Genomic DNA, 72,089 nt, shown 5'->3' with positions numbered 1-72,089 from the left:
ACCTTTTGCGGAATTTAGTACATTGGGAGACACAGACAACATGCAGTTAAATATGATGTTTAAACTGCCGGCACCGTACTGTAAGAACAGAGGACTTAACAACATCTGGCTCGTGCAGCAAGAGACGGGAATGGTGTGTCTCTGGTATAAAGGTGCCCTGCATATGTGACTGCTCAAGCGAAGTCAACATTTGACTACAGGGACAGTGAACTTTACAATATCTAGACTATCACTACTAGGACACAGAGCAATAAAGATCCCAGTTCTGTGCAGTGAGCATACGGTCTTTTACGCCACTGTTGGACACTAGAACAACCAAAGCACTTGAAAGAAAGTGAACAATTGAAAAATTGTGGATGCAGCCAGTCCATTTATAGGTAACGCCGTCCTCCATACTGAAAACATCTACAGGGGGACCTGGTAGGGGAAAGCAGCATACATCATCCGGGATTCCATCATCCAGGCGATGCTCTCTTCTCTATGCTGCCAACAAGAAGGAGTTACAGGATTTTCATGTCGCACAGCACCGGGTTCAGAAATAGCTATTACCCGTCAACGATTAGGCTTTGGAAGCAGAGGGGATAACGTCACTCAATGCAACAAAAATCTAAAGCTCATGACCTTGATAGTTACTGCATATTTATTATCACTTTACTTTGCTTATTCTTTACTTACACAATTTATTCTCTTTGTTGTCTTTTCTACATTGGTGTTTTGGCAGGCTTTGATGGGTGCAGTTTTTCATCGATTTCTTTGTATTTACTGTGCATGTCCGCATCAAAATATATATCGTAACCTTTGTACTTTGACAGTAAATTTATTTTGAAAATTGAACTTCTCAGAAAATATACTGTGATGATAGGTGGAGTAACATAGGGCTTTCCTCTTTGGCAGGAAGCAGGATCAGAGGTGACTTGATCAATGTATACAAAATGATAGGAGGCATCAAATGAGGTGACATCCAGGGAATGTTTCCCAATGTGGAAGTCGCTAAAAAAAAGGACGCATAATTCTAAGGTGATTGGAGAAAAGTGTAGGGGTGTGGGAATGTCGAAGGATAACTTTGAAACACAGAAAATGTGTGGAATTTACAGCGAAGGATCGTGGTAAAGGCAGATGCTTCAGAGACTATTAAGAGACCTTCAAAAACAAAATGACCCTTGCAATTCATGAATTTCAGTGAGAGACCATTTTGTTAACAGTCATGTTCAAAGAAGGACACGATCTTGGGGGGATTTACTTAACTAACAGGAAGTTAATGATCACTTACCACCTTATGTATAATGCTCACCTACCACCATCTTCATATCCTGTCCTCGAAACTATTTTTTTCCAGTCTTGTTAAAGGGCCTCAGCCAAAAATGTTGACGGGTTACTATTTTCCAAAGATGCTGAGTTCCTCCAGCATTTTCAGTGTGTAGCAAGCTAATGAGAACTATGTCAGGGAGAACCTGGGGATAGCAGAGACAGGGACAGCTATAACTCACACCTGACTTGTGAGAGTTATTTAAGGCCGAGTGGTTCAAAATTCAAATGGTTTATGTGAGGGAGAACGAAAAGAATCCAGATCTAAGATCATTGTATTATCTAAGGTTTTGCAAATGGAGTCAAAAAAAAGAACGATAAGGAAAGTTTAGAAAGTGAAAATTAGACAATGTTTTTGATGAATATGCTGCAATATGCAAATTAAGCAAATAATCTCCAGTGCTGAATGATGGTAGGGGAGAGGGAATGATGTTGATGAGCAAGCCTGGAGAGAATACCTTGTACATATATTAAAAACAAAAGGGACACGACAGCGAAAACAGGAATGTAGACAACTCATAGTGAAGGAGTGAAAGCATGTATGGAGCCGGAATAAGTGACCACATCACCAAATGAATATTCCACGTCAGTATTCACCAAACTGAAAGTGATGGCCGGAATAACCATCAGGAAGGATACGCTGATATTCCAGGCACATGACTAACAAGTTGCCGGGAATATTGGAACTCTCAGAGAACACGAATTTGAACAACTCACCAGGACTGGGTAGAATTAATTCCAGGTTATAGAGTGAATGGGGCAAGATTGCAGATTGCTAGGTCTTTCACAGGGATCTTTGTCGTCTAAATTTAATTACACATGATGCTGCAGAGAACGGCAGATGAACCAATATTATCCTCCCGTTTAACAAGAGTATAGTGACAAACCAGGAAACTACATAGGTGACACAAACATTTGGTGCAGTTGTCGATAGTGAGGAAGATTGCCAAGTTATTCGCAGAACACAGACCAGCTGGAAATGTGGGCAGATGAATCGCATATGAGGTGGTGTACTCTAGGACATGAAATTCTAGAGGATTTTTTGTTCAGAATCTCTCTCCCTATTGGAGTAGCAAGAGTGGTAGTAATGCCAGCGACATACTCTGCCTCAGGATGTGGCAAATCTGGGAGTCAGTCAGTGTCCCCTGTAAAGTCACTTGAGGGACATGCACCAGCTGTAGCTCGGCTCATCTAAAACAGTCAGACCAGATCCTTTAGTGAGATGGTCACACCTAAGGCGAAGAATGCTGATAAGTTTTGTGACCACCAGGACAGACAGGAGACGGACTCGAACAGTGCAGGGTCCCCAGTGGCTTCTCCCCTCACAACATGTACACGTTTTGAATGATGATGGTAGGGGAGAGGGAATGATATGAAAGCATATAACTTGTACACAGTGAACAGAGAGAATTAGAAAGGAACTTAAAATGCACAACTTCAGAAATAGTAATCTCCGAATTACATCCTGTGAGAAATATTTGTGAAGATATAAATACGTTTGTAGAATGATGATTCAGTTGAAAATTTGACTGAGGGGCTGAGGCTGGGGCAAAATTGAAGTTGTTGGATCACTGCAATTTCTTCTGTGGTAGGCAGACTTGCACACAAGAGATGGTTTACACCTAAACTGGAGAGGGCCCAATATCCTGTAGATTTGCGAGTGATGCTCAGAATAGTGTAAACGGGATGGCGGCCAGTGTGACCCTGAGAAGGAGATAATACTTTTGCCAATAACAGCAATTTTAGTCAACAGGATAGACCTGAAGACAGACAAAGGGAAGAAATACAATTGGTTTAAACTGCATTTGCTGCATTATAAGAGGCTTGACAGGTCAGGTGGGTGATCTCATGTGTGACTGACTCTGGGGATTGCTGGATCTCCTCCTTTTATGTATAGGTCAATGATTTGAGTGACAGAATTAACGGCTTTTTGGTGAAGTTTGCAGTCAATTCTAGTACAGATGGAGGACAGGTAGCGTGGAGGAAACGGGCAATCTGCTGAAGGACAGACAGTGTGGGAGAATGGGGAAAAATGGAAGGTGGAATACAGTGCAGGGAACTATATTGTCGTGCATATATGTAGTATTGATGAATACTACTTTCCAAGGCCGTTAAGAATAAAAAGAATCAAATAAAAAGAGGTGCAAAGAGAATTGGGAGTCCCCCTGTAGGAAGTGTAACTTGCAGTATGAGTTGGTGATAAGGAAGACAAATCAAACATTAGCATTCATCTCAAGACGACAAGTATATCGATGCAAAATGTTACATTCAGGTTTCCAAATAATTTGTCAGACCCCACTTGCAGGACAATGAGCGGTTGTGTACCACTTATCTAATAAAATGACATTGGAGAGGGCCCAAATGAGGCATATGAGCTTGAGTGGAGAAACTAATGTGTTAATATTTGAGGAGTGATTAGTGGCTGAAGGCCTGTACTCAGCGGAGTTCACAAGAATTCGGTAGGTCTCATTGAAACCTATTGAAAATTGGAAGGCTTATATAGAGTCGATGTGGAGAGGATGTTTCCTATAGTGGAGTTGTCGAGGACCAGAGTGTCAGTTGTAGAATAGAGGGATGTCCATCTAGAACGGAATTGAGGAGGAATTGCTTAAAAAGTTGGGAGTGAAACCTGAATTCCTTGACACAGACTGGTGTGGAGGCGAAGCCATTCAGTATAAGACGGTTGATAGATTTTTGATTACTCAGTGGATCAGCAAATTGTGGGGAAAAGGCAAGAGCATGGTGTGAAGAGGGATAAAAGAATCAACCATCACGGAATGGTGGAACAACCTGGATTTCGCTGAATGTCCTAAGTTTGCCCCTATTCCTTATGGTCTTATCAGAGCCACAACAGAATCATGTCTGAGAGAGAGCAGGATGGACAGCTCAATGTTCCAGTATTTAAAAAATGCAGGTAAGAAGGGAGTACGATCAAGGTTGTGCGAAGTGGGAGTCATTTAACAGTGTGGTGTCAGGTGTTCAGAACCTGTATGATTCTTCTAGGGCAAAGGAAAAGGCTGGCACGTTTCAGGAACCCTGGCGGATGAGAGATACTGAGGCCGCAGTGTAGAAAGTTTAAACAGCCTGCTTACATTTACTTTTGAGCCAAAGCAGTTAGATACACTCGCCTTCACTTGTCCCATCATTGAAGTTTTCCCAAAACCAATGAATTTACTTTCAAGGACACCTCATCTCATATTCTCAATATTTATTGCTTGTTTCATTATTATTTCTTCTTTTTGCATTCTCACAGTTTGTTGCCATCTTCACGCTGGTTGAGCGCGCTAGTTGGTCGGTTTATCTTTGATTTTGTTACAGTTATTATCTATCGAACAGATACCAGCTAATATTCTATTGATTTTTTAAGTAGACAAGAAAATTATTCTCAAGATTCCATATGGTGATATATATGTACGTTGACGTCCTGCCTACTGACTTCACCTCTTCCTTGCATTTGTAAAGATTATCGTTATTTGTCACATTCACTTTGAAACGTAGTGAAAGGCATCTTTCCGAATTTTATTTAAATCCTGTCTATTTCCCTTGATCGCAGGAAAGTAGACCACGAGAATCGTCAATTCGGTGAAAAAAGGTTATTGTAAAGCATAAGTCAGGAGATGGATTCAAGAATATTTCCAAGTCACAGCACAGTTAAAACAAGTATAGTTAAAACAATCATCAAATAATGTAAAGAATAAGGCACTGCTGTAAAACTGCCAGGAACAGGCTGTCCTCAAAAAAGTAGAGATCATGCAAGAAGGGGAGAGAGATGGAGGCCACCAAGAGACCTACGAAAACGCGAAAGGATTTACAAGCTTCAGTGGCGAGATGGGAGAGACTGCACATACAACTATTGTCTGGGTGCTTCATCAGTTTTTTTTTTTGCCTTTCTATAACCTTTTCACCGAGTTGTTTGGAATGTTTTTTTTTTGTCTTCATGGTGCAATTTTTCCCAGGACACTGACGCAGCAGCAATTGGTCCTGGTGTAATTGAAACATCCTAACTGCACAAGGTGATCTCCATTTAACCAATTACATGAATTCTAAAACCGATTGGCTGTACCAGTTTTGGTGTTTCATATTAAAGGGGGTGAATACTCATACAATGGATTATCTTCGTTTTATCACTTTGTAGATATCATTTTCATTTTGACACGAAATAGTATTTGTGTTATTCAGTGTCAAAAATAAACAAATTTAAACACAGTGAATTAATGTTATAAAATAAATCATGAAACCTTTGAAGGTGGGCATGAATATTGCTTTTAGGAACTGTAAAAGTAGGACCGATGTTGTCCTTGATCCTGTTTCTGGGGTGTTCTCACTCATTTTTGTCTGTTACCCAATGGAAGGTGTGAGAATAGAGAATGACAATGGTTGGAAAGGTTTCTGATGAAGTTCACTACTTTTCCTGGGCCTCATTCAATGCAGCAGAGGCAATGGAGTAGAAGAATGTGTCAGGGACAGACCGGGCTGTGTTCACAAAGTCCTCCTCTGATATGACTTCACAAGTTGCCACACCTCACTCATCGGGACTGAGCACCACTTACTATTCCTCAGCCTACTCACCAGGCTGATCAATAATCCCTTGTATCAGAACCAGAATCTGGTTTATTATTATCGGCATGTGTTGTGAAATTTGAAAACTGTTACCATCAGGTAGGAGGTACAGAAGCCTGAAGGCAAACAATTGGCGATTCAGAGACAGTTTCTTACCCTCTGTCATCCGATTCCTAAATGGGCATTGAAACCTTGGACTCTACCAATTTTTTTTAATATATATTGTTCTTGTTTTTGTACGATTTTTATCTGTTCTAAACACGTATACTGTAATTGATTTCGTCAGTTATTAATTTCTTATATTTTTCTTCTATATTATGTGTTGTATTGAACTGTTGCTGCTCAGCTAACAAATTCCACGATACATCACAGTGATAATAAACCTGATTCTGATTCTGATTTGCTTACTTACCAGCAGCAGTTCGATCCAATACATGATAACATAGAAAGGAAAAAAGTAAAACAATAACAGTAAGTATCTATGCATATTTAAGCGATGAAATATAGCGAAAAGACAAAAAATAACATGTATTATAAAAGTGAGGTAGTGTTCATGGATTCAATGTCCATTTTGGAAACGTATGGCAGAGAAGAAGAAGCTGTTCCTGAATTACTGAGTGTGCGCCTTCAGGTTTCTGCACCTCCTTCCTGCCCCTAACGGTAAGAAGAGGGCATGTACTGGGGGAGGGATGTTCTTCAGTATTGACATCGCCTTTCTGATGCACCGCTACTTGACGATATCTTGGATACTACGGAGGCTACTACCCAAGATGGAGCTGACAAATTTTTCAACTCTGGATTCTTCTTCAGGTCCTGTGCAGTAACCGCCCCCATCCTCAGCAAAGAGTGATGCAGCCTGTCAGAATACGCTGCACTGTACAATGAGATAGGCTTTTGAGTGTTTTAATTGAAAAAAACACATCTCTTCAAACTCCAATGAAATATAGCCGCTGTCTTGTCTTCTTTATAGTAGCATTGTTATTTTTGGAGAAGGATAGATCCTCAGTGATCTTCACTCCCAGGAAAATGAAATTACTCTTTCTCTCTCTCTCCTATTCTGATCACTCCATGATGATTGTTTCGTGTTCCCATGTCTGACCCCTGTAATTCTTAATACCTTCTTCTTCGTTCTATTAGTTTGAAGATAGAGATGGGAACGTACTGTCAAGTTCACAGTTTAGGGATCTATTCTGGAGAAAAAGGTGAATTTTAGTGGATTCGACTAGATTTCACAGCAGTGGCGTGAGAGAATCTGTTTGACAGAACATGATGAAACGGCAGTTGGGAGTTTTTTTTTATGAGCGTGTTTGGCGCTGTCCAGAAGAAGCATGTTCGTTTTTTAGGTGAAGGATGGCTTGCAAGTTTAGGGAACATTGGCCAATAAGAGATATAACCTCCGGTCAAGAAATAAAGGAGTCATACACTGGGTGCAAGAGGTCTGAATCCGGCATATCACTTGATAAGTATAAGAATTATTCAGAATATTCTTAAGAGGGAAACCAGGAGGACAGACAAATGTTATGTGATTGATCAGGCAACACAAGAAAATAACAAGAGGTTCTATAGCTATGCTAGGAGCAATACTGTGGATTGGGAGAGAGGGGCCCCATAGAGATTGTGGAGGTCCACTGACAGTTGCTCCAATGACTGAAGAGTGGATAATGCTGTTCCATTGTTTAAAAGAGCTGTCAAGGACAAGCCTGGGGACTGCAGGTCTGTCAGCCAGACCTCCATAGTTCGGAAGATACTGGAGGGGATTCTCAGGGAGGGGAATCACCTGTATTTGGATAGGCAGTGTCTGAGTAGCAGGAATCAGCACGGCTTTGTTTGCGGGATGTTGTGGTTTGTGAATCTTCAGAGGTTTTTGAAGAGTCAAATAAAACGGTTTCTTTTGGCTGAAGATTTGTGATGTGCTCCAGCGGGCAGAACTCGAGGTCTTGTTGTTCATGTGTGCCCCCTGTAGAATCTTTTTCTAATTCTGCATAAATATGATTAAAATGTGATCAGATCTTCACGTAATTCCTAAAACTAAATAAAGAGTAGCCAATTAAATAAATGACACCGAAACCTTATATTTTTCATTTATATATTGAGATAAATGATCTATGAGTCTGTGATTCTTTGAAGGTGCAGTAAAGATTCATCAGGAGCGACTCGGACTGAGTTACAAGGCGAGACTGGAAAGCCTCGGTCTGAGTTCCCGGAATGTAGAAAGCTGAGTGTTGAGTGGAAAGAGGTGTATGAACTCCGGAGGGACGTGGCTGATGAAGTGAATGGCTGCAGTCGTTTTCACAACAAAGGCTTTCTAAAACTAAGTGGAGTAGATTTGGGGTGAGACTAGAAGGAAAGTGGGGAGAAAATATGTTTGCACATTCCTCTTCCCATCTTTTACATACCCCCAGTCACATGTGAACCATCTGCACCTGAACTGAGGAGTCTCTAGTGCTGTTCATCCTTCACTCAGTTACAGAAATACACAAGACAGAAACGCGGCCATACTACAAAGGTATGTATCCTAGAGATCCATTTACCTGTGCTTGGCCCATTAATCCTCTACTATCCATTTACTTGTCCGAATGTCTGCCAAACATTGTGATTGTATCTCCTCTGCAGCTTCTTCTGGCAGCTCGTACCATAAACCCACCACACTCTGTGTGGAAAAAGTTGCCCCATTGTACCTTTTGAACTTTCCCCTTCATATTACCAAAACATGCTGCCCTTTTCCATCTTAGTGTTTTTTATCCTATAGACGAGAGACCAGAAGTGCACACAATACATTGTAGTCTCACCAATGGCCTGTACTGTCACAAAATGAAGTCTCATCTCCTGCACTCCAAACTCTGACCGATGAATGCATTCTTCATCACGCTACTACACCTTCAGAGAACTATGCACTTGTAATCCTTCGTATCTCTTTTTAATAAAACTCTTGAGGACCCGATACACTTGTTGTTGCCCCCAGTTAAATAGTTTTCTGTCACTGAGGTTCACTCAGATCATTGAACAGTGCAGTATAGGAACAGGTCCTTCTTCTCACGATATATGTGCTGAACAGAATGTCACATTAAACAAAATCTCTTCTCTCCCTTCAATGTCATTATCATCTCTGCTTCCATCACTCCCCGTGGCAACACATACTAGGCCCCACACTATATAAATGAAACTGATTTACCACTTGCCCTGCACACCATCTTTAAATTATCACTGTGTTGCCTTTAAGGCATTTGTTTAGTTTATTATATCTTCGCATTAGTAATTCGATTGTTATCGTTTTCTAGTTAAAGTTAAGGTTGTTTAAAGTAAATTCGTTGTCTGTGATATACCGCGGCATGCGATGACGTCACACCCGGTTTTGCCGCGTCTTGTGAGAAAATACCGGTTTGGAGAAACGGGAAGGAGGGGGCTTAAGTGTGTTTGCAGGATCAGCGCGAGGAAAGTTTTCTTTCGACGCACTAGAAACAATAGTGAAGTAACGCGTTAAGTTCATGAGATAATCGATATGTTGAATTAAAAATGCTAACGCTGATTCTATTAAAAGTAATGACGGTTGATAAAGTTTATGTTTGTTTTGTTATTTAAAGAGTTGCGGATAGTTTGTGTTGAAGTGTATTTAATGCCTGTCGATGGCGTAGGTAGATTCTGACTGTATGTTGCACTTTAATGTAATATAGTTGTTGTAGTTTTACTTTTGTAAGTATTTATGATGTAAATGTGATGTCAAGAAGGAAACAAATACTGTATATATTTTGTATTGTTTTATCAACAGTTTTCACCATACTTTAATATGGAAGAGTGAACAGTAAACTGTTAATCTTACTGGGATTGCGCCTCATTGATTGGTTTATACTTGGTGTTTAGTTCAGAGTTCTTTTACACCTGTGCGAGAGCACTACAATCACCTTGTAACTATAAAGGCAGTCCACGTGAATTTGGCATTTCCACGCTGTGAAAATGTTTCTGACTGCTTACCTTATCTACAACTGTCACAGTTTTCTAATCTTCTGTCAGGTATCCCCTCAGCCTCCTTTACTCCAGCGAAAACAGTCCCAGTGTGTCTGCTCTTTACTGGTAACACAAGGCCTCAGTCCAGGTAACATTCCTGTGAATATTTTCTTCACCATTCCAGCTTAATCACTTCCATGCTTCTTGTACTGATCAGAACTGCACAGGACGCTGCTGCTGTAGTTTAATTAATATTATGTTCAACTGTAATGTGACGTTGCAAATCCTCTGTTGCCAAAGGCAAGCATGCTGTTCATCAACTTCACAACCATGACTACCAGTGTTGAGACTTTCAAGGAAACTATGTACCTGTACCCCAAGTTCTCTCTGTTCACTAACACTCCCCATGACACTGACATTCACTGTTTATGTCCTGACCTGCTTTAACTTTGTAAAACCCATCATTATGCACTTGTCTGACAGTGTAACAACACTTTTCAGTTTCCCTGCACCAAGCACAAAAAAATAAATGTCCAACAGCAATTCACTGCACCTGTCGGCTGTTTGTGTGTACATTGTACAAGACAACACCTGGACCACTTTGCAATTCACTCATGTGCGTTTTCTCTCTTCATATAAATAATAATCTGCCTTTTGTTTCTTTCCACTCCTGAACACACCATCACTGTTTGCCACATTTAATTCCATTTTCGCTTTTACGCAGCCTCTCTATATACGGTTGCAGATACCAAATGTCCCATCACAACATTGACCCCACCACGTTCTGTGTCAGATACAGGCAGCCCTGGAGCCCAAACACTCTGCCCGCTCGTCCGGGTGATTAATACCGATTGTGAATAATTTACAGTCCTCACTGTTCCCTTAGACAGTCCATTACCACCACAACCTCTGCCCACTGCACCATGCTTCTAATTTTGATAATATATAATGGAGATTCCAGAACGGATCCGGGGATGTTCCCTTGAACTGTTAATTCAGCTTCTGTATTCAATGCGAAACCAGCCTTTTATCCTCGTGAACCCGTCTTGTGATTTCTGGTGTCATGCACCAGCCTTTCATGTGGAAGCTTGGCGGATGCATTCTGATACTCCCAGTCTCCCAAATCTACAGGTTTCCTTCGGACATCCAGTCATGTTAATCAAACAATAGCTGCCTTTCAGACAATGAGCTGACAGGGTCTCAAGTTGGGTCAGAGATAGTCATGTAGGTGATGAAACCTTTTGGCACACTGGCCTCAATCAGTAAATGCACTGAGGATAGAGGTTGCGTGTTGTGTTGCATTTGTATAATCGGTGAGGTCACATTGAAATATCGTTATTTTAATTTTCGTCACACTGTAACATGAAACATGCCACTGAGCTGGAAATAACGCAGGTGTATTTTACAAGGTCAATATTGGGACACAAATGACTGACCTATGAGCAGTTTAAGATTTTTTCCTTGGAATGTGGCAGACTGAGGGGCAAATTATAGAGGTGTATAAAACATTGAAGTTCACCGATAGTGTGAATGCACAGAGACTTTTTAACAGGAATGTGGAATCAGGAACTAGAGGGATCGGGATGGTGAGAGGGCAGAGACCGAATAAGAATCTGTTGCTCTGTCTCTTTCAGTCAGACGGTGGTCAGCTTCGCACATCACGCTCACTGGGGCAAAGGCAACTGACCCGAGTTCTCTGTGCTGTTGCAGTCTTTCAAGCTCTCCCCATGTGCAGCCTGTCTTCGAGGTAGATAGATTCTTTCTCAGGGCTGAAGTCTTTGGAGTTTCTGTAGCTCCTGGTACTTGTGTGATTGGGTTGCTGGAGTTAGGATGTCCAACTTTACGCCATTTGCATCCGGGCTTCGCACAGTGCTGGAGCATTGAATATGTTTGTATTTTGAGGTCCCTCTCCCGGTCAGTCTGCAATCATATCGCTGCAATAGCTGTAGAAGCAAACACATTTCTCCCAAGACAATGAATTAATTCACCCTATCTATACCCTTCATATATACGTCTGCCAATGCTCCCCGCATTCTCATAAGCTCCAGGGAATAAGGGTAAATGCCTTGAGATTATTCTTGATCCTGCTCACCAAGGTCGGGTTATGTTCCCTTTTTGCCTTTTCTAATCACCTGTTTGAGCAACATTCTGCTATCTTTGTATTCAGTGAGGCTCCAGACTGATTTAGCCTCCTGAATCCCTTTAATTGTGCTGTAGAAGTTTCCAGTAGCACAGATCTGCTTGTATATGCAACTCCTTCCTGTGACCATATTTCATTTTCTCTTCACAATCAGGTTTTACACTGAGACCAACTGTACCCTCACCTTCCAGCTGCTGTGTCTGAGGAGGGCGATCTGCACTGTTCTTGGTCTTGGGAAAGGACTGACATCATTTTCAACGACTCCTCAAGTATTTCTTTGTAGAATGGAAAATTATTCCTTATAATTCTGGAGCAGAGCTGGGAACAGTAAAACCACTGAATCCTTCAGTGTGGACCGGGTGTGTTAGAGAGTGTGATTAGAGTGGTGTCATTTAGTTCTGTTGTGCATTGGTGGATGCGTTAAAGTTCAGGTGGAAGTTGAAGATGAGGGACCGCTGTCTGCAGTCCGTCACTCTGACTGTCTCATCCTCTTCCCAAATCTGTCTCTCTGCACCTTCCTCGGGCAGTTCGAGGTGCTGTGCATAAAAGGAGATATCAGCAGTCAGTTTGTCACTGAGCGTCCATTTCAGTGAAGCAGCGTTCATGTTTAGTGGAGGGAAAGGACGCAAAGGACTGGGAAAATGTGGGATAGGGACCTTTAAATGCTCTGTGCTAACTTCCAGTGAAAGATGAAACCAGCAATTTCCTGCGGCTACTAATGGCACATTTCAGGCTGCAGCAGTACATGCTGAGGGACACACTTAGGCTTGGTGCAGCCACGCAAGGGCTTGGTGCTGAAGGACCAGAGGGTAGTGTTGTTCTGCTACCGGAGAATGAGACTCTGCCTTTGATGAGGATCTCTTCCATGATTGCAGTAGTAATCCATCCCTGAGTGTCACATGAGTGGCAGCAGTGTTACTAACTGACGTGTAATAATGTAATAGAACGCAACTCATAGCATTGACTTCCAATGGAAAGAATAAAAGGTCTATTCTTGTAACCTTTATTGTGAGTTAAGTTTGTTTTGTTAATGATCTGCACACGGCTGTGTACCTGTAGAATGATGTGAGTATCGATATGCATAGTCCAGCTCTCCTCAGTCTCCTCAGGAAGTCCATATCTGTATTGTAATCCATTTGTCACTCAGTTGCCCTCTTCCCCAAATGATCATGATCTCCCTGTAATCTATAATAACCTACATGAACTGGCATTTAACCCCCTAATCTTCCTGACCCGATGCCGATTTACACGTGGCTCAGGTAGTAATGCAAAGATTACCACCTTTGCTCTACGTTTTAATTTTGTCTCTTGCTGCTCAAATTCCCTTAGCAGATCCTCTTTCCTCGTTCTACCTTTCTCGTCGGTACCCACATGCACCAGTACAACTGGACTTTTCCCCTCCTACTGCAATTTCCTGTACAGGGCAGATAGGATATCCCGAAACCGGGCACCAGACAGGAAATGCAGCCAACCTGGGACTGTGCTACATGTTCTTCGAACACATCTAGTATACATCAGTAAGCCAGGTTTCCAGCATGTTCAGGTGAATCTTGCAGCCTATTGCCGGGAAGGACCGCCTTACATCTACTATATTTGTTGTATCTGCGCAAAAATAATCCCGGACACTGATTAGTGGTGTAGTGGATGAAGATGGTAACATATGGAAAGAAGTGAAGTTTGTATTCAGTGATACAGATAATGGAATACACCAGGGATCATAAAATGTATGGAGTCTCCATCACTTACAGCTTTTTACAGCTGCTTCTTAATTTTCTGATCTTGCATACTGGCAATAATTGTGAAAGTAAAATTGTTACAATATCGCGCGTGCATGTAACCATACATTTAATGTAGTTAAAGACTCAAACATATTGTGAAGAGTGCTGCAAATAAACGTTCAGGTTAATGTTGTTTCAAGCAGGCTGTGCACAACAACAAAGAGAATTATTGCGCATCACATATCAGATTAATTACAGTCAAAAATAAATGTTGTTAACCCGTTGTGGTTCAGCACATGCAGAAATATAGGATACGCCACGTGTTGGTATAAAATGATCGAGGACCCGTTTTGCAAAATGGTTTTGCAATAATTTTAATTGTTGATTCAATAGGAGAAAATATTCCTAGGAAGATTTCTCTGCAAATGGGGACGGATGTGAAACACAGACTTGATGTATCTTCCCGAAATCTCTACCAGTCACACTCAGACCCTTCTCACTGACTTTCTGGAGATCCACAACCCTGGAATGGAACTGTAAAACTGAGTGTTAGGCTGGAATGTTAGAATTGTTATGGCTCTTGTATTGAATACGCAGAATGCTCTGCACTTTCAAAGCACGTCACTGACCACTCTGAAGTTATCATTAATTCTCTGCATCTCAGTTCACTGAACTGAGATGATGATTTCACTGCAGACCAAGCTGCCGACGTCATTACTATTCCACGCCCACCGTTGACCGTGATGATAATATTGTTGGCTCTGGAGCCTCATAACTGACCACAGTGGTAATGTTACAGCGTGTCCTTGTCATGCCCAAGACACCCATGTTTTAAATTACTCCTCTCTGCGTAGAGCTCAATGTGACAATTATCAAAGGAGAGTCCCTTGCAGTCAGCTGATCGCGATTATCTAGCTCAAAGGCAGCTATAACTGCTCTACTGATGGCATAACAAACAACCCAGGAGCAGAATTATTCCAGATGCTCCTGTCCTGCCGTTTCTCTGCTAACCTCAAGTACAGGATCACTGTCTATCCCGTACATCGGCTTGTAGCTTTTACGTGCAACCGATCAGTCATTGTTCTAATACCAATAGATTCATTCATTTATTCATTCATTCATTCAGGTGTCTGGCTCTTCGGCGTTGGCGATCATGTGTCTCCATACATCACGGTCCCTGACCATTCGAATTGTAACTGTTGCCTCCCCTGTCTCTAACCATGATGTTAATCCAGCAATCATTCTCATTCTCTGTCTGGATGTGATTATTTTTCCTTCCAGCTTTCCAGATGTAACTAAATTTCTAATGCCTCTCTTCGCAATAGGTGTCCTAAGAATTTTGAGTGCTGCTTTCTGATCTTTTTAAGTACTATACGTTTTATTTTCGTTCTATATAGAACTTCTTCGTTGTTTATCCTGTCCGTGCATGATATGCAAATCATTCTTCTGAGGAACCACATCTCTGCTGCATTGATTCTTTTTTTTTTCTACTGAATTTGTGATGGTCCATGATTCGCAGCCATACATCAATATAGGAAGAATGTAGCAGCTGAGAGTTCTAAGGCGGATCTCAATTGCTATTTTCTTGTTCGTTAGGATGTTTCTCATTTCTGTAAATGATGTTCTTGCCATTCCAATTCTTGTTTTTTATGTCTGTTTCTCTTTTGCCATCAGATGTTACTCATGATCCAAGGTACTTGATGTTATGAACTTGTTTCAGGATTTCATTTCCCAATACGATCCTACAGTTTTATATCAGGTTTCTTAGATAGGACCACTACTTCAGTTTTTGTTTTGCTTAAGGTTAGGCCAAGTCTTGCGATCTCAGCATTGATAGTAGATTCTAGTTTCTGGAAATTTACTTCGCTGTTTGCTATCAGTACTGTATCATCCGCATAGCGGAGGTTGGTGAAATTGTATCCTCCTATGCTTATTCCATGTAGGTCTGGTATGGTTTTCATGATGTTTTCACTGTACAGGGCGAACAAGTCTGGTGATAGAGCACAATCCTTTCTGGCTCTTCACTTTATTGGCTGATATTCACCAATCTCATTCCTGATTATTCTTAGAACTTTTCCGTCGATTATAATATATTTAAGCATTTTCATGATGACCTGGTGTTTCATTGTGACAAAGGTTTTTGTATAGTCAATAAAACAGAAGTATAGGTCTTGTAGTTGCATACGTTTGCTGTTGTTGGTTTTATGCAATTGTTCTATTAACTCTCTTTTTTCCTTAAGACACTTTTCTTTTGCTTCGTTGTTATCTGTGCATGAAAGGACACGTAGGCTTTTTTGTTTTCCTGACTTTTTCTTCTTGGTTCCATAAGATTCATGATTTTTTCTGTTATCCATTTCTTTTTAGCTTTTCTCTGTTCATTGGGAATCACCTCTTGTTCTGCTTGTCTCTGAGGTTATGCTGTCTCTGAGGTTTTCCCATTGCTGGTCTGTAACAGTGATGTTCTGTGGAGCCTCGAATTTGTTCTCACTGTTATTTGGAATTCATTTTTGATGTCACCGTTTTTACTCAAATGTCCCAAGGTAAGATTTGGTAAGTTGGTACCCTGAAATTTGTGGCTAACAATTTGGTGCAGGAGGGAGGGCATCAGAAACACAGATCATTGGACTCTCTTTCAGGATCAGTGGGACTGGTTTAACAGGGATTGGATTGGGTGAAGGAGAAGTACTATTCTCACAGGGATGCATGCTGGAGCCACCTTGACGATTTTTATCGTGTGGCATGTGGAGGTGGTGTTGGCATCCAGAGCTACATGTCAGTATGAAGCCTTGAGTGGATGGGGAATTATTTGTTTGGTGTGTTCAGGAAGGACAGCGATGGTCAGGAAGTGAGGGTGATGAGAAATATTGTTTTTGTTTAAAAATGTAAGGCCAGTCATATGTAAGGACGAAAAAGATGAAATTAGATAGGAACATGGAGGAAGATACAGGAAGCAATAAATAAGTCACATAGTGAATCAGGAAATGTCCTCATTCAGGACAATCGCTGAGAATTCCAAGCATCTGATGCAAATACACAGTAAACAACAGTATAGTGGCGAGAGGAGAGGACCACCCTAGGGTAAAGCTGGGGGTTTGAGCCTGGAGCCAGAGTAAGCATGAGCGGTATAAAATGAATACCGGTGCTCCCTAAGGAAAAGGAGAAGGAGGATAGTGTGATGAGAAAAGCTGTATGGTGATATACTCTGGTGTTTTGATACTAAAGAGGAAGTGCTGTTGCGTCTTTCAAACCATTTTGATGGGAAGGTCCTTTGGGGGAATTTAGTACATTGGGAGACACAGGCCACGTGCAGTTAAATCTGATATTTAAACTGCCAGCACAATACTGTAAGAATAGAGACTTTAACAACATCTGGCCCATACTGAAAGGGAGGGAATGGTCTATCTCTGGTAAAATATGGCCTACATATGTACCTGCTCAAGAAAAGTCAACATTTGACTGCAGGGACAGTGAACTTTACAATATCTAGACTTTCACTACCAGGACACAGAAGAATAAAACCCTCAGCACTGTGCAGTGAGCACATGGTCCTGTATACATCCAGAACTGCACAACACCGTTAAACACTGGAACAACCACACCACATCAAGGACAGAGAATTGTACAACCCTGATAATGGACTTCAATTCATGGAAATTATCTATCCCTTCAGTCCGAATGGACATCTCTCAGGATGTAACAGAGCTTCGAAAAAGGTGAACCTTGAATGATATGTGCTTCAATTTCCAAAGATTTTTGAAATGACTGCCGCAGAAAGGGAAACTGAAATGTTGGCAGGTTCTGGAAAATAGTAAAAGCAACACTGTAGTGTGTGACTGTAATTTCCCCAACATCGGCTGAAATTGCCTTAGTGTAGAAGATTCGAGGATCAGAATTTGTTGCATCGTGGAAATATTTCACACCATTTACAGCCTATACTACGTCAGTTTGTGCGTATTTAGCATGTCATTTAAGACTTTGTTAATGTTCTATAGATGTATAGTCGAGAATAGCCTAACCGGTCTGATTTGGAAACGTCAATGCCCTTGAATGCAATAACAATTGAAAAATTGTTTATATAGCCAATCCATCACAGGTAAAACCATGCTAACCACGGTACACATCTACAAGGAGACCTGGTACTGAAAAGCAGCATCCATCATCAAAGAACCCGTCATCCAGGCGATGCTCTCTTCTCCGTGATGCCACCAAGAGGGAGTCACAGGCGCCTCAGGTCCCACAGCACCAGGTTCAGAAATAGCTGTTACCCCTCAACGCAAGGGTTTGAAAACAGAGGGCATAATGTCACTCAACGCAACAAGAATCCACAGCTCATGTCCTTGATAGTTACTGCATATTTATTAACACTTTGCTTTTTGTTTACTTACACAATTTATTCTCTTTGTTCTCTTTTCTACATTGGTGTTTGCCGGTCTTTGATATGTGCAGTTTTTCATCGATTCCTTTGTGTTTCCTTGTATTTACTGTGCATGCTGGCAGCAACATATACCTAGTAACATTTGTACTTTGACAAAAATAATTACTTTGACAATTGAACTTCACAGCAAATATCTTGTGAGTATAGGAAGAGTAAGATAGGGCTTTCCTCTTTCGCAGGAAACAGAATGAGATGTGACTTGATGTGACAAAATGATAGGAGACAACAAACGATGGGACATTCAGGGAATGTGTCCCAAAGTGGAAGTCGCTAAAACAATGACGCATAATTCTACGGTGATTGCAGAAAAGTGTACGGGGGGTGGGGATAGGGATGCCTGAGGTTAACTTTTAATCACAGAAAATCTGTGGCGTTCACTGCTAGGGATGGTGTTAAAGGCAAATGCTTTGCGGACTATTAAGAGACCTTGCACTGCGGCATGACCCTTGCAATTAATGAATTTCGGCGTGAGACCATTTTGATAACAGTCACACACAAAAGATGGACACGGTCTTTGGGTGATTTTGCTTAACTAAGAGCAAGTTAATGATCAACTACCACCTTGTACTTCATACTCACCTTCCACCATCTTCTTATCCTGACGTCGCATCTATTTTTTCCAGTCTTGTTAAAGGGCCTTAGCCAGAAAAGGTTAGTTTACTGTTTTCCACACAGAATTTCTCCGGCATTTTGTGAGTGTTGCAAGCTAATGAGAACTATGTTAGTCAGATCCTGGGGACAGCAAAGACCGGGAGCAGCTGTAACTCACACCTGACATCTGAGAGTTATTAAAAATTGAGTGGTTCAAAATTCAAATGGTTTTTGTGAGGGTGTAAGACAAGAATCCAAATCTAAGAACATTGCACGAGCAGAGATGTTGTAAATGGAGTCCAAAGGAAAAGGAACGATAAGGAGAGTTTACTAAGTGGAAATTAGACAGCGCCTTTGATGAATATGCAGGAATATGCTAATTAAAAGGATAATCTGCAGTGCTGAATGACGGTAAGGGAGAAGGAATGATTTTGCTGTGCAAGCCTGGAGAGAATGCCTTGTACATACATTGAAAACAAAAGGGGCACTACAGCGAAAGCAGGAAGGTAGGCAAGTCAGTGGTGAAGGAGTGAACGTATGACTGGAGTCGGAATAAGAGACCAAATCAGTAGAGTGAATATTTCACGTCAGTATTCACCAAACAGTAAGTGATGGGAGAAATAAGCATCAGGAAGGATACGCTGATATTCCGCTCACATTGCTAACAAGTTGCTGGGATCACTGGGACTCTCAAAGAACACAAAGATGGATAACTCACCAGTAATGCATAGAGTTCATTCCAGGTTATTGAGGCGAGATTACAGATCGCTGGGCTTTTACAGGGATCTTTAAAATCTATTTTCAATCACACATGTTGCGGCAGAGAACTGCAGATGAACCAATATCGTTTGCCCATTTAACAAACGCTATAGTGACAAACCAGGAAACTACATAATTGACACAGAAAATTGGTGCAGTTGTCTATAGTCAAGAAGATTGCCAAAGGATTCTCAGAGCATAGACCAGCTGGAAAAGTAAGGGGAGGAATGGCATATGAGGTGGTGTACTCCAGGACATTAAATTTTCGAGTTGTTTTTTATTCAGAATCTCTGTTCCTTGTTGGAGTACCAAGAACGGCATTGATGCCAGTGACATACTCTGCCTCAGGATGTGGTAGATCAAGAAGTCGGTCAGTGTCCCCTGTAAATTCACATGAGGATATGCACCAGCTGTAGCTCGGCTAATCGATAGCAGTGCGACCAGATCCTTTAGTCAGATTTTCACACCTAAGGTGAATGATGCTGCGAAGTTTTGTGACCTCCATAAGAGACAAGAGAAAGTGTCGCACAGCGCAGGGTTGATAGTGACTACTCCCTACAAAACACGTACACGTTTTGAAAACTGATGGGGAATGAACTCTCAGGGCACATGAGGAGCAGTCTATAAGATGGCACTGACAGTGTCTCTGATGCCCAGTAGGGAAGGACGGGATCAGTTGGGACAGTATTTGAGAGAAGACTCAAGATTCTGTGACTGTAAAAGAGATCCCAGGATGTTGTGTTGTCCCTTGAATACCAGGTTCAGGACCGAGTCAGAGCAGCTGCAAAAAATTCTTAAGTGCTCGTGATGCACATAACCTGGTAAAACTGAGTTGAGTTTGTACACAGTAAATAGAGGTAATTAGGAAAGAACTTAAAAAGCACATCTTCAAAATAGGTAATCGCTAGATTACACTCCGTGACAAATATTTTAGAAGACAGAATTAGAATGATGATTCAGAAGAATATTTGACTGATGGGCTGAGGCAGGGAGCGAAATTGAAGTTCTTGGATCACTGCAATTTTTCCTGTGGTAGGGACACTTGGACACAAGTGATGAATTGCTCCTGAACTGGAGGGGGCACAATATCCTGTAAATTTGCGGGTGTTTCTCAGAATCGTGTAAATGGGAGTGGCAGTCAGTGTGACTCGGAGCAGGAGATAACACTTTTGCTAATGACAGCAAATTTAGACAAAAGGATAGACAGGAGCACAGAAAAAGGAGAGGAAAGACACCTGGTTAAAACTGCATTTGCTTCAGTGTAATAGGCTTGACAGGTCAGGTGGATGAACTCAGGTGTGACAGACGCTGGGGACTGCTGGATCAATTCTTTTTACCTATAGGTCAATGATTTGGGGACGAATTTAATGGCTTTGTGGTGAAGTTTGCAGAAAATTTGAAGATGGCGGGTAGCATTGAGGAAGCAGGGAATCTGCTGAGGAACAGACAGATTTGGAGAATGGGCAAAGAATTGGAAGGTGGCATATGGCGCAGGGAATTAAATGGTCATACGCAATAATGATGAGACAGCTTTCCAAGCAGGTTAAAAAATTCAAAAAGCAGAGGTGCAAAGAGACTTTGGTTAATCAAAGATATTTTGCTTAATCAGTAGATCAAAGGATTTTGTGGAAAAGACAAGAGAATGTCCTAAAGAGGGATAAAAGAATCAGCGATCATGGAATGGTGGAGCAGACAGGATTAGGCTGAATGGTCTAAATTTGCCCCCATTTCTTACGGTTCTATCACAGCCATAACAGAATCATGGCTGAAGGAAGGGCAGAATAGAGAGCTCAATGTTTCAGGATATAAAGATGCAGATTAGAACGGAGACTGGGCAAGGTTGTGCCAAGTGGGAGTCCTTTAAACGTGTGATATCACGTGTTCAGAACATGTATGATTCTTGTAGGGAAAGGGAAAGGCTGGCAAATTTCAGGAACCCTGGTTGATGAGAGATGCTGAGGCCGCAGTTGAGGAAGTTTACATAGATAGATAGATAGATAGATACTTTATTCATCCCCATGGGGAAATTCAACATTTTTTCCAATGTCCCATACACTTATTGTAGCAAAACTAATTACATACAATTCTTAACTCAGTATAAATATGATATGCATCTAAAATCACCCTCTCAAAAAGCATTCATAAATAGCTTTGAAAAATTTCTTAAATAGTTTACTAAAATACATTGAATGGTAACTTAAGCTCAGTCCTATCCCCGGCACTTTAACATATCTTACCCCTGGCGGTTGAATTGTAAAGCCGAATGGCATTTTAGAGTAATGATCTCTTCATCCTGTCTGAGGAGCATTGCATCGATAGCAACCTGCCGCTGAAGCTGCTTCTCTGTCTCTGGATGGTGCTATGCAGAGGATGTTCAGGGTTTTCCATGATTTACCGTAGCCTACTCAGCGCCCTTCGCTCTGCTACCGATGTTATACTCTCCAGTTCTGTGCCCACGACAGAGCCCGCCTTCCTTACCAGCTTATTAAGACGTGAGGCGTCCCTCTTCTTAATGCTGCCTCCCCAAGACGCCACCACAAAGAACAGCCTGCTTACATTTTCTTTTGAGCCAAAGCAGTTAGATTCACTCGCGTTCACTTGCCCCATCATTGCAATTTTCCTATAAGCAATGAACTTACTTTCAAGGAAACCTCATCTCATATTCCCAATATTTATTGCTTGTTTAATTATTCTTTCTTCTTTTTGCATTCGCACAGTTTGTTGTCTTCTTCACACTGGTTGAGCGCACTAATTGGCCGGTTTTTCTTTGATCCTGTTATAGTTACAATCTATGGAATAGATATCAGTTATCAATCTATAGATTTGTTGAGTAGACCCGAAAATTAATTCCAGGGTTCTATCGGGTGACATATATCTACGTTGAACCCCTCTCTACTGCCTACACCTCTTCCTTGCTTTTGTCAAGATTATCGTTATTTGTCACAGTTACATTGAAATGTGGGGCAAGGCATCTTTTCATTTTTTATTAAAACCTGTCTATTTGCCTGGATCACAGGACAGTAAACCACGAGAAGCGTCAATTCCATGAAAAGGTTATTGTAAAGCACAAGTCAAGAGATGGATACAATAATATTTCCAAATCACTGAACATCTCTGGAAGTACAGTTAAATCAAACATCAAAAAATGTAAAGAATAAGGCACAGCTGTAAAACTGCCAAGAGCAGGTTATCCGCAAAAACAGAGACATCGTGCAAGAAGGGGATAACTCCTGGACAGTACATAGTAAAAATGAGACAACTTTTTTCAGGACTATGGTGTTACATTACACAGTTCAAAAAGTAGACTGAACTACGTTAAAAAACAACATAGATAAAACTACACTAGATTACACACCTACACAGCACTGCCTCAAGTGCACAAAACAGTTCAGGCATTACAATAAATAATAAACAGGACAATAGAGTATGGCTTCAGTCCAGGCTCTGGGTATTGAGCAGTCTGAAATCTTGGGGGAAGATACTGTTACATAGTCTGGTCGTGAGAGCCCGAGTGCTTCGGAGCCTTTTCCCAGACGGCAGGAGGGAGAAGAGATTGTATGAGGGATGCATGGGCTCCTTCATAATGCTGTTTGCTTTGCGGATGCAGCGTGTAGAGTGAATGTCGGGAAGATGGCGTGAAGAGAGACACCGATGATATTCTCAGCTGTCCTCACTATCCGCTGCAGGTTCTTGCGATCCGAGATGGTGCAATTTCCGACCCAGGCAGTGTTGCAGCTGCTCAGGTTGCTCTGAATACAACCCCTGTAGAATGTGATGAGGATGGGGATTTGGAGATGGACTTTCCTCAGCCTTCGAATAAAGTAAAGACGCTGCTGGCTTTCTTTGCTATGGAGCTGGTGTTGAGGGACCAGGTGAGATTCTCCGCCAGGTGAACACCAAGAAATTTGCTGTTCTTAACGATCTCTGCCGAGGAGCCGTCGATGTTCAGCGGGGAGTGGTCACTCCGGGCCCACCTGAAGCCAACAACCATCTCTTTTGTTTTGTTCACATTCAGAAACAGGTTGTTGGCTCTGCACCAGTCCGTTAGCCGCTGCACCTCCTCTCTGTACGCTGACTCGCCGTTCTTACTGATGAGACCCACCACGGTCGTGTCATCGGCGAACTTGATAATGTGGTTCACATTACCTGTGCTGTTTTGCAGCACAGTCGTGGGTCGGCAGAGTGAACACCAGTGGACTGAGCACACAGCTCTGGGGGCCCCGTGCTCAGTGGGATGGTGTTGGAGATGCTGCTCCCGATCCGGACTGACTGAGGTCTCCCAGTCAGGAAGTCTAGGATCCAGTTGCAGAGGGAGGTGTTCAGACCCAGTAGGTTCAACTATCAATTCAGTTTCTGAGGGATGACTGTGTTGAATGCTGAACTGAAGTCTATGAACAGCATCCGAACGTATGTGTCTTTTTTGTCCATGTCGGTTAGGGCCAGGTGGAGGTTGATGGCAATCTCGTCGTCTGTTGAGCGGTTGGGACGGTACGCAAACTGCAGTGCGTCCAGTGAGGGGGGCAGCAGGGTCTTGATATGCCTCATGACGAGCCTCTTGAAACACTTCATAATGATGGATGTGAGTCATTTAGACAGAACACTGAAGTCTTCTTCGGCACGGGGCCGATTATGGCAGCCTTCAAGCACGTTGGAACGGTGGCACTGCTCAGAAAGATGTTGAAGATGTCAGTGAGAACATCTGCTAGCTGGTCTGCACATCCTCTGAGCACTCTACCAGGGATGTTGTCTGGTCCAGCCGCCTTCCGTGGGTTGACTGCTCAGGGTTCTTCTCACATCGGCCATGGTGAGAAACAGCACCTGGTCATTTGTATGAGGGGTGGACTTCCTCGCCGCCACGTCATGTTCCGCCTCAAAACTGGCGTAGAAGTTATTCAGCGCATCTGGGAGGGAGGCATCATCTGCACGGTCAGGTGATGTTGTCCTGTAATTGCTGATATTTTAAATGCCCTTCCACATGCGCCGTATGTCGCCGCTGTCCTGGAAGTGGCTGTACATTTGCTGGGCGTGTGCACCCTTTGCCCCTCCGATGGCTCGGGACAGTTTGGCCCTTGCTGTTGTTAGAGCTGCCTTGTCGCCTGCTCTGAAAGGGGGGACGTGGGTCCTCAGCAGCGCACGCACTTCCGCGGCCATCCATGGCTTCTGGTTAGCGCGTATAGTGATGGTCTTAGACAGAGTAACATCATCAATGCACTTTCCGATGTAGCTGGTCACTGACGCTGGGTTGGTAGAGTCGCCATCGATTTCAGCCTCGCTGAACATGTGCCAGTCAGTGTGCTCAAAGCAGTCTTGAAGAGCAGATATGGCTCCTGCTGGCCAGGTTTTCACCTGCTTCTGAACTGATCTGCAGCGATTTACGAGCGGTCTTTATGCTGGGATTAGCGTAACAGAGATGTGGTTTGAGTAACCGAGGTGGGGGCGGTGCTCTGCTTAGTAAGCTTCGGGGATGTTTGTATAAGCAAGGTCCAACGCGTCACCCCCACTTTGCAAAGTCCAGATACTGATGGAACTTGGGGAGCACGGACTTAAGGTTCACGCGGTTAAAGTCACCGGAGACAATAAGCAGTCCATTAGGGTGTGCGTTCTGACTGCGCACGGTGATCTTCATTTAACTAATTATATGAATTTTAAAACTACTCGGATGCAGCAGTGATTATTTGGTGTGTCATATTAAGGTGGGGGGGGGATGTGAATACACATAGAATGGATCATTTTCGTTAAATCACTTTGTAGATTTCATTTTCATTTTGACACGAAATAGTCGTTCTGGCATTCAGTCTCAAAAAAGCCAAATTTGAAAAGTGTGGATTAATGTTGTTTAACAATAAAACATGAAAACTTCGAAGTTGGGTATGAATACTTTCTGTAGGTGCTGTTACAGTGGGACCGATGTTGTACTTGATCCTGCTGAATGTATGTTCTCACTCTTGTATATCTGCTGCCCAATGGAGGGTATGAGAAGAAAGAATGACAAGGGTGGGAAGGGTTTTTGATTACGTTCACTGCTTTCCGAGGGCAGCAGGAAATGCAGCCGGAGTCAATGGAGGGGAGAAACGTTTCTTTTGACAGACTGGCCTGTGTTCACAAAGTCCTCCTCTGATATGACTTCACAAGTTGCCACACCTCTCTCATCTGGACTCAACACCATTTACCATTCCTCAACCTACTAACTTGGCTGAGCAACAATCCCTTGCATCAGAATGAGAATCGGGTTTATTATCACCGGTATGTGTTGTGAAATTCGAAAACTGTTCCCATCAGGCAGGAGGTACAGAAGCCTGAAGGCAAACACGGCGATTCAGGAACAGCTTCTTACACTGTACCATGCGATTCCTAAATGGGCACTCAAACCTTACGTTTGGCGACCCACTTCCCAGCGCACTCGATCCGGCTCACAAAGTGGCGCGCGCCGGCATTGAGGCCAGTCCCAAAAACGGCGCCAAGTCTGCTTCACCAGCAAGGGGAAAAGCCCGCACGCGAGACGGGACTGTGAGTACGCGCCCCCTGCAGTATTCCCGCCCGGGGAGGGCGGGATCAGGAAGGCTTTAAAGCGAGTCCGCGAAGTTTGAATAAATCTCTTTTGCAACTGCCACTCACCGACTGCGTGTCGTTTATTGCAGTGCTGCGTGTAGCACACCGCTACAGGCACATCATTCTCATTCCACTGCTCTCTGTTAATATCACTTTCGGCGGAAAGAAAGAACAAGTCGTTGTTCTCCATGGCCAGAGACACTGTGTCTGCATCTGTTTCCTACAGCCGAGTTAACGATAGGGCAATTTATTTGCCAGTTTTTTGATTTTTTTTTGTCTCGCGCATCCACCTTTATCTCACCTCCACGCTCTATTAACTTTGTGTCGTTCCTTAGCCTCCCATAACTGAACAGGCTAAGGGGCTTGGGAAGTGGAATTTCCCACTTCCACTGGACCAGATGGACTTCATCGCAGGGATACGGAATGGGCAGCTGAACAGATGGTGAAATGATCAAAAATCACTAGATTCAGAAATGTTCTCGTAAAGTGGAAAATTAGAACTGTCTCTCCTTTTGAAGAATGGAATGGTGCAACAGCCAAATGGCATAATTTCAGTGTTTAACATGATGTTGGAGTCCATTATTCAGCATTATTTTACAAATAATGTATTTTCTAAGTAACTGATTTTCTAAATAGCGAGAAAATATAGACATTCGTGGTACAAATGGAGTTGGGTGTCCTTGTGCAGGATTCCCCAAATGTTAACTTGCAGCTTGAGCTGGGAGTAAGGAGGCAAATACAATGTTAGCATTCAGTTTGAGAGGGCAGAGGTACAGTGTAATCTCCATTTAGAAAGGCGGAGACCTGTCACGGTCACCTGATGTTTGGATTTTTTTCAAGATGTAACAAGGAGGCATGGAGCAGAGATCAGCAGTAAATCCGAGTACGTTTCACAAAACAGGCTGTTCAAAAACCTTTGTACACATTAGTCTCTGCACAGTGCGAGAGTGTGGGTTTCATTCTGTATCTGTCAGTCTCTGTACAATGTGAGAGTGTGGGTTTCATACTGTACGTGTCAGTCTCTGTACAATGTGAGAGTGTGGGTTTCATACTGTATCTGTCAGTCTCTGTACAGTGTGACAGTGTGGGTTTCATTCTGTATCTGTCAGTCTCTGTACAATGTGAGAGTGTGGGTTTCATACTGTACCTGTCAGTCTCCGGTACAGCGTGGGAATGTGGGTTTCATTCTATAACTGTCAATCTCTAATATAGTGAAGAGGTTTAGTGCACAGTTTACTTCAAAGCAATATAAATTCAGTGTAATTACTGCTGTTGAAATATTCATTAAACATTCTTTGATCAATTGGACACAGTGATGCATATTCATATCTTAGAATCAATGCTATCAGTGTATAACAGCATCAGACATAGGAACAGTATTATGTCATTCGGCCCATGGAGTCAGCTCCTCCATTTCTTCCATTCTATCATCCGACATAGGAACAGTATTATGTCATTAGGCCCATGGAGTCTGATCCTCCATTCTATCATCAAACATAGGAACAGTATTATATCATTCGGCCCATGGAGTCTGCTCCTCCATTCTATCATCAGACATAGGAACAGTATTATGTCATTCGGCCTATGGAGTCTCCCCCATTCTATCATCAGACATAGGAACAGTATTATGTCATTCGGCCCATGGAGTCAGCTCCTCCATTTCTTCCATTCTATCATCCGACATAGGAACAGTATTATGTCATTAGGCCCATGGAGTCTGATCCTCCATTCTATCATCAAACATAGGAACAGTATTATATCATTCGGCCCATGGAGTCTGCTCCTCCATTCTATCATCAGACATAGGAACAGTATTATGTCATTCGGCCTATGGAGTCTCCCCCATTCTATCATCAGACATAGGAACAGTATTATGTCATTCGGCCCATGCTGTCTCCTCCATTCTATCATCAGACATAGGAACAGTATTATGTCATTCGGCCCATGCTGTCTCCTCCATTCTATCATCCGACAGAGGAACAGTATTATCAGTATCGTCAGCAATGAATTCCACGGATTTTATTCTATGTCAGTAGATACGGCTTTCCGTTTGGTGCCGTCTTCTTCCACAATCCTGTCCCACAGAATAATGCTGCGGGCCTCCGCCAAACTTTTCGCCTCCTACATAACAGTGTGAAACAACATCCACGTCTCACCCAATGGATTAGTCCCCCTAAAGTTCAAAGTTGAAAGATTAATCTATATTTATTACCGAAGTACATGCACGTAACCACAGGAGCATCCACAGTAAACACAACGAAACACAAGAGAATCAAGGAAAGACAGCACTCAACAAAAACAGCAAACGAGCAATGTGCAATAGAATAATATCTACGCAATTACAAGAAAGAACAAACAAAATACTAAAAATAAATAAATATTCAATAAGTATCAAGAACATGAAATCAACAGTTTTGAGAGTTTATAGCTTGAGGGTACATTTCGGTAAATGAATTTATCCATTCTTCTTCAAGAGTCTGATGGTTGAGGGGTAATGGACCTGTTGATGTGTTACCTCCCTCCTGATGGGGCTGTGGGAAGACAGCATGGCATTTTCTGCGGCTTGTTTTGATTTGTTGATAGCTTTTATTCAAATAGTCAATTTGAATTTATATTTTTGCAATATAACAATATTACTCAGAATATATACTTAATTAAAGATTCGGGGAGATGTTATGAGGAAGCAGATTCACTGCTTTGGTAAGTGAGATAGAAGACACTGATCAACACTCACCAAATGCTGGTGGAAATCAGCAGGCCAGGCAGCATCTATGGAAAAGAGAACAGTCGAGGATTCGGGCCGAGACGATTCAGCAGGAGTGGAGGAGAAAAAAAAAAGATGAGTGGTAGAATTAAAAGGGGGACAGAGGAAAAGGAGAAGCAAGGTGCTAGGTGAAACCGAGAGTGGCTGGGGTGAAACAGACAGCTGGTAAATTGTTTGGCGAAAGAAATACAGGACTGGAAAAGAGGGATTCCGACAGGAGAGGACAGAAAGCCATGGAAGAAAGCAAAGGTAGGAGGAGCACCAGAGGGAGGCGATAGACAGGCAAGGAGGTAAGGTGAGAGAGGGAACAGGAGATGAAAGATGGTGAAGGGGGAGGGGAGCATTACTGAAATTTCGAGAAATCGAGGCAGGTTCGGAGTGACTGGCGGAGGGAGCTGGAAAAGCTGTATAGTCCCCTCCGACTTCTGTTTTCTACCTTTCAATTTTCACGCTTTGTGATTGGTGACTCAGAAAGAGGATTTCCAGTACGTTTGACAACCAAGATATATTTCAGTTAGAGATCGTGGGATTTCATGTATGAAATCCGGGATTTAACCCCCGGCATCTCCAGGTTGGTGACTGTGAATTGATAAATCGGCGGGAAATCCCAGATGTTGGAATTCCGAGCAACACACACAAAATGCTGGAGTAACTCTGCTGGCCACGGGATAAGCAACTGCTAGTCTGTCTTTACACCGTCCTACGTGGGAGAGTTAAAACCCGACCTTTACTGCATCAGTCACACAGCTTTGGTGGAGGAATGGAAAAACCGCCCCGTGTGGCAGGGAGGGGCGGAGCATCAGCGATACTCCACATCTCCCCATCTGTCACTAACTGGTCCGGCTGTGATGGTCTGAACGTGACACCAACAGTTAATCCCGATGGAGGAATCGTTGCATTTGATGTCAGCGTTTGCAGTACATTAATGTCGCGAGTTCCGCTTCACTAGTTGATCTGCTGGTTCAACACTGAAGGAACTCCGACAGTCATTCAATCATCAGGACTGTATAAGGAAGATAATGACACCTCGGGTTAAAACGTCGTTATTTAATAAAAAAACGCCTACCAGTGGGATGAATTGTCCGTCTGGACTTTTAAATAATGCAAAACGCATTTCAGTGGCGAAATATCGGGAACGAAGTGCAAGACGGATAGAGCATAAACGGCACAGAGTTAATAACTGGGTGGGTCAGAGAGTAGGGAAGGTGGAGAAAACAAGAAAGAGGAGAAACAGTTGTACGTGGATATGAAACGGGAAAAAGATGGAATGGACCCAGACATATACGGACACAGAAGCAGACCCAGACATGTACAGACAGAGGTACATACCCAGACTTTGACATATACAGATACAGATACAGACATAAACGCATGCATACACACAAAAAAGCGCAGCATTCACATCTCAACAATTCATTATACTTCCTGTAGCAGAGTGGCGCAGCGGAAGCGTGCTGGGCCCATAACCCAGAGGTCGATGGATCGAAACCATCCTCTGCTATATTCTCTGTTGTCGGCAGCAAGTATTCAACCTTGTGTTTTAAAACACTACGCAGCTGTAACAACAAAATCACATTTGGATTGAAGTTTGCCATTTATTCGTACTCTTTTAAATACTTGTCTCTGTGGCGCAATCGGTGAGCGCGTTCGGCTGTTAACCGAAAGGTTGGTGGTTCGAGCCCACCCAGGGACGCTACTGATCTAGTAGTTTATTTTCTTTCGTACAAGAGAAAATGTGCAGCAGCATCTATTCCAAAGTCGATTTTTCAGGCCGAAACCCTTCTTCAGGATCACGAAGCAGCCTGGCCTGCTGAGTTCCTCCAGCATCTTGTGTATGTTACTTGGATTTACAGCATCTGCACATATTCCCGTCTGTGATTCGACTGCTACGCTGCGAAGTCTCTTCCGTCGAAATATGTCTAAATATGTCTAATGTACAACTTATAGCAATATGTAATAAATAGTATGTACAACAGGAAAGTCAATATAACATAGAAACACGATTGTATCAGCGTGAATTAATAGGTCTGATGGCCTGGTGGAAGAAGCTGTCTGGGAGCCTGTTGGTCCTGGCTTTTACGCTGCCGTACTCTTTACCGGATGGTAGCAGCAGGAACAGTTTGAGATCGGTGTGACTCGGGTCGCCAACGATACTTTAGGTCCTTTTTACACACCTGTCTCTATTGTTACGTACCCGTGACACGTGACGGTGTTACCCTTGTCACGTGACTGGGGTTGAAGCTATACTGGACTTGAGGTAATGGTCTTGTGATGGTGGAGTGACGTCATTTTCCCGCCAGTAGAGGTCATGTGACAGTTTTTTTTTACAGGGTATAAAAGGAGGTCCCCTCCCTGTGAGGAGGGGCAGTCCGTGGCTGGATTTTCCATGTTGACTTCATGCCAATGCGTGATTTAATGTTATGACGCAGTTTAGTTGAAGGATGAAGTTTTATCTAATGCCTAAAGTTTAAAAGGTCATTGCCAGCAGTTTCTTTATAACACTGCTAGTTGAGAATCAGTGGAGAGTGAAGATCGGAGTTCGGGACTTAAAAGATCGAGGAGAATCGATTTCGACGGTGAAACAGGTTCGACCTTGTTTGATCCTTATTCGGAAGGAATTCGTTTACTATGCTTGTGTTAATCCCTGTGAATAATAGCAGAAAGGATTGGGAACAGTTTTGTAAAGGAAAGGTTAGTGCCTTTAAACCGTTCCATTTCCATCTTCGTGGGAAAAGTAGTTCGCCTTGGAATTGCAACATCACAACGTGAAAGAGAACTTAAATCGTCTTAAAAAGTCTCTCCCTTAAATGGACTGTGAGCATTTTGAACTTTTGCAATACTACTTTGAAGAACTGTTTTCTGCAACATTGCTTGAACAACTGTTTAAGCTTCATTGCTTTAAGAACTGTTTTAGCTGCCGCACAGCAGCTGATTTCCGGTTACGTGATTGGTTTGTTTACTTTTGGGGGGGTTTGTTTTCAGTGTTTAATAAACGTGTTATTTGTTATAAAATCCCCTGCCTAACTCGTATATTTATTGTTGCTTGAATCCGTAACACTGTAAATGTCCTGAATACTGGGAAGGTCACATTAACAGACACGCTAGGGTGCCTTGCAGATTTCTACGATTGAGGGAATTACAGTTCCCATCCCAGGCAGTGATGCATTCAGTCAGGATGGTCCCCTGTAGAAAGTCTTTAGGATTTGGGGATCCATATTAAATTTCTTCAACCGTCTGTGGTGAAAGAGACGCTGTTGTGCCCTTTTCACCACGCAGCCGGTATGTACAGACCTCGTGAGATCCTCGCTGATGTTTATGCCGAGGAACTGAAAGCCGTTCACCCTCTCAACACAGATCCATTGATGTCAATAGGGGTGCCTACTCTGAAGAAGTTTGAATCTTCCCATCGATGAGAGTTCAGTGAAACTCTCTCTCACTGCTCCCCCTCTTTGATCTCAGCTCTTTTTTTCTGCTGCGTTTCATTACCAGCTGGGAAACTCTGCGCTGTCCGGAGGCCGGCGCTCCCTACTGCTGCATCAACGGGCTCAGTGGGAATTGAATCTGTTCTACCTGTTTCAGTCACATGTACCGAAATACAGTGAAACGCTTCTCATCCTCACTGTTCATAGAGATCAAATCATTACACAGTGTATTGGGAGAGAACAAGGTAAAGCAATAACAAAATGCAGAATAAGGTGTAACAGCGACAGGGAAAACACGGCGCAGGTAAATAATAAGGAGCAGCTTCATACCGAGGTGGATTGTGAGGTCAAAGTCCGTCCTATCTTACGGGAAACCATTCAATAGACACAGCAGTGGGACTGAAACTGTCCCTGAGACTGTGAATTGTGCTTTCAGGCTTTTGTACCTTCTGCCAGATGAACGAGGGGAACGAGAGAATATCCGGGGCGCGTTGTGTCTTTGATCAGGATTCTGCATTTTCGATTTGACCAGACAGTGTGCGTTTCCTCGAGCCGAGTCCTTGGAACTAATGGACTTACCGGGTGTAATGTTGTGTTTTTCATTCAGTTTGGGGTCCTGGATCATCCAATATGAGGGATCACCACCATCGTACATGAGGGATCCATCTGATCCATTGGAGTGAATTTCATTCACAGCAAATTGCCCGTGAATTCTGCGTTCATTCTGCTAAAAGTGTACAACCTGCGATGGCTGGGAATCGAACCCGGGTCAACTGCTTGGGAAGCAGCTCTGCTCACCACTATACCACCATCGCACCCTGATACAAACTAGATTCTGTTGCTGAATGTTCTCTTGTGCTATAAGATTCTTTCACTAGATTATCAGTTTCTGAGCTGTTTTCTAAAGGATCATTCCTCACTCGGTTGCAGTTCCTATTCTGACCAATGGATGGCGCGACGTTCCGACAGACCGGAGAAACACAGCACCTGGGATCCGAGTAAAGGGAGAATCGACCCGAGAGATTCGAAGGTCTGCAAATGTTTTTTTTTTTTGGTTCACGTATTAGAAAGTGGGAAACAACTGCTGATTATAAATATCTGTTCAAACAACACGCTGTTGGACGCTAATGGGAACCCTTCCTTTGGCCAGTACTTGAACTCATTAAATGACTGAATCACAAAAGAATGCCGAGACCCTTCCAGTCACACAATGAGGAGGGGATGAGTAAAAATCGTCAGCTCTACACTCGACGAACAAATATCAGAGTGACTATATGAGCTCTCCTAAACCCTGACATCCGTATGACAGATTCCACACTCTTGTTGATTCCTCGTTAGTTCAATCCCCGCCTGCCACGCAGGAGACGGGGGTTTAATTCATCGATGGGGAGACCATTTTCCTGCTTCAAATGAAACCGGTATTAGAAACAATCTTTTTATCTGGGGACATTTCCTAAATTACTTTTCCAACGTATAAAGTTTAACAGTGCACAGACCTTTATGTATATTTCTATCTTCTCTTCTAAAGAGAATATGTTTTTTTTCTAATTATCCATTATCATCCATCATCTTTATTCTTTGGTAGTTGCTAGGGTGTTGACCATTTTATGTAAAAAAGTTATTTTATGATGTATGACCTATCTTTAAATTTTTGATTACAGTGTGGTGTACCTTCATGTGATAAGCTATAATATTTTGATCAATTTTATTACAATATATGAATGCACACAATTTAAGTTGAGATGTATATATGTGTAGCACTCCGTAAATCTTGTTTTTTCTTCTGAATAAAAATACTGTAAAAAGAAAAAGAAAGAAAAGAAGATGGGACAATCTAGTGTGCAAATCGCCCGGAACTGGAGAGTTTCCCGAGAACAAGGGGCGTCCTGTTCAGCGTTTTATATTTATCAATTTTCCCTCATCGTGACTGTATCTCCACGCCGTTCGCCGTTACACTCGGTGACCGAATCCTTCTCTCCGAAACATTAAACATGGGCTGTTGCTGTGAGATATGAGCTCCCGCACTTTCCCAGCACTCCTGCCGACTCTCTCAGTTTGTCTGGGTGACTGTGTGGAGAGGATAAGCAAAGGAACACCTGAAACAATTTAGAGAGAACGATACCATGCGGACGCGTTTACCGCCGGGTTTAAAGCCACCTTGCCCCTCCTGCAAAGTAGCATCCTCCGAACAGACACTCAGGAAGTGCACTGGAGGAATGTACGCTTAAATTTTTTGACGATAATACAACACAGGTTGCGTGGCTCCGCCCCTAGACTTGATTCATAGCAGAACGCATGAAGAGGTTTCGAGTTGCTGACAGTGGCGGTTGATGACCCTGCTGTGAACGTGTGAGAATGTTGGGAAATAATGTGAGTGAGGGTGGAGGCTGGAACGAAGTTGAAACTAGATCTGGAAAACGAAAGGAAGTAATACAATATCGGAATGATTCCAACAGATCGAGAGGAAGGGCTGGATATTTTGAAAAAAATACTCCTTCGACGTAAGAATTGTTTAAATTTGACCCGGAACAACCTTCTTTTATCAATCCCATTTAATTAACTGCAGCAACACACAAAATGCAGGAGCCACTCAGCAGGCCAGGCAGCATCTATGGAGTTCAGTCGACATTTCGAGCCGAGACCATTCATCAGCCATGATTTCCTCCAGCAATTTGTGTGTTGTTCGGATTTCCAGCATTTGTACGTTTTCGCGTTTGAAATTAACCACAGAGTTGAAATCTGCTTCAGGGAATATAGATTGTGCTCAACCCTTAAGAATAATTTAATAGCAAGTACGATTATCTGATTACGAAAATACGTCTAGGTACATCTGATAAAATTAAGAATGAGTGGGAAAGAGAACTTCAAATATCTTTAGGTACAGAGAAATGCAAGAAAACTCTTGAACTAGTTAATGCTTTTTCAATGTGTGCCAGACACGCTTTGATACAATTTAAGGTAGGTCAAGGAGCTCATATGTCCAAGGATAAGTTAGTTCGTTTTTACCCTCATAAAAATCCTGTTTGTGATACATGTAAATCTGAAGTAACTTCCTTGACACACATGCTCTGATCTTGTCCTTTTCTCGGAAAATATTAGAAAGATATTTTGATAATATTTCAGTTGTTCTGCGCGTTGATTTACAACCTCATCCTACCACGGCAATTTTTGGACTACCATGATAGACTCCAGTCATCTATCCCCATCAGCTTGTCGAGTAATTGCATTTGTGACATTAATAGCCAGAACATCCATTGTACTTAAATGGAAAGCTTCCAATCAGCCCCTACCACACCTCAATGGTTTTCCCAAACGATAAGATGTCTAAATTTGGGAAAATTAGCAGTGGTACTATGGACCCTTCGGTTGAACTTGTAGAAACTTGGAGGCTATTTATTGAATATTTTCATATGATGTAAGTCGACACTTTCTGAATCCTTTTTTTAGTTTTTATTTTGTTCATGCATATAGGAGCAGAGTTAACAACAAATTATAATTTTACCCGATGGAGCATGGCAGCCCATTCTTTGTTTGCTTTTTTTAGTTTAGTTTTTTTTAGTCTCGGGATTTTTTTCTCTTTTTATAAATATATTTTTTCATGGTTAATTACTAAGAGATTGGGAGGCAAAGCTCTATTTGCTGTTCTAAATATGTGTTTTTACATGTCACCCAGTCATTAATGCAATCCTGATCTCTATGTACCATTACCAATATTGATATGCTTATTAATTTGAAATTTAATAAAAGATTGAAAAAGAAAGAAAGAAGAGGTGATCAGCTAATCATGAGTCAGGGTAAGAAAGTGTAAGAAGGCATTACATTTGAATGCTTTATTTGAATAAAAGTAAGATAGAATCTATGTTGCTTAATGAAAATAGAGGTATCAGGGGTGTTAAGACCGGTGTTCCGGTGGTGATTTCGGTAGAGGAGATTACATCATTAAAACCCATTTACAGGAAGGCAAGGTAGGTTAGGTAAAAAGATTACGTTGTCAGAAATGGAGATTTTAACTGTATTGATATGTTAGTTATAATGTACAAGCTTATATTCCACCTCTGCTTCAATGTTAACAATGTCAAAGATTTGGGCATGTTGTGGCAGTATATAATGAGAAACTAAGGTGCAGGGAGTGTGTTGGGAACATAAGTATGGAGGTTGTGAAGCTGTAAAGTTTAATTATTGTAATTGTGCGGAGAACATTTTTTGCAGTTTATAAGGATGTGAGGTGCTTAAGAAGGCAGCTGGTTGATCAGGTTAAAGTACAGTTAGGTGTGTCTTATGCAGAGGCCTTGCAAAAAGTTAACCAAATGTTGACCAAGGATTATCAGTAGGAAAACAGAATGTGAATTCAGTGGCTATATGCCTCAGTACTAAAGTTCCATTACTAAACATACCTTACTAGTTGATAAAAATGAAGTTTTTTGATGTTTATTATGGATGTGGTGAATTGTACCGCCCAGTTATCGTACTGAGAAAATTAAAATTATTGTGAAAGCTGCTGAAAAGTATCTATTCATACTGGTGTTATGTGGGAAACTGTAAATGATGCTTTAGTAGGTGGGGTATCTCTATTTCAGTCTCCTTCCTTGGATACATAATGGGATTAAGAATATTGCAGTGGAATGCGAGAAGTATGATTGTCAAGACATTAAGACAATTATTTCGGATTGATCAACTGCACCGAATATCATATCTATTCAGGAAACCTGGCTGTTACCTCGTTTATTTTTTTCTTTTGCAAGTTTATATTGTAATTAGAAGTGTTAGGTGGTGATGCAAGTTTAATAAGGAAAGGGAATTGTGGAAGTAAATAAAGTGTGAGGCACTTGTAGTAGATGTATTTGATTACACAGGTAGGGGTTTCAAAGTGGTAAATCTCTTGTGGAAAGCTTTTGATTGATTTGTTGGAAGGTATATGTAGAGCCAGAGGGTGGAAGGTCTCAAGCTATCCATTCCAAGTAGGTGGACGTGGCTTTATTGTGTTCACTTTCCAGAAGTGGCTGCGTGAACGCGGCTTCACTAGAATAGAGATCAAGTCAACCAGCTGAGCTGTCGCTGAAGCAGCAGAGACAGGATCATCATGGGTGTGGGCCAAGTACGTCCAGAGGTGCAGATAGTCAGGCAGTGTATCCATCTTTTGCTAACCCTTCAGTAGTTGCATAGACATCTGAAGAGTAGACTATCTGCTGGATGCAAGTGACCAACAACTCTGATAGAGGCAGCTGCCAAGTTTTTAAGCTCACCAGTGGGAGGTGATGCTTTAGCACTGCTGGCCCACCACCTCGGGGGAGTCTTGATCATAAGCGGGCCGGAACTCCTGAGGACCAGTGGAAGATCAACTGATGATTCCACTGGTGATAGCACAAGTCCGTTAACAGCTTAGTCCACGTTTATTTTCAATTCAATTCCTACTCCAGCTCACTAAGGCTTGTATGGTGTGGGGATTTTTGTGCACTTAGTCCACTGTGGGACCATTCATGGAATGGTTTGTTGGTAGAAGAATTTTTAGTTATTTCTAATCATTGTGCCATAATGATGGGAGGGCTATGAGATTTAATGTTTATAATAGTCTGAAAACTGCTGTAGATTTTACTCCAGTTTCAAGCCTTCTGGCTGGAGTGAGTGATGTCATGGGTGATGAAACATTGGGGAGTGATCATTATCCTATATTTATAATCTTGTGTTTGGGGTTATACAGGGGTCAGGGGTCTGCTTGTGGGAGTTGGAATTTTGGTAAAGCAAACTGGGAGAGTTTTTACATGATGAATGTCTGTCAGGGCTGAACATTGAAGATTATATGGATTTCTACAATGAATGGTTATGTCATATTATTCATCATATTGCTGAGTGTCTCCTGTTAAAAATGGCATTAATAGGAGGAAGACAGTACCATGGTGGACGGAGGAGTGTGCAGAGGCAATGAGGGAGAGAAATAATGTGATTGGGAAATTTGAGAATGATCACTCTCCGAGTGATCTTATTAACTATGAAAAGCCACAGGCTGTGGTGAGGAAATTGTTGAAGGTTCAGAAAGAGGTTAACTGGAGGTCATCTTGTGATAGTTTTGACACGATATTAAACTTGGAGATGTTGGGGGATGATTAAGAAAATTGGGGGCGAGGTCACGGTAGCATCCCTAGGGGATAGAGCCGACTACAAACAGGTGGCATGGCATAGAGTTTATAACATTCCAGTATTGATTAAGGAAGGTGATTGTTACTGAAATAAAGAAGGTTGAGTCACTGGCTTTTTAGTGATCTGCAATTCATAATCAATATAATTTAATTTAAAGCCTAAATAATGTAGGGATGAGATTTTAAGTGAATACGCTGATGTGTTGGAAGCCATCTGTAGCAATGATAGTGATGTAAAGTTTGCTTTGTGCGAATTTAAGAAAGTTTTTTTTTAATAGTACAGGTCAGACGGCTCTAGGAAGGGGTGATATATGTTATTCTATGTTTCAGCATATGGCTTACAACTCTTGAGATAATATTACTATTTTTGGATCATAATTGGAGCTTAGGCCATCTTGGATCCTCATAGAAAATGGTCAAAAACCTGCAAAGGCCCATAGGATCCTTCTAGTTATAGACCAACGCCATCTGGGTAAACTTATGGAACGTATGCTAGTAGAACTATTGAATTTTAATTTGGGAGAGAGAGGTGATATAGCATTTTATCAGTGCAGATTTCAGACGGGCTGAATGACATTATGTTCGGAAGATAATATGAGGAAATCACAGGTAAATAAGGAAGTTGCAAAATGCAGTATTTTGGTATTGAAAAATCATATGATATGTTATGAGAGGATTAAATTATGGAAATTTGGAGTGAGAGGAAGGATATATTTTTTTCAAAGTTTTTTTTTAATGCATATTCCAGGCCGCTAAGGATGGTTAAGATATATCTGGGCTTCTATGCACTGGAGAATGAGACCCCACATTGTAGCCCTAATTGTTTAACATTATGACTACTGGTATTTTCTCTGAGATAGGTACTGGGGTGGGGAAATCACTTTTTGCAGATGAATGGATCTTAATGGATTAGAGGTGGAAAATTCAGTTTAACTGTATACGGAATGTGATTCGTGATTAATAATGTTGAACAGTGGGCGAATAGATGTGGTTTTAAGCTTCCAGTAGCTAAAATACATTGTGTTTTACAAGGAGGATAAAATAGACCTCTTTATGGACCCTCAATATCAATTGATTTGAAATATTATAGTCAAACTCTTGAATAAGTATCAGTGGTACGTGGCATGTGGCTGGTTAATGAGCCGACATGGAAGCACCATATCTGTAAAATAATTGCTGAATTTAAAGGAGCACTGCATATCCTTAGGTGTCTGTGTCTGTATTCTTGGGGCACATCACCGTGACTCTGAGGGGGAACCGATCCTACAGAAATCTACAGAGCTGCTCATCCGCAAACTTCCCTTCCAGCATCTGGTGCAGAAGATCACGCAGGACTTCAAAACCGATCCACGCTTCCAGAGCTCGGCCATCAGAGGCCTGCAGGAGGCCAGCGAGGCTTACCTGGTGAGGCTCTTTGCACCATCCACACCAGGCGAGTCACCCCTGTGCCCAAAGACTTTCAGATGGCCCACTGCATCTGCTGGAAGCGAGCCTAAGCCTGGCCTCGGCACCAAACACGACAAAAGGCTCTCTTAAGGGCCACTAATTTGGCAGATGACAATAGACAATAGACAATAAGTGCAGAAGTAGACCATTCGGATCTTCGAGCCGGCACCGCCATTCTGAGATCATGGCTGATCATCTACTATCAATACCCGGTACCTGCCTTATCCCTTAATTCTTAATTCCCCTATCCATAAGATACATATCTAGCTCCTTCTTGAAAGCATCCAGAGAATTGGCCTCCACTGCCATCCGAGGCAGTGCATTCCAGTCCCCCACAACTCTCTAGGAGAAGAAGTTTTTCCTTAACTCTGTCCTAATGGACCTACCCCTTATTCTCAAACCGTGTCCTCTGGTACTTCACTCTCCCAGCATCTGGAACATATTTCCTGCCTCTATCTTGTCCAATCCCTTGCAATCAGATCCCCTCTAAATCTCCTTAATTCCAGCGTGTACAAGCCTAGTCTTTCTAACCTCTCTGAGTAAGACAGTCCGGACATCCTAGGAATTAAACTTGTGAATCTATGCTGCACTTCCTCTACAGCCAGGATGTCCTTCCTTAACTCTGGAGACCAAACTGTACAAAATACTCCAGGTGTGGTCTCACCAGGGCCCTATACAAATGCAAAACGATTTCTTTGCTCTTGTACTCAATTACCTTTTTAATAAAGATCAACATTCCATTAGCTTTCTTCACTGCCTGCTGCACTTGCTCATTCACCTTCAGTGACTGGTGCACAAGGACTCTTAGATCTCTTTGTATTTCTCCCTTACCTAACTCTACACCGTTCAGATAATAATCTGCCTTCCTGTTCTTACTCCCAAAGTGGATAACCTCACACTTATTCACATTAAACGTCATCTGCCGAGTATCTGCCCAATCACTCAGCCTATCCAAGTCAACCTGAATTCTCCTAACATCCTCATCACTTGTCACTCCGCCACACAACTTAGTATCATCAGTAAACCTGCTGATTTTATTCTCAATGCCTTCATCTAAATCGTTGGTGTAAATCGTAAACAGCTGTGGTCCCAATACCGAGACCTGTTGCACCCCATTAGACTCCACCTGCCATTCCAAGAAACACCCATTCACCGTTACTCTTTGCTTTCTATCTGCAAACCAGTTTTCTATCCATGTCAATATCTTCCCCCAAATGCCATGAGCTCTGATTTTACCCAACAATCTCCTATGTGGGACCTTATCAAATGCCTTCTGAAAATCGTCGTACACTACATCCACTGGATCTCCCTTGTCTAACTTCCTGGTTACATCCTCGAAAAACTCCAATAGATTAGTCAAGCATGATTTGCCCTTGGTAAATCCATGCTGGCTCGGCCCAATCCTATCACTGCTATCTAGATATGCCACTATTTCATCTTTAATATTGGACTCTAGCATCTTCCCCACTACTGATGTTAGGCTGACAGGACGATAGTTCCTGTTTTCACCCTCCCTCCTTTCTTAAAAAGTGGGATAATATTACCCATTATCCAATCCTCAGGAACTGATCCAGAATTTCAGGAACATAAGAAAATGATTTACAATGCATCCGCAATTTACAGAGCCACCTCCTTTAGTACCCTAGGATGCAGACCATCTGGACCTGGGGATTTGTCAGCGTTCAGTCCCATCAGTCTACTCATCACCGTTTCCTTCCTAATGTCAATCTGTTTCATTTCCTCTGCTACCCTATGTCCTTGGTCCATCCATACATCTGGGAGATTGCTTGTGTCTTTCCTAGTGTTATGATGAACAGTTCTGATAGGCAGAAGGGTGTAGAGTTGCCCATATCCCCCCCCCACCCCGGGAGAATCACAAACCATTACTGTTGCTGTGCTGCTCATGAGAGCGAGTGATGGAAAAAGAAAACATGCAAGAACATCTGCTACAGATAAGACAGGGGTAAGAGTGTTGTTGATTCACCGTATTTTGACTTCTGCGAGGGTTATTTGTTTTATACCATCTTGTTCATTAACATTCCTCAGTGGACAGCCGGAGTGGGCTGGTTTGATGGACACAGTCATTCAAAATTGATTGATAATTGAGACCCCGTGAGTAGGGATAAAAGACAGGTCTGGGGAGACACCCTTCAGACACACCGGGAGACACACTAGTGAACACTGATTGAGTGTTGGAACCCAGGGGAAGGTGTGGTGCTTCGGAGACTGAACCAGGAAGTCGTTCAGTAAAACTCATAGATTTATAGAAGGGCCGTTGGGGACTTGTGTGTGTATCCACTCATGCCAGAGTGATGAGTCCACAACAGAAGAACGGTCTAGCTGGAGGGCAGAGGGGTAATAACTGAATGACCACAACGACACGACGGATCAAGAACGCAAAGGAAGGTTTGACTGCTGTAGCTGTTACTTCTCGCTCTCTCTCTCTCTCTCTCTACAACGATTAGAATACAACAACCAATATCCACCTCAGCACGCATGAACTGAACTGAACTTTATACTTTTCTGTGACTATTATTTTACCCCGAGACATCGATAGAGCTTGTTTATTATTGCTTACTATTATTCCTACACTTTTAGGTTTATTATTGCTAACCTGAGCTATTTATATATTGCATTATTGGTATTGATTTGCTTATTTTGCTAATAAACACTTTTGAATATAGTACCACCAGACTCCAACGGATTCTTCTTTCTCTGCTGTTTAGACACCCAGTTACGGGGTACGTAACACCTAGTGAAGACAGATCTAAAGTACTTATTCAATTCTTCTGCCATCTCTCCGTTTCCCATAACAATTTCACCCAATTCATTCTTCAAGGGCCCAACATTTTTCTTAACTATCTTCTTTCTCTTAACATCTCTAAGCAAACTTTTGCTATCCTTCTTTATATTCCTGGCTATCTTGCGTTCGAACCTCACTTTTTCTCCCCGTGTTGCCTTTTTAGTTAAGTTCTGTTGTTCCTTAAAAAATTCCCAATCATCTGTCCTCCCTCTCACCTTAGCTCTGTCATACTTCATTTTTTTTTTAATGCTATGCAATCTCTGACTTCCTTTGTCAACTATTGTGGTCCCTTTCCCCCCTTTGAATCCTTCCTTCCCCGGGGGATGAACTGATTTTGCACCTTGTGCAATATTCCCAAGAATACCTGCCATTGCTGTTCCACTGTCTTTTCTGCTAGGATATCCGTCCAGTTAACTTTGGCCAGCTCCTCCCTCATGGCTCCATAGTCTCCCCTGTTCAAATGCAATACTGACACCTCCGATCTGCCCTTATCCTTCTCAAATTGCAGATAAAAACTTATCATATTATCAACTACCTCCTAATGCCTCCTTTACTTCAAGATCGCTTATCAAATCCTGTTCATTACACAACACTAAATCCAGAATAGCCTTGTCCCTGGTCGGCTCTCATACAAGCTGTTCCAAGAATGCATCCCGCAGGAACTCTAAAAAACTCCCTATCCTGGGGTCCAGCACGAACCTGATTCTTCCAGTTCACCTGCATGTTCAAATCCTCCATAACTATTGCGACATTACCTTTGCCACATGCCAGTGTTAACTCCCTATTCAACTTACACCCAATACCCATGCTTCTGTTTGGTGACCTGTAGAAACACCCATTAGGGTCTTTTTGCCCTTACTGTTCTTCAGTTCTATCCACACAGACTCTACTTCTCCTGACCCTATGTCCCCACTTGCAAAGGACTGAATCTGATTCCTCACCAACAGGGCCACCCCACCGACTCTGCCCACATTTCTGTCCCTACGATAGCACGTATACCCTTGTACTTTCATTTCCCAGGTCTGATATCCCTGCAGCCATGTCTCCGTTATCCCAACAACATCATAGTTACTCATTTGCACCTGAGCTGCAAGCTCATCCGCCTTATTTCTGACACTTCGTGCATTCAGATATAGAATTTTTAGCCCATTTCTCCTCTCTCTGGTTAAATCGCTGCCTATTGTGTGTAACTCACCTCCCCGAACACCCATCGGGCTATACGCCCCTTGAATTTTGTTCTCCTTCCAAAATTTACTTATTTTTCTGCACATTTAACTCCGTGTTCCGTCATACAATCCCTCTGTACATGTGCCCTCCTTATCACTTGTTCCACCTCACCTTTCTCTACTACACACTTATTGTTCCGGAACAGTGTAGTCCCCACCTGTCCTTTACTCTTCATCTCACTATCCTTCCTCGCATTCAGGATCCCTGCCCCTTGCAAATTTAGTTTAAACCCTCCCGAGAAGCACTAGCAAACTTTCCTGCAAGAATGTTAGTACCGCTTCAGTTCAGGTGTAAAGCGTCCCGTCGGAACAGATCGCACATTCCCTGGAACAAAGCCCAATTATCTAAAAACCTGAAGCCCTCCATCCTGCACCATCCTCTCAGCTACATATTAATCTGTATAATCCTTCTGTTCCTTTCCTCACTCACACGTGGCAGAGGTAGCAATCCTGAGATTGTTACCCTGGAGGTCCTGCCCTTCAGCTTCGCACCTAACTCCCTGAACTCTCTACGCAGGACCCACTCACTCATCCTACCCACGTCGTTGGTCCCTACATGGACCACAACATCTGGGTTCTTGCCATCCCTCTCGAGAATAACCTGCACCCGATCTGAGATGTCCCAGACCCCGGTACCAGGGAGGCAACATACCATCCGAGACTCCTGAACTTTCCCACAAAATCTCCGATCTACCCCCCTGACTATAGAATCCCCTATCACTACCGATCTCTTCTCTTCCCTCCTCCCTTTCCTAGTCGAGGGTCCAACCTCAGTGCCAGAGACAGGACCACTGCAACTTGTTCCTGGTAGGTCATCCCCACCAACAGTATCCAAAACGGTATACTTATTGTTGATGGGAACGGCCACAGAGGTGCTCTGCTCTCTCTGTCTGCTCCCCCTGCCTCTCTTGACTGTCACCCATTTGCCTACCTCCTGTATTTTCGGTGTGACTACCTCGCCATAACTCTTATCTATCTCTGTTTCTGCCTCCCGAATGATCCGTAGTTCATCCAGCTCCTGCTCAAATTCTTTAACTCGGTCTGATAGGAGCTGCAGCTGGATGCACCTGTTGCAGGTTTGGTCATCAGGGACAACTGTGTTGACTCTGACCTTCCACGTACAGCATACGGAGCACACCTCTGCTCTAACTGTCTCCCCATTACCTGATCCCAGATTAGTCAGAATAAATGAAAAAAGTACCTACTGACCTTACCTTTTTGACCCCAGCAAGCACGTATTTCACTGATTTCCTCTCACCGAAGTCCCCTTACGCCGAAGCCCGCTGAGCCAAAGCCCAGTACTCCTTGATCCCGCGCACTCCGCTGCCCACACCGACGCAAGGGCTGAGACAGGACCACTGACAGGACGCAAGATGAAAGGGCTGTCACTTCCTGCTCATTACACTGTTGTAGAGTTGACACATATTATCCCCCTGACTTCCCCCTGTGGGGGCTTTAGGATTGTTTAATGGGGAATCCCAGCTCTCACACAATCTGACCTACTTGTTTTGCTCTGAGCCTATTTCACCATCACATCGATGTCGCCCTTTAGCCTAAGACCACCCTCCATTCAGCAATAACTCCACCCATCTCACACTCAGTGTGACATTACTGCTCATGGTCGCTACATCCACTCTCAAATCACTCAGCCGTATTACAAACACCAAAGGTCCCAGAACAGATCCGGGTGAAACAGCACGTCACCAGCATCTGATCACAAAACCGCTCTCTGCCATCACTCTGTCTCCGATTGCACAGACAATTCTGGATCCAATTTACTAAATGGCCTGACTGAGGACCATAGAATCGTATCAATAAATTTCGCCTGTGACGGCAGACCTGGGTGAGGATGGTCAGGACCAATAAAATAGTCTGTGTCTATAGAGAGACCAAAATGAGTAACTCCTTCATTCCGAATAGGAGAGAAATAAGCAAATAGAAAATAAATAAAATTTACAATTAAAGTTGCAGATCTGTAGTCTGAAGTAAAAACAGAAAACAGGAAACTCCAGACCTGTCAGATCACCACCTGTACCAGGAAAACATTTGGAGCTGCAGCAAAGCAGGAAATTATTGAAAAACGTACAAAACTTCAAACCATCAGGCAAAATCAACAGGGTTTGTTGAAAGTGATTGCACGTTTAACAAGTACAATCGAGTGGTTGGAGCAATACCACCAAATGTGGATAAAGGGACCCAGGGACGCACTGAACTGTGATGTCCAGGACACGTTTGATAAGTCACACCATCAGAGGGGGTTGGGGAAAATGAGAGCAGACTGTGTTAAACTTGCTGATGACAAACAGAGATGGGAACTGAGTTGTGAAGAGCGGTGAGGCGTCTACAAAAGGTGACATGATTGGACACATGTATGGCAGCTGGGATACTGTGGGGGAGGGAGGGTGTGAACTTGTACAGGTTGACAGGAAAATTAACTAATACAGGGCATTCTCTAATTGTTCAAAGGCAACAGGGTCTGGCGGTGCAGAGGGAACTGGGAGACCTGGTGCATCATTCACAAAAGTCCATTCGCAGCTCCAGACGTAATTCGTAATGTGAACAGAATGTATCTGATGAAGGGGCTTCAGCCTAAAACTTTATATCTGTTTCTCTGTCCACGGGCGCTGCCTGACCTGCTGTGAGTTTCCAGCTGTCTCTGTTTCTGACATTTACTTGAATGTCAGAATTCCCATCTTTGAAGTCGTTGATTGTTCCAGATTATCATTGTTAAGTTTTAGGAGATTTCAACAGAAATTTAAAGAAGTTCAGTGTCAGGTCTCCAGAGTGTTAGGTGTTAACTTTACAGACTGGCCAATACTGACGCTGTGCGTCTGAAGGTTTATCCGAGGGCTGTGTTTCTGTTCTGTTGCGGATAAACCATTGGAAATTGGTGGTTGTGGGAAAGTGAATGTGGAGCTGGACAATGAGAGGACGTCTCGACTCTGTCCGTCACTCTGACTCTGTCTCCTTCCCTCCCTGCCTCTGTCTCTCTGCGCGTTTCTCGGGAAGGTCAGGATGTTATGTATAAAAGGAGACAGCACCAGTCGGTCTCTGGAGACAGACTGGCTCATGTAGCATCTCTGGCGACTGACTGTCTGGTGATATCCTTCTATAAACCTACTGACTCTCACGGTTATCTTGACTATCGCTCTTCCCACCCTATCTACTGTACAAATGTCATCCCTTTTATCTGCCGCCGTCACGTCTGTTCCCAGGATGAGGTTTTCCTTGCCAGAATATCAGCGATATTTTTCATCTTCCAGGAACGGGGTTTCCCTTCCTCTCTCATTGCTGCTGCCCTCACCCTCATATACCCCCCCAAACTATTTCTCAGACATTTGCCCTTGCCCTAACTTCTCACTGCCATAACAGGTTTACAGTTCCCCTTGTCCTTACTTATTACCTCACGAGTGTCCGTATTCAGCACAACATTCTACGTAAAGTCTACCATCTTCAAAGGGATTCCGGCACTAAACACATCCTTCCACCCACCCCACTCTCCATTTTCAGCCGAGATCACTCTCTCCGTGATTCACTTGCCCATTATTTCCTCCCCACTGATCTCACTGCTGGCACATCCTTGTGATCGGAACATGTGCTACACCTGCCCCTGCACCACCATTCAGAAACCCAAATAGTCCGTCCAGGAAAAGCAAAACTTCACCTGGAAGCCTGCTGAGATCATCACCTGCGACTGGACAACACACACGAAATGCTGCAGGGACCCAGCAGGCCAGGCAGTATCAATGGAAAAGGGTACAGTCGATGATTCCGGCCGAGACCTTTCATCAGGACTGGAGAAAAAAAAAGATGAGGAGTCAGAGTTAAGGTGGGGGTAGGGGAAGAAACACTAGGTGATAGATGAAACTGTGAGAATAAAGAGCTGGGAAGTTGATTGGAGAATGAGATACAGGACTACAGAATATAATGTGCTGTTCCTTGAACCTGAGTGTGGCATCACCGCAACACTTGAGGAGGCATGGATTAACATGTGAATCGACTGTATCCAGTGCTCACTGTGTGGTCTCATCAGCTTTTGACAATGAATTCCACAATATCTTTTGGCTAAAGAAATGTCTTCTCATCAATGTTTTGAAAATACATCCTTCTATTCTGAGTGCGTGCCATCTGGTGCTGGACTAGCCCAATACAGGAAACATCCTCTCCACGTTCACTCAAGTGGTTATAATATGACTCTCTCCTCATTCTTCTAAACTCCAGCAAGTACAGGCCCAGAAGAATCAAATGCTCCTCATATGTTGATCTTTTCATTCCCGGGGTAATTCTTGTGAACCTGCTCTGGATCCTCTCCGATTCAAACACGTCATGCCTTGGATAAAGGGCCCAGTATTGCTCGCAATACTCATTGCGGACTGACAAATGTCAGCGTGGACAAGTGGGCCCCTGTTTTCATATTTCTGTGAAAAATGTAACTGATTTTCATTCTTACATTTTGCTGATTTTAATGTACTCTTCTCTATCAGATGTAATTTATATTTCCCTTCCACAGTGAAGACTTTGCATTCAAAGTCTGCAGCATCTCCTCCACAATCACCATCAGCACTGGTGTACCACAAGGCTGTGTGCTTTGTCCACTACTCTACTCACTTTATATCAGTGATTGTGTGGCTAAGTACAACTCCAATGTCCTATTTAAGTGTGCAGATGTCACCACTGTTGTTGGATGAATCAAAGGTGGAGATACGTTTGCCCTCAGGAGGGAGATGGACGATCTGGTTGAATGGTGGCACAACGACAACCTCTCACTCAATATTAGCAAAACTGAGCTGATCACTGTCGACAGGGGGAGGAAACCGAAGATCCATGAGCCAGTCATCATCAGGGACTGGAGATGAAGAGAGTTAGTAACTTTAAATTTCTCAGCATTATCAATTCAACGGGTCTGTCCTGGGACTAGCAGTAAGTGCCATTATGAAGAAGGCAGCGACTCTACCTGCGTATAGTCAGCATGACATCTAAAACTTTGACATATATAGATGCACAGTGGAAAGTAACCTGACTGGTTTCATCATGGCTTGATATGGAAACACAATGATCAGGAATGGAAAGGAAAGGTCTACAAGAACTTTTTGGAGATGTCAGGGGCAAGTTTTTTTTACACAGAGCGTGGTGAATGTGTGGAATGGGCTGCCGGCAAAGGTGGTGGAGGTGGATACAACAGAGTCTTTTAAGAGACTCCTGAATAGGTACACGGTGCTTAGAAACATATAGGGCTATGGGTAACGCAAGGTAATTTCAAAAATAAGTAAAGGTTTGGCACGGCATCATGGGCCGAAGGACCTGTATTGTTCTGTAGCTTTTAACTGGTAAGTTATTTCTAACTAGAGGATGCATCCCAATTCGTCACAGGCAAAGCCCTCCCCATCATTCAGTACATTTACAAGATGCAATTCTACAAGAAAATTGCATCCATCATCAACAGCATCCTTCATCCACCTCATGCTCTCTTCTCACAGCTGCCATCGGGAAGGATGTACAGGAGCCTTAGGTCCCTCACCACCAGCTTCAGGAAGAGTTATTACCCTGCAACAGTCTCAAATTGGATAATAGTCAGCAAGTACTGATGAACAGTTTTTGGTAATGGACCGACACAATCTATAATAACTTTAGAAAACGGTTCACCATATGCTGGAATAGGTTGTAATGGAGCCACTGGTTTAACTTGATGTTGTTTATCATTTCCTGTCACTAAATCATCAATATCAGCATCAGTATATTTCAATCCCTGAATCACAGAGTTAATCATCCTCTGGAAAGTACCTGGGGCATTCTTCATTACAACTGGAAGAACATTATATTCATATAACCCAGATGGAGTTACAAATGCAGAAATCTCTCTACCTCTGTCCGTTAATGGAACACACCAATACCCTTTCAATAAATCAATCTTTGTAAGGAACTTTGCTTTTCCAAATTTATCTACACAATCATCTACTCTAGAAATTGGATATGCATCTGTTTTCGTTACAGCATTCACCTTCCTATAGTCCGTACAAAAGCTAATACTACCATCTGGTTTTGGCACCGAAACACAGGGTGAACTCCAATTCGAGTTAGAAGGTCTAATAATATTATTCTCTAACATATATTTAATTTCTTTCTCAGCATGTTTACATTTTTCTATGTTCATCCTATATGGGTGTTGTTTAATAGGTTTGGCATCTCCAACATCTGCATCATGTGAAGCTATAGTAGTCCTTCTCGAATCATCTGGAAACAAATCCTTATATTTAAAATTAATTTCTTCATCTGTTGTTTCTGCTCTAGCTGTAAATGTGCTAGTTTCCCATCAATATTTTCCAGAATGGTTGAATTTGGTAACCTAACAGAAACAATGTTGGATTTAGAATGAAATTCACATGAATCATCCATCATGTTCCTAAATAAATCAAACTCATTCTCATTAACCACAACAGTCACAGTATCAGTATGTTTCTGAAAATATGATTTTATCATATTTATATGACAAAGTTGTGTTAGCCTTCTACGATCTGGAGTTTTTATCACGTAATCCACATAATTGATTTTAGATACAATTTCATAAGGACCATGAAATCTAACTTGTAAAGGATTCGTTTGCACTGTGAAAAGAACCAGCACCTTATCTCCTGGCTTAAACATTCTCATTCTAGCTTCTTTATCATACCAAATTTTCATTTTTTCCTGTGCCAATTTTATATTTTCCTTGGCTAAGCTACAAGCTTTATGTAACCTGTCCTTAAATTTCAAAACATAGTCCAACAAATTAGTGTGTATTTCCTTACTAATTCACGGTTCTTTTAATAAAGCTAAAGGACCAGTAACTCTATGCCCAAATACAAGTTCAAATGGACTGAAACCTAAAGAATCTTTTACCGATTCCTTTACTGCAAATAAAAGAAAGTTTATACCCTCATCCCAATCACTTTCATTTTCAACACAATATGTCCTAATCATATTCTTGAGGGTAGAATGAAACCTCTCCAAGGCACCTTGCGATTCCGGATGGTATGCAGACGAAGTGATTTGTTTAGCTCCCAATTTATAAACTATCTGTCGCAAAAATCCAGACATAAATTTACTGCTTTGATCAGTTTGTATTTCCTGAGGTAATCCAAAATAAGTAAAGCATTTTATAAGGGCCTTTGTCACAGTTTTAGCTGTTATATTCCTCAGTGCTACTGCCTCTGGAAAACTAGACGAAGTACACAATTATGTGAAAGTACTGATACCCGGATTTTGTCTTTGGTAATGGACCAACACAATCTATAATAACTTTAGAAAACGGTTCATCAAATTCTGGAATAGGTTGTAATGGAGCCACTGGTGTAACTTGATTTGGTTTACCCACAATTTGAAAAGTGTGGCACGTTTTACAAAACATCGCCACATCTTTTCTTAGACTAGGCCAGTAAGAATGTTTTGAAATCGTGTCCACAGTTTTCTTTATCCCTTGGTTGCACCCTAAAGGCACACTATGAGCTAAAGTCAAAACCTCATTTCGATAAACTTTAGGAACAACTACCTGGTAAGCAAAATTCCATTCCTCACTTGCAGGAATTGTAGGTGATCTCCACTTCCTCATCAACACTCTTTTTTCCAAGTAATATCCTACTGGCACCTTCTCAATTTCACTATCTGGTAGAGCTTGATCTCTTAATTTTATAATCTCAGTGTCTCTACTCTGCTCTGCTATCATCTCCTTCCGAGACAGAGATAAATCTTCATAGTCAGACTTACTCCAAGAATCTTTTTCAAACAATGAAGGTAAGAATGTCTCTGCCACATCCTCAAAACTCGAATCCTGAGTTGAACAGTCATGAGTAACAACCTCATTCTGCGCATTAATCTTTTTAGCCATAGCTTTAGTCACAACACAGGAAGAATCTGTGTTAGAATTCATCTCTGGTTCCTCTGACTCCATTGTCAAATGCACTTGAGGAAAAACTTGTCCACATGCCAAGTCATTACCTAACAATAAAGAAATATCCTTCAGAGGTAAGCTAGGCTGTACTCCTACTTTTACAAATCCTGTAACTAACCCTGAATTTAAATTTACTTTAAAATGTACAGGCATAAAATCACTCCCAACACCTCGTATATAATTTACTTCTCCAGTATCAGACTCTTCATTAAACTTCAATACACTGTCTAACATCAGTGATTGAGAAGCTCCAGAATCTCTAAGGATTTTTATTTGCACCAGAGTAGATCCTTCTTTCAAGGATACAAACCCTTCAGTTATAAAATGATCATATCCCTTTTTAACTTGGTGAGACTCTAACAAAGCCTTATTTGTGTTTATCAAACCCTGTAATTTTACAGGTGCTTCAGTATGTTGCACACAAGCATCTGGAACTGCTTCCCTCTCTTTCTTTTTCAATCGGAAACAGTTAGCTATTACATGGCCAGGTTTCTTACAATAGTTACAAATAGGACCAAACTGTCTTTCCTTCACAGGTTTTCATTCCTCCTTACTTTTTTCATTAACTTCTGCTTTAATTTCTGATTTACCTTGAGTCTCCGTGTTATTTTTCCTCATAACAAATTCTGCCCTGAGGAAATTTATTCTTATGGATTAGAAAATACTCATCAGCTAATCTAGCAGAGTCCTGCAATGTATCAGTATCCCTCTCATTTAAGTAGGTCCTTACTTCAACAGGGATTATTCTTTTAAATTCCCCCATTAAAATCAGCTCTTCCAATGTATTATAGTCCCCATTTACATTTTTAGAAGAAACCCATCTCTCAAAACACACAGCTTTATCATAGGCAAATTCAACATAATCTTTTTTCACAGACATCTTCAAACTTCTGAATCTTTTTCTATACGCTTCTGGGACCAATTCGTATGCTTTCAAAATATTATTTTTCACAATATCATAATGAAGTGCTTGTACAGCAGTTAACGCTGTATAAACTTGTTGTGCTTTGCCTTTAATTACACTCTGTAACAACACTGACCATTTATCTTTCGGCCACTCTGAAATCTGAGCAATCGTTTCAAAATTTTGGAAATATCTTTCCACCTCTGTTTCACTAAATGGAGGGGCCAATTTAATTTTTTGACTAGCAACAAACGGTTTTCTAGAACCAGAAGACTGATTCCCAGACCTTAATTCCTTCACCGCATATTCAAATTCCTTTTTTTTATTATCAGCTTCTAACTTACAATGCTCCAATTCTGCTTTAGTTTATTCCAATTTCATTTGTTCGATTTGCAGCTGCATCTCCAGATCACTGATTGGAAACGACTCTAAAATGGATTCATCAAAATCACCCGAATCCACATAGTTTGACGCGATTTTCTCTGTATTAGAGCCTTTGATGTAGACTTCATAATACCTTTAAATTTCAATCTACTAGCTATCTGAGACACCTCAGTTTTTTTCGCCTTCGCTAACAACTCCGCGTCTGGCAAAGCCAGAAACTCAGCAATATTCATTGTTGCCGAATACCACTCACGAGCCAATCAAACAAAAGAATCAAGTATTCCCCTTTTCCAAAACACCTATTCAAAATTTAACAGGCATTTAAGCACATTGTTTATTCCCGGATGAGCCCCCATATTTATGTTACGGACACAGCAACAATAAATATATGAGTGAGGCAGGGTTTTGATAACAAACAAAACATTTATTAAAAACTGAAAAACAAACCCCCAAAAGTAAACAAATCACCAGCGTAACCGGAAATCAGCTACTTTGCGGCAGTTTAAACAGTTCTTAAACCGATGTTGCAAAAGCAGTTCCTCAAAGTAGTATTGCAAAAGTTCAAAATGCTTACAGTCCATTTAAGGGAGAGACTTTTTAAAGACTATTTAAATTCTCCTTCAAGTCGTGTCGCTGCAATTCCCAGTCAAACTATGCTTTTCCCACGTAGAATTTACGAAGATGGAAAATAAAACGGCTTAAAGGCACTGACCTTACCTTTACAAAACTGTACTCAATCCTTTCTGCTATTTCACAGGGATTAACACGAGCACAGTCAACGAATTCCTTCCGAATGAGGATCAAACAAGCTCGAACCGTCGAAATCGACTTTCCTCGATCTTTTAACTCCCGATCTCCGATCTTCACTCTCCACTGATTTGTAACTAGCAGTATTATAAAGAAACTGCTGGCAATGATATTTTAAACTTTAGGCATTAAATAAAACTCCATCTTTCAACTAAACTGCGTCATAACATTAAATCACGCAGTGGCATGAAGTCAACATGGCAAATCCAGCCATGAACTGCCCCTCCTCACAGGGAGGGGTCCTCCTTTTATACCCTGTAAAAATAAACTGTCACATGAACTCTACTGGCGGGATAATGACGTCACTCCACTATCACAAGACCATTACCTCACGTCCAGTATAGCTTCAACACCTGTCACGTGACAACTACGTAACATAAGGAATAACAGATTTAATATCAAATCATTGACCTAGTAGAAGGCAGTGAGAAGTAATGATCAATTGTCTCGAGCAGGAGTGACTAAGAATACGGGCAGCGTTCTTTCGGATGTCTGCCCCTTTATGGAGATTGGAACAGTGATGCTGACCTTGAAAGAGTGGAATTACAGTTATCAGGGGGAGGTAATCGAGGAGGAGGCCATGGATACTAGAACCGACACAAGGCTACTGATGAGAGATCTCACTAATAGCTAGTTTCTGTCTCGCCGTCGATTCTGGAAGAAAAAAAAAACAATTATAATGAATTATCGTGAACAGCAGGGAAGTGGGTGCTTCTGGACTCAAGGACATATAACGTGCATCAGGGAACCAAAAATGCAACACCTCTTTTCCTTGTTCTTCATTTGCAAGTTTTATTTGACCTTTCACTGGACGTGGACTGGCCGTGCAGAGTTTCATGGGGAAGTAATTATGCAGTATAATTACATACAGGGCCCTCCATTATCATTATCAGGATTAGATTCTGGAAAAACGTAACGTCGATTGTTGCTTGGAGTCAACAAAAACTAGACTGGCTGTGGGTTACGGAGAAGTAATGAAAGCATGAGACTTCTCAAATCCGAAATGTATTACCAGAAGCAAGCCTGTCAACGCATGAGACTTGGGCATGGGGATAGCAACACCGTCCCAAAAGTTACTTTGTTACAGAAGTGCCAACCGAAGCTCGAAATACCTCATCCCAGCGAGTGGAAGGTTACACCAAGAATATAAGCTGCAGCTGGGAACAGCTTGAACGACGAGCCCTGTTAGAGGACTTTGGCTAGTTAGTGGTATAAAATATGCAAACGTGCAGCATAATTAGACATTGGCAGATAAGACGTCCTGAGAATTAACGAATGGTGACTGAAAGATCATAGTTAGGAGCTTATTGTCCCGGGATACACACTGAATCGAAAGGGCAGGCAGATAGAAAAAGGAGTGTATGGCTCTGTTAGTAAAAACTGAAATCTAATTTTTAAAACGAGATGAAATAGTATTGGTGGATGTAGAATATTTTGCGGGAAAGTTAAGGAACTGTAAGGGTAAAATATCCCTGTTGAGAATTACATATAGGCCACCAAATAGTGACCTGGATGTGGAATACACAGTACAACAGGAGATTGAAAGTAATTTTAAAAAGGGCAAAGTTATGATCGTGATTGGGAAGATTTCAATATGCAGATAGACTGGGAAGTTTAGGTTGGTGCTGCATCTGAAGAGAGGGAATATGTAGTAGGCCTGCGAGCTGGAATTTTAGAGCAGCCAGCGTTGGAGACGACTTGTGAAAATAATATTCTGGATTATGTGTTCTGCAATAAACGAGATTTGAATAGGGAACTTAAGGTAAAGGAAACTTTAAGAGGCAGGGATAATAAAATAGCAGGATTCACCACGCAGTTTGAGAGATAGAAGATAAAGTCAGATTTGTCAGTATTACAGTGGAGGAAAGGAAATCACAGAGGCTGTCCGGTCTTGACAGGGATAGTTTACTTGTATGGATGATGGCAGATCAGGAGTGGCTGGAGTTTTGGGGAGCAGTTCAGAAGTCGTGCGATAGATGCATCCTAACGATGAAATGGTATTCTAAAAGGAGGGTGAGGTAACCGTTGCTTAAAAGGAAAAGGAAAGAGATATGATACAGAAATAATTCCCGGGAAGTTAAAGTATGTGTAATATTTTAAACGAACAAATTATGACTAAAACACTGTGAGAGAGAGAAAAAAAAGACGAAATATGATATAACTATAAAAGCGTAAACGTAATGTCACCCCCCAGAAAAAAATACTAAATTAGAATAAGAGAGGCGACGTTAGATATCGGTTCACTGGGAGATGGCGTAAGAGAGATCATAGTAATGTGCAGACAAAAAAAACTAAAAATGGATTAAAAAAACTAGTTTGCATCAGGCTTCACTGTGGAAAACCCTTATAGTATGTCAGAGATTCGAGAATGTCCAAGCTTAGATGTGAGTGTAGTTGTTATTAATAAGGACATGAAATTTGCAAGTGCCACTATACTCTTTCAGATGTGAGTGAACCAGTAGAAAGGAAACTATAAGCCAGTTAGCCGGACTTCAAAGATTAGAACGTTGTTTGAGTACTTTCTTAAGAAGCGGACTCACATAACGTTAAAAGGCCCAAGTCAGCATGGTCATAGAAAATAGAACAAGGAATAGTACAGCCCATTACAGGCCCTTCGGCCCACAATGTCTGCCGACCCCCAAACCCTACCGCCTATATAACACTCAACTTATATTACTCATATACCTGTCTAGTAGTCTTTTAAACTTCTCTAGTGTATCTGCCTTCACCACTGACTCAGGCAGTGCATTCCACGTACCAACCACTCTCTGCGTAAAAAACCTTCCTCTCATATCCCCCTTGAAATTCCCTCTCCTTACCTTAAAGCCATGTCCTCTTGCACTGAGCACTGGTGCTCGGGGGAAGAGGCTCTGGCTACCAAACTCTATCTATTTCTCTTGACATTTTGTACACCTCTATCATGTCTTCACTCGTCCTCCTTCTCTACAAAGAATAAAACCCTAGCTCCCCTAATCTCTGATCATAATCCATATTCTCTAAACCAGGCAGCAACCTGGTAAATCTCCTCTGTACCTTTTCCAATGCTTCCACATCCTCCCTATATTGAGGCGACAAGAACCGGACACAGTACTCCAAATGTAGCCTAACCAGACTTTTATATAGCTGCATCATTACATCGCGACTCTTAAGCTCTATCCCTCTATTTCTGTAAGGCAACACCTCATAAGCTTTCTTAAATACCCTATCTAACTGTGAGGCAACCTTCAAGGATCTCTGGAAATGTATCTGCAGATCCCTGTGCTCCTGCGCACTACCAAGTGTACTGCCATTTACTTTGTAATCTGCTTTGGAATTTGTCCTTCCAAAATGTACCACCTCACACTTCTCCGGGTTGACCTCCACCTGCCACTTCTCAGCCCACTTCTGCATCCTATCAATGTCTGTCTGCATTCTTCGACAATCCTCTACGCTATCTACAACACAACCAACCTTTGTGTCGTCTGAAAACTTGCCAACCCACACTTCTACCCCCACATCCAGATCGTTCATAAAAATCACGAAAAGCAGAGGTCCCAGAACTGATCCTTGTGGGACACCCCTGGTCACAACCATCCAATCTGAATGTACTCCCTCAACCACGACCCTCTGCCTTCTGCAGGCAAGCCAATTCTGAATCCACCTGGCCAAACTTCACTGATCCCATGCCTTCTGACTTTCTGAATAAGACTACCGTGTGGAACCTTGTCAAATGCCTTACTAAAATCCATGTAGATCACATCCACTGCACAACTCTCGTCTAAATGTCTGGTCACCTCCTCAAAGAACTGCATCAGGCTTATTACACACGATCTGTCCTTCACAAAGCCTTGCAGACTCTCCCTGATCAGATCATGATTCTCTAAATGTCCATAGATCCTATCTCTAAGAATCCTTTCCAACAGATTTCCCACCACAGACTTAAGGCTCACGGGTCTATAATTACCCGCACTATCCTTACTACGTTTTTTGAACAAGGGGTCAACATTCGCCTCCTTCAAATTCTCCGCTACCATTCCCGTGGACAACGAGGACATAAAGATCCTAGCCAGAGGCTCAGCAACCTCTTCCCTCATCGCGTGGAGCAGCCTGGAGTATATTCCGTCAGGCCCCGGGGGCATCCGCCCTAATGTATTTTAACATCTCCACACCTCCTCTCCCTTGATATCAACATGCTCCAGAATATCAACCTAACTCATATTGTCCTCATCGTCGTCAAGTTGCCGCTTATTGGTGAATACCCAAGAGAAGTGTTCATTGAGGACCTCGCTCACTACCACAGCCTCCAGCCACATCTTCCCACCTTTATCTGTAATCGGTCCTACCTTCACTTCTGTCATCCTTTTGTTATTCACATAATTGAAAAATGCCTTGGAGTTTTCCCTTACCCTACTCGCCAAACCCTTCTCATGTTCCCTTCTTGCTCTTCTCAGCCCCATCTTAAGCCCCTTTCTTGTTACCCTTCGAGTTCAGGGGCAACACATCCAATCTGTGCAGGTCCCACCATCCCCAGAAGAGATCCCAACGATCCAAAAATCTGAAACCCTGCCCCTTACATCAACTCCTCAGCCACGCCTTCAACTGCCATCTCCTCCAATTCTTACCATCACTATCACGATACCTTCTTCAGTAGAAATCTTGACTGAGCAATCAGATGGAATTATTTGACGAACTCAGAGCAGGGATAGACAGAGGAGAATCAGCGAATAGGCTGCTTAATTGAAGAAGACCCCATGGTATTACTGCAAATATACGGACATGGATAGACATTGAGTGACTGGCAGAAGTCAATTAGATAATAATGGGTGGCTTTTTAGGTTGGCTGCCGGTGACTAGTGGTGTTCCACGGGGTCAAAGTTGGAATCGCTTGTCTTCACTTTAAATGTCGAAGATTGACCCTGTCGCCAAGTTTTCGGACGATATGAAGACATAAAGCGGAGCAGGTAGTGTTGAGTTAGCAGAATTTCTGCAACAGGACTTAAAGAGTTTAAGTAATCACTAAAAAAGTGGCATATGGCAGATTTTTTAGGGAAATATATGGTCATGCACTTCAGTAGCGGGAGACTATGTACCAAGCGGGAAGCAAATTCAAAAATCAGAGGCGCAAGGGAATTTGGGAATTCTTGACAGCATTCTCTAAAGGTTATCGTGCAATTTGTGTGGGTGATAAGAGTGACAACTAAAATGTTAACATTTATTGTAATATAATTAGAATATAAGAACGAAATTGTATTGTTGAGGTTTTACCAAGTCACTTTTATTGTCATTTCGACCATAACTGTTGGCACAGTACATAGTGAAAATGAGACAACGTTTTTTCAGGACCATGGTGTTCCATGACACAGTACAAAAACTAGATTGAACTACGTAAAAACAACACAGTAAAAAAAAGCAACTACACCAGACTACAGACCTACCCAGGAATGCATAAAATACGCAAAGCAGTGCAGGCAAAGCCATAAATAATTAGCAGGACAATGGGGCAGTAAGGTAAGGTGTCAGTGCAGGCTCTGGGTATTGAGGAGTCTGATAGCTTGGGGGAAGAAACCGTTACGTAGTTTGGTCGTGAGAGCCCGAATGCTTCGGTGCCTTTTCCCAGACGGCGGGGGGGGGGGGGGAGAGAAGTGTTTGCATGACGGGTGCGTGGGGTCCTTTGTGGATGCAGCATGTTGTGTAAATATCCATAACGGCCGGAAAAGAGACCCCGATGATCTTCTCTGCTGACCTTACTATCCGCGGCAGGGTCTTGCGATCCGAGATGGTGCAATTTCCGAACCAGGCAGTGATGCATCTGCTCAGGATGCTCTCAATGCAACCCCTGTAAAATGTGATGAGGATGGGGGGTGGGAGATGGACTTTCCTTCGCAGAAAGTAGAGACTCTGCTGGGCTTTCTTTGCTATGGAGCTGGTGTTGAGGGACCAGGAAGATTATGATGCATTGGTCAGACCGCGTGGAGTATTGTGATTAGTTTTGGGCTCACTATTCACGAAAGTATTTGCTGGTATGGCAGTCTGTCTAGTGGAGTTTCACAACAATAATTCAGGAAGGAAAAGGTAAACATATGAGGGGTGTTTGATAGCTCTGGGCCTGTATTCGCTGAAGTTTAGAAGAGTGAAGGGAAATCCCATTGAACAATCAAATATTGAAAGGTCTGGTTAAAATGGATGTGGGCAAGATGTTTCCTATGGTGTGTGAGTCTAGGACTATAGGGCAAAATCTCAGAGTAGTGGGGCATCCGTTTAGAGAGGAAATGAGGGGGAATTTCGTTAGCCTGAGGGTAGTACATGTGTAGATTTTTTTTTGCTACAGACGCTGTGGATCCATGTCGTTGAGAATATTCTATGTGGTGCTTTATACGTTCCACATTAGTCAAGGTATCAAAGGTTACTGAGGTAAGACTCAAGAATTGGCTTGGGGGAGATAATCAATCAGCTGGATCAGTATGGTGGAGCAGACAGGATCCGTCGAATGGCCTAAATCGGCTCCTATGTGCTTATCGTCTTAAGGGGGTACTCTCGATGACCCATGGTCCAGAAGGTGTAATGAGCTTAAGTTCGTATGTACTGGGAGTTCACAGGTACAAGGACAGTGCGCGTAGAAGGCATTCTCATCTTATGCTGCTTTGTTTTTAGATTTTCATTGTATTTGCCGTAATTACAATATGTTATAAATCATGCAAGGAAAATCAGGCTCCTAGCGTATGAATTTATGGATAACATTTTATATTTTACTTGGCTTTAGACTTAATAAAGCATTCTAGTAGATTTTGCGCCTTGCAAAATCTTCAAAAAACGATAGAATAGATATAAAATGAGTAATATATGGAAATAAATCACCTCCAAGAAATGGCTCAAACTGTCAGCTGTGTGTGGCAAAATGAACCGTTATCCTATTGATGAACTGAAATCCGGTATTTCGTGTTAAACAGTACAATTATATGCTAGATTTATTTTCAGCATTCAGCCTGCCATAGGCTACAGATACTTTCGCCCTTACGTTTTGAGAGATATTTCCCATACCATTGTCGATTTCGTGATGTTTCTCCAGTTACATAACTACTCCAATCAGCAACTAACTTACATCTCAATTAACTTGACAACTATTTCAGCACCAAGAAAAGTGAAGGCAAAAAGGAGTTGTACATCCTCGCCTTGCAATGAAACGCGTGCCTACATTAACAGACAAACAGAATGCCCTTCGTACCGTACCAATATTAATGCAATGCAACGGGTGATTAAAATGATAATTATTTGAGTCAGATATTGCAACTTGTAAAAGTATTGGGTCATTGAGTTGTTCCTTATGAAAATCACAAACTTTTTTTTTCATAGCGACCGATGTACAGCATTATCATTTGAAAGGGAGGACAAACAAAATCAAATATAATTGTTATTTTGTTATCTCACAGAGAAGCAATTTTCTTTGCAAGATCAGCCAGCTCTTATGAATGATTTCCCTAATGTGTTTATTCAGTGGACTGTCACTGATATGACTAATGAGGTGGTATGTTTAAATGCCAGATTGCGCGTTCGTCTCCTGCATAAGAGCTTACGATACAATCAACAGCAGATATCGGCACTTAGACCATTTTGACCTGATCGCTGTTTCACACCGAAAATGGGTTATGCAACAATTTACTACATAGCGAGTATTTACTATCCTGTATTGGCAGTGATTGGTATCCCTGGTAAGTAACTGGAGTTCACTGTTGTCTGTGTGTTGGTTCTTGTTAATGTACCTGCTGCACCGCATAATAGTACCATAAAATCTGTCATAGATGGTGCCTCATATGTTGAGCGTTTTAAACCTGTTCATGTTTAAACATATATCCTCCTTATTTTTCTTTGACATTGCTAATCGTTTTGTATGACCGAGTTTTTCTAAATTTTAGCATGTGATAATGTTACTATTGATTCTGTCCCAGTACTTACCTTATTCGACTTTTCAAAGCTTTACCAGCGTGTATTATTTTAAATCTTTATTGAATTGACATCAATTTACATAAATCATAATATACATCAGTAGGACAATATTTACGTTACTTTTCCGTCTAAATGTGCAATGTGCAATTTATAGTAATTTAAAATAAATAGTACGTTCAATAGGATATTCAATAAAATACAGTGGTGTCGGCATGACATAAGCATTATGAAGGTCTGGTGGAAAAAGCAGTAGTGGCACCTGTTGGTCCTGGATTTCCGGGATGGTAGCAGCTGGAGCAGATTGTGTTTGGGGTGACTCGGTCTCCAATGCCCGTTTTGGACAGATGTCTTTGTGATCCTGTCCCGAGGAAAATGCGGACTCTCCAAATGTGTTTCCCGTTACCTGTTGGGAATGGCTGCAGCTGATTTAATGTGTGTTATCATTGCTGTGGTTATTGAGCGGATCAATATTTACATTTATGCCCTTGCTCTGCTCATTACCCCGACTGGCGCCGTGATATTTGTACTGAGGCTTGCAACAATGAACTGTTCTGTTTGGCTCACGGTGGCTTTCACGTTCGATCGCTGAATTGCAATCTGTAGTCAAAAGCTTCGGGAACGATGCTGCAGGAACTGGACAGCGACTGTTATGATAGTAATTGTGGGTTCAGGGTGTTGTGCGAAGCGTGTTACATTTTAATTTGCGGTAGGTCCTTACCTTATCATTGACAACGTTCCCTGGCACTGCATTCTCAAAGCGGATTACCGTACTTTATCATGGCGGAAAACATGTCAGATGTTTAGCAGTATTAGTGGAATATTATTGCCAATCACTCTGATTGTTTTGTTTAATGTTCTAACAATTAGTCATATTATCGCGGCAGCGTCCGCCACGGGCTCAGGAGCAGCGGAGAGAATAGGAAGGATCCAGAGGTGGTAAACCGGCGAAGGACGGTGATATTGTTGTTCGCTCTATCAGTCCATTTCATATTGTTGTGGATTCCCCTTTACTGCATGTACTATATATGCTATAAACTGGCAAATTCATAATTACTTTTACACACACAGATATTTAAAAACCCGGAAGCATATCCTGCAGAAGTTTGGTTTATGCTGCAATTTCTCTGTACCTGCACCAACATGTGCATGCACACACTTTCACAATGGAAATTCAGGGAGGAGTTGAAGATTGGAATCAAATATCTGGTTACATTAAAGTGCATGCTTTGTAAATAAAGCGAAAATAGAATTGTAAGTTCTGCTGGGAGTCCAAATAAAATTCAATAACATTCAAATTTCTGATAAATGTGCCAGATATTCATGTAGCCAGGTGAGCGAATGTTCGTAGCTTGCCGTTCCCAGTGAAGTTAACATAACTCATTTAGTTAAATGAGACAATGGTAGTAACGAATGAAAAGACGCTGATGTGATCTTTACATGAGCAGAAATTGTATTCAGAACTTTCGATTAATGACGGAATGGAATCAGAGCCATTGAAGCCAGTGGCACCAATATGATTTCATTTACATTGATATTTACTGCATTATTGAGCTCTGGAACATGACTGAACTTCGCTATAACAACGGTAGGAATTTATCTGGAGCATGGAATTGTGGAGTCAGTAAAGTTGAAACAGTAAAACTGCAATTTCCATCGTACTAGTGCAAAAAAATGATGAACGTCACCCCGCTGTTCAAGAAGGAAGAGACGCAGAAAGAAAAAAAACCTTATAAACTACACAAAATACTAGAGGAACTCAGCAAGCCAGAGAATATCTCTTTTTCCAAAGATGCTTCCTGGGGTGCTGAGCTTCGCCAGTATTGTGTGTGTGTGTGTGTGTGTGTGTGTGTGTGTGTGTGTGTGTGTGTGTGTGTGTGTGTGTGTGTGTGTGTGTGTGTGTGTGTGTGTGTGTGTGTGTGTGTGTGTGTGTGTGTGTGTGTGTGTGTGTGTGTGTGTGTGTGTGTGTGTGTGTGTGTTTTTTCAGGGTACTTGTGGGAACATGACAAAACAGGCCAAAGGCATAAAGCTTGCCTTCTGAAAAGGGATTATGCTTACCTGACTAATCTGTTGGAGTTCGTAGGCAAATCAGGCAGGATAGCCAAAAGTGTGCCACTGGCAGTTGTTTACTTAGAGTTTCAGATGCCACACAAAGATGCTGAAGAATATAATTGTCCGGGAGTATTGCAGGAATGATACCTACAGGAATACAAAGTTAGCTGTCTGCAGGAGGCAAAGAGTGTGAATCAATGCAGCCTTTTCTAGTTCACTGGTGGTGATTAATCGTGTCCCGCAGAAGTCGATGTTCGCTTCACTTCTTTTCACGTTGCATGTCAATGATCTGTATGACGGAATTGATGGCTTTGTGTATTTATTTGAGGATAATAGAACGATAGACGGATAGACAGTAATGTAGAGAAAGAAGGGACTTGGAACATGCTACGTAGTTTTTGGGCCAGCTTTCTGGAAAAAAAAGCAACAGCATAATAGACTGGCATTGGAGAAGTACCAGAACAGGTTGACAAGAAAGCTTCCTGGAATTAAAGAGCCAAGGTATGTGGAACGAATGATGGATGTCGGTCTGTACTTGCAGGAATACAGATTAATGAGGGGGTATCTCATTGGAATCTATCGTATTGGACTAGATAGTGTATACATTGTTCGGATGCTTCCGATAGTGGGTGAATATTGGTCCAGGGGGTATAGCGACAGAGCAGAAGGACATCTCTTTATAGTAGGGATGAGGAGGATGTTATTTAGTTAGACGGTGTTTAATCTGTGGAACTAATTTCCACCGTCAGCCAGGGATGTCAAGTCATCGAGTGTATTTATAACGGATGTTGATATATTCATGAATCAGGGCGTCAAATATTTCTGGGAGAAGGCCGCTGAATGGGCCTGACAGGGACAATGAATCCGTCGTGATGGAATACCGGAACAGAATCGATGGATGGAATGGAATAATTCCACACCTATGTCTCATGATCTCATGGCCTTTTGACGACTGAGAATTTTGTCCAGACAAATGTAAAATGAAAATCACCCTGTGAAACAGTAAGGTAGACTGAGGCCCGGATTCAAGATACGACAGAGAACTATATCACAAGTAAGGACTCTGGAAGGACTGAGGCTATATCACAATGTGGTGGAATGGGAGAGTGTCGAGGAGAGTGCGTAGATTCCAAAGTGTGTAATTGGAGGCTGAATATACTCACAGCACTTGATTTAAACACCTCACCTGGACACATTTACAAATGTCCTCCTTGTTATGGGAATGCACAATATCGTCAGAGATGGACGATACAATTATCCGGTTATTGATATACTGTGAAAACTGGTAAATAGTGAAATACATGTCTTTTATGGAATTGGTATAGCATTCTCTCTTAAAATCAACGTCAGCGGAGATTGATTTTGTCCGAAAATTTCCCGGAATTGAAACGGCCATTTTGCAGAAGCAGTGAATGAAATTTCTAGCATTTTCAGTTGTAATGAATTTCAAATTTTGTGAGTTCCGATGCTTTCGAGTGGGTCGCTGAGAATATCTTCGAAAACTACGGTGCTGACAGTTATAAGATTGAAACGGAAAAGCGAGAAAGACCATAGCCAGTTTTTTTGTTTGTTTTTTGCTGAACTCAGTCATATCTTTCAGTCATATGGTTCCAGTAGCTTCCTCTCACACAAGGATATTTGAATGATCTGATAAAAGTCGGACGCACTTATTCTTGTCAGATCAATTTATCCCCCCAGTTGCTGTTCTGTTCCGTCCACATCATGTCCCCAGACTCAAAACAATAGATGTTGCGCAGCACCCAGTCAACAGGCAGCCGACACCTCAACAGCTGACGACGGGTGGATGCAGTTAATATATTTATGCATTGACATACAGCGCGGAATAAACCCAACCTGCCCTTCGAAACGTATTGCCGAGCAATCCCGTGATTGAATCCTAGCCTAACCCTGGGAAAATATGCAATGTCCAGTCAACTGGAGCACCCGGAGAAAACCCACGCGGTCACGGGGAGAACGCAGAGGTGGCGGTGTGGATTGAGCCCGAGTCGCTAGTACTGTAAACCATTGTGCTAACAATTACGCTACGTGTTTTTGCAACTCATCTCAGAAAAAAAAAATCAGGCATTTGCCTTTGCAATGGTATGCAATTCACACCGAAATTAATATTTACTACCTGTCAACTCCGGATCAGAACAAGAGCTAAATTCTGAAAAAGACCTCAGACTCTCTGGTAACGCAGTCGTCACGATGGTGGGCAGATTGAATGCCATTGTTAGATGGTTGGATCGTGCTGTTGGAGGTAGCCATCACCTGAATCTCCTGTTGCGAGTATATTAATTGTGAACGATCTACACATCCTGGAAGGCTTTGGCGCACGCAGGTATGGCGTGATTTATTTTCTGGGAAACTAGAAATGAAAATGAAGCAGAAAAATCATCCAGCGACTATCTCCACTGTATCTTTCTGATGGGAGGGGAATCGTTACTATAACAGCTGGGTGCTGTTCAGCCTAGGCGAGAGATCTGAGGCATCTCTGCAGTGATAGCCTGGATCTGGTGTGTTCAACTGCTGACAACCGCAACAACTTTCATTTATGACCGCGATATTGTATTCCTTTTGTTTACCTTTGATTTCAATTTTATCAACTCTGACGGTGCGCTCTGTCGAAGGCGGAATCCACTTCTGAGGAGTCAGCATCTAGATTCTACCAATAAAAGTCAGAATAGAATAAGTGATTGCATCCTCGGTTACCTTCGAAAATTCTTTCGATCACCATCACCCCCGAAAGCCTAAAGGATGATACATTTGATGGCATTATTTCTGGAAGCAACAGAAATAGTAAATCTGATATTACAGAGTAGTTATCTGTGGGGAGAAAACTAGTCTGGTAGAGAAGACGCAGCAACACAATACGTGTAAAGTTTTAATGGAACTTGATGAAGTAAGTTTGGAATTATAAAGAAAGAGTGACACAGGTCATACCTTCTGCAGTGTAGGAAACAACACGTAAAAATAAAACGGCAACCTGGTAGGTAAATATCGGACTGCTAGAAGTCACTGAGTGTGTTCTTTTTATATTCTCAAATTAAAAGGCATCAATCATTCGTGAAATTGTGCTGACATAAAATGAAGATCTACAGACAGACTGGAAATAGAGCGAGGGATATTTTTTTCTCTGCACAGTACTTATCAATTTAGGTAAAGAATAAAACGGCGATACTCAATGACCTAAGTGAACTACATGCAGCATCAGCGAGCTTACAAACAGTGCGGACCTGGGAATAGAATTTAAGAACAGTTGGACGGGTAGATAATGTGCAACTATACACAAGGTTAGTTTAACCACAGCAGTGCTTGTGAAACAGGTTTAGATCACATCCTCGATCCAAACTGTTAACATCTTTCCTATTCTCTGAGCCCAGCCAGGCATACGGATTGTTATCACATCCTGATAGCTCATCCTCTTTCCACGTCTCCTTAATGTCATCCTGTCCGCTAAAGGGAATGTCTTTCCCTACCCAGCCTTCCTGAGATAAAACTGCATTCACCCGGAATCACAAGGAAGACACTGTAATGATGCAATCCTCTCCCCCACAACGAATTCCTCACAACTATGCTTTGGTCTTCAGCTGCTTCATTAATGACTTTTCGTTCACCACAAGCTGCAAAGTGAAGTGGATATTTATGATTTCAACAGCTACGATTTCATTTCAAATTTAAAATATCTTCATCCGATCCCCAGGCTACCGATTCAGTTCCAGGCAGAACAAATTTTGTTTCAACAATCTAACGGACGACTAAAACATTTAACCTTGCAATTATTCTAGTGGATCTTTTCTCCACACTCTTAAAAGTATTTCCATCTTTGCTAAAGTACGGCACCCACAAATCAACACAATACTCCTGAACCGCAGAATATACTCAATATAGTTCATACATCTGGCGGCACCCGTTTAAAAAATAATATTGTATGTGTCGTAGTTTATAAGATCTTTTTCTGTATGTTATTATTATCGCACGTTTTGCTTTCCATTTTCATCGTCTGCTGCATCTTCTTCAGATTGTTACACAATCCTATGGGCTCCAACCTATTAGCCATTAGCAACACTAAAGCCACCACCACCGCCTGTGGCTGGCCCTTTATCCACGGGCCTACGTCGCCCTGCATCTCAATGTGTCTATTTATATATCGCAAGTTTCTGTCTATCTGATTTCACAGCAACACTGTGCCGAGGAAATGCTCCTTAATGCTGTTCACTGGTGCGCTTTCGTGAAAATGCTTACATCACCGTTGTGTTCTCATAACAGTTCATACCCGTTGCCGTTATGTGAATTCTGTCTGCGGAAACACTGCTATGGTCTGACTTGAATCATTCCTTACTTCATGATCTTAATACCAGCACGACACCAGCGGCCAACGGCCGCTGGAAATTGCCCCTGTGTGAGTGATTGACAAGAGCAAAGAATCGATAGAGACAGGGGAGTCACTTTGGTCAGGATGAAATCAAAAATAAATTAAAGCTGCAGATGCTTGAAATGAAAGTAATGCACACAAAATGCTGGAGGAAAGCAACAGGCCAAGCAGATCTCATGAAAAGCGTACACAGAGGATGTTTTAGGCCGCCGCATTTCCATAAGACAAGACCAAAAGACAAAGGAGCAGACGTTGGCCATTCGGCCCATCGAGTCTGCTTCTCCATTTCCTCATGAGCTGATCCAATCTCCCCTTTAGTCCCATTACCCTTCCTTCTCACCATAAACTTTGATGCCCTGACTACTCAGAAACCTATCAATCTCTGCCTTAAATGCACCCAGTGTCTTTGCTTCCACTGCCGCCCATGCCAACAAATTTCATAGATTCACCACCCTCTGGCTAAAAAAAAATCGCATCTCTGTTCTGGATGGGCGCCCTGTAATCCTCAAGTCATGTCCTCTCGTACTAGACTCCCCCACCATGGGAAACAACGTTGCCACATCCACTCTGTCCATGCCTTTCAGCATTCGAAATATATCTATGAGCTCCCCCCTCGTTCTTCTAAACTCCAAGGAGTACCGTCTAAGAGCGGTCAAACGTTCCTCATATGTTAGCCCTCTCATTCCCGGAATCATTCTAGTGAATATTCTCTGAACCTTCTCCAATGTCAGCACATCCTTTCTTAAATAAGGAACCCAAAACTACACACAACATTCCAAGTGAGGTTTCACCAGTGCCTTATAGTGCCTCAACATCACATCCCTGCTCCTATACCGTATTCCTCTAGAAATGAATGCCAACATTGCACTCACCTTATTCCCCAGCAAGTCAACCTGGAGGTGAACCTTAAGGGTATCCTGCATGTGGACTCCCAAGTTCCGTTGCATCTCAGAACGTTGAATTCTCTCCCCATTTAAAGAATAGTCTATCCGTTTATTTTTTCTACCAAAGTGCATGACCGTACACTTTCTTACATTGAATTTCATTAGCCACTTCTTTGCCCATTCCCCCAAAGATGGGCAAAGATTTCTTCAAGGCTACAGCAAACAGATGAGTATTCAGGTTTAAATGATTGGGAGAGTTGGGCAGAAGTACAAGATGGTGGGTGATAGATGAAACCGGCAGAAAGGAGGGGGTGAAATAGATGGGAATTGTGCTGGTGAAAGCGATATAATACGGTGGAAGTGGAATCAGATAGGTGAGCACTGTATAACACTCTGCCACAAGCAGAAAATGCAGAAACTATCAAGGCATGTAGCACCAGTCTCAAGGTCAGCAGCTACCCCATGGTTACAATATCATTAAACAGATCCCTAGTGTGATAATGCAGACTCTTGACCTCACAGACTACCACGTTTACCTGATCTGCACTTTCCCTTAGCTGTTACACTTTATTATGCATTCTGTTACTGATTTCCCTTTTTCTACCACAATGCACTACCTGGTGATTCATGTGTATGAATGGAAATCATTTATAGTATATCGGTATATCGACAACAACAAACCTATTCCAATTCCAATAACTCTATAGAGTCACAGAGTCTGAGAAAACTACAGCAGCGAAACAGCCACTTGGGTCATCTAGTCAATGCTAAATCATAATCTGCTTCGTCCCACTGCCTTGCAACTGTACCGTAGCCCTCTGTGCTGCACAAATCTAACGAACTAAATTGCTACCTGAATGATGCAATCAAACTTCATCTATGACATGCCATAAAGCTCCTTCTACACTCTCATGACCTTCTGAGTGAAGAAGGGTCTCTCCTGTAACCCTTAAACATTTCACATTTCACGTTTAGACTAAAAAGTTATTGGGGGCTTGATTTCAAAGGATAAATATGATATTGAATGGATAGGGAGTTAAGTATTGGGGTGGCGTTCTCTGTTGGTAAAAATAAAATGAAATAACATCATTAGAAAGAAGTGACATAGTGTCAGATGGTGTTGAATGATTGTGGATAGAGCTATGGAATCGAAAGGGTCAAAGATCTCTCTGTTCCGAATAAGCGGAAAAGAAGAGTCCCCGTTTCACAGCGAGATGGGAGACGCAAAAGAACTCGTTGATTTACGACGTGAAAATTCTGTTAAGTCACATTTTCCCATCTTTGTGCCTAAAGAACTCGGGTCTCTGGCAACACAGCCAGCACCAGCTCGCTGCTTTTGATCTTCTGTCTCCCACAACATACTAAATTCCTGCAAAGACACGAAATCCCGAAACTCCAAAGGCGAGCTAATCTTCTTGGCCGCATCCTTGGTCTATCAAATAATGGCCATTCGTGAACACCGAGAGCGAGTCCAATTCACGCAAAGAACAGACGTCAGCGTGTAACTCTGAGTCAGGCTCTGCTAAAGAACATGAAATGGGAAAATCAGAGATATTAAAGATAGAAATGGAGTCGTTTGCGAAAATGCAAGGAAAGGAGTCGCCGTTCGGCGCCATCGTATCACTCTTTCTCCTCCTCCTTATGGAAGTGGGGTTTCACAAATTCTCGCCAGCGATTTCCACTTCTCATCTCCAAGGTTTCCAGCATATTTATGATGGTCCTATTTAACCTCTCGAAAGAGATTCGTCTGGGATGATATGATGCAGTTCTGACTTTTTGAATTCCCGTTAGCTCACATATTTCTTCAAAGAAAAGGGATAATGAGATGAAAGGCTCTCTCAGGCACTTTGAAGACGTTTTGGTTTGGTGTAGGAACAACCAAATCATATTTGTTAAAATGAGCAGTGGTGACGAATACATCTTCAGTGTTACTTTGACCAGTTTCTACTGTAAGAATGTCTATGCAGACCAACAGCAAAGTCAAGTAGTCACAATGTTCGCTAACGGGGCAGCTTTTTCAAGTAAGGTCTTTCTTCTTACGCATCGACCGCAGGTGTTAATCTTGTGCTCCATATCAGGAGCCATCTTGGGCCAATAGAATCTCCTTATGATTAAGTCTAATGGTACGATCAATACCAAGATGACCAAAGTCATCCTGAAGACATCAGATTTAAACTTCTCAGGTAACACAAGCTGGTAAGTTGCCATCTCCAGTTAAATATTTCCCTAGGTCTCGGCCTGAAACGTTAACTGAACTCTTTTTCATGGATGCTGCCCAGCCTGCTGAGTCCCCTAGTAGTTTGTGTGCTGCAGGGAAAGGACCCAAATTCGTTGACATCCCCAAGCCCACCGTTCTAATGATTAACTGACAGTTCTTGGATACGCAGGGAATCTGTGTCATGCACAGGTCTCGGCACTTTAGCCAGGATGAAGGCACAGGTACAATATCACCCACTGAAGCAATGGGTCACCCCTTGTGTTCCTCAGTCTGAATCCTGCTGCTGTTGACGGCCTCCAGTGAGATTGTGCAAGCCTTTGCTTTGTCTCTAATAGGCGATGCTGGCAGCTTACTCACATGAGCCCCCATTTCACACAGGAAACGTCACCTCAAAAGGTGTCTGTAATGGACAATAGACAACATTGGCAGCTGGAACACAGAGTGTTCACAAACCTCTGCTCTCCTGATGCGCTGGCACTGTAAAAGCTGTAGGAAGGTTGGAACTTACTCGCGTTTGTACCAAAGCAATTGTGATAAAGGTACAGAGTGTTGCCTGTTTCTCAGCCATGGGCATGCATATATGTTGGAGACGCTGCACACGGTGCTTATTGAGAGAAAGGGGGTGGAAGTATGCACCTCTGCCTTACTGAGAGTAGACTGTCAGATATTTTAGCAAGCACCCTCTTGTAATTTACAGGTGTATTGGCAATGACTGTGCAAATTTCATCAGCTATTTGTTGCATGAAGAGTTCGTTAAAAATAACAATAGGATGTAGATTTTCAAGGAGGGACAGCATGTGGTCCATTTCGCTCCAAAGGCCAGGCATTCC

At 42.3% G+C, this 72,089-nt stretch overlaps 3 non-coding genes across 3 annotated transcripts; 2 read left to right on the top strand and 1 right to left on the bottom strand.

Moving 5' to 3' along the window:
* Positions 1–30,192: 30,192 nt before the first annotated feature.
* trnam-cau (transfer RNA methionine (anticodon CAU)) lies at positions 30,193–30,264 on the top strand. Its single transcript has one exon. It is a non-coding gene; the product is annotated as a tRNA-Met (tRNA).
* A 118-nt stretch (positions 30,265–30,382) lies between these two features.
* Positions 30,383–30,456, top strand: trnan-guu (transfer RNA asparagine (anticodon GUU)). The gene has a single exon. It is a non-coding gene; the product is annotated as a tRNA-Asn (tRNA).
* A 2,472-nt stretch (positions 30,457–32,928) lies between these two features.
* trnag-ccc (transfer RNA glycine (anticodon CCC)) lies at positions 32,929–33,000 on the bottom strand. Its single transcript has one exon. It is a non-coding gene; the product is annotated as a tRNA-Gly (tRNA).
* Positions 33,001–72,089: the final 39,089 nt, after the last annotated feature.

Source organism: Hemitrygon akajei, chromosome 28 (genome assembly GCF_048418815.1).
Source record: "Hemitrygon akajei chromosome 28, sHemAka1.3, whole genome shotgun sequence".
In the NCBI taxonomy this organism is placed as follows: domain Eukaryota; kingdom Metazoa; phylum Chordata; class Chondrichthyes; order Myliobatiformes; family Dasyatidae; genus Hemitrygon; species Hemitrygon akajei.
The sequence above is the reverse complement of the archived record's forward strand: the minus strand, read 5'-3'. Positions and strand labels throughout refer to the sequence as shown.